The 70233-nt window shown below is 45.6% G+C and overlaps 1 protein-coding gene across 1 annotated transcript; it reads right to left on the bottom strand.

The window, feature by feature from the left end:
- Positions 1-4557: 4557 nt before the first annotated feature.
- On the bottom strand, positions 4558-49041 carry LOC142774288 (PHD finger protein 24-like). The gene is made up of 7 exons (XM_075874683.1): positions 48863-49041; positions 39991-40105; positions 38611-38811; positions 25732-26025; positions 15616-15755; positions 13081-13170; positions 4558-5481 (listed from the first exon to the last, which is right to left on the bottom strand). The coding sequence occupies exons 1-7, from the start codon at positions 49039-49041 to the stop codon at positions 5271-5273; spliced, it is 1230 nt and encodes a 409-aa protein (XP_075730798.1). The 3' UTR covers positions 4558-5270.
- Positions 49042-70233: the final 21192 nt, after the last annotated feature.

Raw genomic sequence — 70233 nt, forward strand, 5'->3', positions numbered from 1 at the left:
GGCTCGAGAGCCTCATGAATTTCAAGGTTTCCTCGCACGCAATCTGTTTAGAAGCGCCAAGCCGTTCTCGGCTCGCATGGCTCAGTGAGGGGACGGTCGGTGAATAAATTGCACAGCCTGCGAAGCTGTCGTAGCGTGGTGTTGATATCTTGTTTTCATTTTGCACCAAAGTGTCGGGCAAAGCGATTTCGTTCGGCTGCCAATCATTCTTTTCGAGGACCGGCCTTGTAGTCGGTGAACCCCGACTCGTACGTTAGGCCGCCGCTTATTTTACTGCCCTCTTGGTTTGCCGCGTTCCGGATACTGAAAAGAGGTGAATTGAGCAGTCGTGACGCTTATCTTCAATATGGCTGACTGGGCGAGTTGCTGGGTCACGATTGCTTGAATTGCATGATTGCATGGTTGCTACGTTGCGCACTCGTATTTCAAGCTTATTTTTAATTCGTCACTGATACCTCGTGGGTTAGTTCAGTTAACAGGGAAACTGATAAGCAGCCAAAGTGAGAAAATCAAGCTTACAAAAAATAATGGCAGAGCCATAACCGAGGCTGCCGGGGCGGTGGATGAAAAGCGCGTCAGCCGGGGCGGAGACTTCGGATTCCTTCGATTGCGTAGACAGCCAAGCTTCGACGACGGTTACACTACACCGAAATTACAAGTTAGGGCGAAAACCTTAGATGCTTCGCGAAACGCTAGATTCGATCAAGTAGTAAGTGAAGTCCCATGGCGTGGGGCACGATACAAATAACTAATGTTTGGAACGTCACAATGACGTCACATGATGACGTCATCTTATGTCCCCGTAGCTTGGTGAAGCGCTGAGGCAATTCAATATCAGTAATTATTTAGGTATTCAGTAATTATTTATTTATACATACTGTCAATCTCACAGGCATTATAACAGGTGAACAATCTAAGATATCTATTTGGTACAGTCAGAAGGGAAAAAATACAACACGAGCATATTTTTTTTTTTTCAAAACGACAAACATATTGGCACTTTGCTTGAGTAAGGAAAAAACAAACAAGCGTAACACCGTTTGAAGTTTTCGAGGCTAACAAGTTGCTTTCTACTAGTTTTGAGAAAGTACCTAAGGACGTGCTACTCGTAATGGAGGGGTACAGGTTATATTCTATTTTCTGATCGCAAGTGGGAAGAACGAGAACTTGAAAGCATCTCTTTGAAATTTATAAGGAGCAAGGGTATTAGAATGATTATGGCCGGCAGTTCTAGCTGCGGGTAGCCTTATGTAGCGAGACTTGCCTATGTTCAGATGACTGTGTAATAGTTGATACATTAGCTTTGAACGTGCCAATTTCGCCCGGTTGTTCATGGTTAGTATTCCAGCCTTCTTGAGCAATTCTGTAGGCGAATCTGCCCGGTTAAATGCGTTGAAAATGACCCTAAGCGCTTTTCGTTGAACACCTTCGAGCTTGCTGGTAAGTTTTTTTTTTTTGCGTGTGTGTAGGGGAACGAGACAGTGTTTGCTTAGTCCAGGATGGGGCGGATAAGTGTATTGTAGGCCAGTAACTTGTGTCTGGTGGTGCTTGCTGCAATTGCCTCTTTATAAATAACAATCTTGTATGTGTGGATGATGTGATGTAATGATTATGAGCGTCCGAGCGTAGGTCATGTGACAAAATGACACATAGATACTTACGATTGGCGACTTTAGAAAGCGAGGCTGAAATAATGACGTAATTAAAATCAGATGAATACTTTTTCCTAGTTATCGATAATAGCGCGGACTTTTTTTTGTGTATGTGCATTTGCCAATCGTTGCACCAAGCTGATTGTGTTTCTAAGGCTATACTTAAAGCGATATGGTCATTGTAAGAGTTGATTTCTTCGTGCAGGATGCAGTCATCTGCAAATAACCTGCATCCAACATTGACAGATGAAGGCAGATAATCAACAAAAAGTAAGAATAATCCGGTGCCGAAACGCAACCTTGCGGTACGCCAGAAGTTACCGGCACGACTGAACATTGGACGTGGTTTATTTCTACGAACTGCCACCTATCTGTAAGAAAATCGGTGATCCAGTCAAGAATTTGGCCCTTGCGAAGAGTAAGTTGCAGCTTGAAAATAAACTTGATAGGCGACACCCGATCGAATGCTTTTGAGAATGCTAGTAGAATAACATCTATTTGTTTTTGATGATCGATGCTTAATGAGACGTCATGGATCATTTCAATCAGTTGTGTTACTGTGAACATGTGTTGAAAAGGAGATGGTATTTTGTGTTCTTAGAGGTGTTTCGTTATGTGCTTTAAAATAATGTGTTCTAGCAGTTTACCAACCATGCACTTTAATGAGATGGGTTGGTAATTAGAAGGTGCGTTTTTATTTCCGGATTTATGTATGGGTACCTCCAATCTTGGAGGCAGTGCAAAACCACGTGATGTGCAGAATGTTTTCTAAAGGTGTCGAGGCGTGGTGAATACATCGACCGAGAATAAAAACAGAAAGACGATGCCGTTCGTCATCAAGATGTCTGATTGATTGATTGATTGATTGATTGATTGATTGATTGATATGTGGGGTTTAACGTTTCAAAACCACCATATGATTATGAGATACCGTAGTGGAGGGCTCCGGAATCATCGAGATGCCTAAAGTGAATGCATAATGGACCCCATTAGTTTTTAACAATTGTACAGCATATCGAGCGAATGAAGGCACGCACTCAAAGACTTCGGTGTTTCTCTTGTGCGCGCCATGTTTTGAGGCAATAGCCTTTAAGGTCTCATACTCGATTCCGTCCGCACGTGCCCTGGCACGATGCAAGCTGTGGAACAGTGACGCATAGCAAGGATGCCGGTCATGTCGCTCACGTCTCTTGTAGAGCGCGCGCGTCTTCCTGTAGCGGAGCCACAATTCGCCCACTCGTACAAGAACCGAGATACATGCATCTAATTTCATTCTGACTGACCCCGTCTCGACGGGCACAGTCTTTCTGTGAACACACTTTGCAATTTACAAAGTGTCCTAGAAGCTTTATTTCATCAATGGCGACCCTCTGCTGGTTCCAAAATGAAATCCGATAGTACTATCAAAAAAAAAAAAGGGTGCTTGATAGTGCGAAAATGCCATGAAATATGTTTCTTGTGCAAGTGGTCTCGTCTTTGAGGCACTGTTCATGACGTTCTGCCACGTCGCAGATATCGTATGCCTTTATTTTCACTTTCACACCACGCCCATTTTTCTGACGCCAGGTTTTAGTTGATTGGATATCGAAACACTTTTTCGTACTAGTATTTTGTCAGTCGATGTGATCCGCCCGAACATAACCTACATTCAGAAGAGTGTGAGGCAATTCATAGGTGCTGGGGAAGAAAAATATACTGTACCAACGAATCGGTAAAGTTAGCTTTTTCACACAAGTATGCATGCTGCAAAGAAGCACGCTTCCGGTGTCAATGCGAGCACTGGAAACGAAAAACTGCGGTGAATAGAACACTCACTCGAGATATTCTGCAAACTACGAGACGACTTTGTGCCGGGAGGCGAGTAGAAATTTGAAGCAGGACTGTACTCTGCTCTTCTGATGAAAACAATGGTTAAAGCATTACTAAGTAGCAAGCACATCCTGTGTTTGAATTTCCACTACTAACATGCAGCGCGCGATGTTGGAAGTGTTTATACGCCATAAAAAGAAAAAAGAGTGAAATGCCCATGCGTAGTAGGTATTCTGTGCGTGTGTTTGTGTGTGTGTGCGCGCTTTCTTGCCTGTACGCCATCCATGTGTCTACGTACATTGGTGTGATGCTCAAATTGACATAGTAATTACTTGGCGTAATTAGTGGTTATTAGTATATGAGCACTGTGCAGTTTCATTTTTTTTATTCCGTAAGATACGTGTTTTTGTAGTCATTGCCAGTATTTGGGGGCAGCGTGGTTGGCGCCATTTCGTGGCAGCACCAATGGCATAACTTAATAGGAAATAGACAAAAAAAAAAAAAGCTTAAGCATTGAAGGAAGCTAGTTATCAAAAACGACTCTGAGTTCTACACCGCAGAGACCCACTGGTAAAATTTTTGTAAAATAACTATATCATGCAAAATACCGTGCGATTTCTAGGACAATTGACCACTGCCCTTTAGGAACACATAAAGTGCTATTGAAAAAAAAAAAGAAAAAAAAACACACTTCGCGAAGCAACGTACTTCGTAGTATAACACTTACTTTAGCATTATGTTCAAATCAGGCTCTGCTGTATAGAACAAAAAGTTCTTTTGGATAACAAGCTTTTTTTTCGTCAGATATGTTTTTCGTTCGCCTATTTCCCATTCAAATGCGGCAGGTCATCTTCGTCTCGTACGAGAGATGGTGCTGCGTACACATGTCACCGATTCGTGGTCCTCAGAATAAACTTCATATAGCGATGCACTCGCACATAAAAACAAAAGTGCATGAGCATCGTTGACCCTTATTAGGAGTGTACTATATGGGGAGGGCATTTAAAATTGCAGTGTGTGCTTAGCATTAAAAATTCGCAAACAAAACAGCATTTGCTCAAGCATGATGAAAAAGGCTACCCAATAACGCAACACCTTTAGGAAATATTAAAAAAAATATTTTAAATCGCAACTAAAAAGGACAAAATAACATAATGACGGAGCACAAAAATATCAGTCATCAGCAACAGCAGGACGAAGTTGCTATGTACAGACACCTGATGTTTTCTTCTGAATATCTGTTCTTTTCATTCTTTCCAATAAACATTTCACTGTATTGGTAGTGCGTGTGACTGAGCGGTATGTGGCAATAACAAATTACAGCTCTATTCAAGATATTCGGATTGTCATTGTAAATTCCATTTTTTTGCCAGTATTACAGCAAAGAAACAGAAAAGCTAACAAATTATCTCTATTAATCGCCGATCAAAACGAAGCGCCGTAATAAATGTAGTAGGATAATTTACAACAGACGTACAAAACATCACGAAAATATCGTTATAGCACTCCGTTAATATTCTGATTTTCAGTAACCTAAGGCTACCGAAATGCTTCAACCCTTTGAAAGCATATAAACGTAAATCATCCCATATCACTGTTTCGAAGTTTGCCGCGCTATACGCTGAATATTATGAAATCTAACGAACGTCACAGGGAATCTAGCACGTCACACATGTGCCGGGCGGTCACTACTAGCTATCTCAATCGACGATCTTGCACTTCACTGTTTGCGGGAAATAAAAACAAAAAACTCTTCGTAGTGCCGCTCGAAACGTGAAATTTAAGACGGTCACTGGTGCTGCGCCGTCTTCAGTCCTCCTCGTCATCGGACTCGGTGCTCGTCGCTGCCGGACTCTTGTGGGATTCCGAGGAAGCGTCGAACCGGAAGCGCATCGAGCCCAGGAGGCCGACGTGTTCGTCCTCCAGGAAGGCGACGTAGTCGGGACCAGCCCAGGTGTTGGGCCGCGCCGCGATCACGGCAAGCGCCATGACGCACAGGAAGCGGCTCCACGTCACGAACCTGCGCGTTGAACGAGGTCCTGACTTGATTGATTGATTTGTGGGGTTTAACGTCCCAAAACGACCATATGATTATGAGAGACGCCGTAATGGAGGGCTCCGGAAGTTTCGACCACCTGGGGTTCTTCAACGTGCACCGAAATCTGAGCACACGGGCCTACGACATTTCCGCCTCCATCGGAAATGCAGCCCCTGCAGCCGGGATTTGAACCCACGACCTGCGGGTCAGCAGCCGAATACCATAACCATTAAACAACAATGGCGGGGCGGCTGGTGAAGATTGTAAACTACAAAGTGACAGCACTTACGCACGATACGCCTCACATAGAAAAGAACACGACACACACAAGTGCTATGAGCTGCTTGATCATTTCGGCTGTCTATACAAGTCCAAGGAAGCCTTACTGCGAGTGTGCTCACAACGAAATTTTTAAGCAAGTCAACAGTGTTGATGAGGGTGTATCAGATACGCGAAGACTAAGACATGGTATCAAGATGAATACAGGGACAAAGACGGATTTGTTAACATTTTATAACTTCAATAATAAAATATTTAAAATTTGGGGTTTAACGTACCAAACGTGATTGTCAGATACACCGTAGTGAGGGGTTCTTTAACGTGCTCCCAATCCTGAGCACATGGATGTACAGCATTTTCGCCTCTTTTGAAAATGCAACCGCCGCAGCCAGGATTTGATCCCGCGACCTGCGGGTTAGCAGCCGAATACCATAACCATTAAACAACAATGGCGGGACCGTTCGGTAAGTTTCTGGGTCCCCCAGAAAACAATTTAATTCAGTTTAACCATTGGGAAGTACAATTTAGGGCATCATGGAGACTTTTGCGAGAGCCTCATGTGGCGCCACCGACTGCATTTTTTTAACGTGTTTTTTCGCTTACCAAGTGCCTTGTCACCAAAAGCGTGGTATTTCCTGGTATCTCCAAAAATTATTTTACTAATAGGAAATAACTCTTTTTTGTTTCTCCTTGAAGGGATAGACGTTTCAGAGTGCTTGATACTTTTAACCACCGATTTTTTTTTTTATCTGCAGAAGATACCAGCGTCATAACCTTCCCTATTTGGAATGTCACACACTAGGAGAACGTTCTATGGACGGCTGCTATATAAGTTTGCTGTATTAAACGACAAATAACTCGAAATTGTTCCAATTTCTTTCTGCACACACTGTAATTTTCTCGACATAACTCATAGAAAACTTTTAATGACTACAAAGAACTGATATGCGTCTTAGGGTTCATAGGCGGTTATACATAGCAGCATAGCTATGGTATACGGGGAAATAACGCTGTGTCTCCTGTGTTTCTCTGTCCCGTCGTTCGCGCTGTTCTTGTGAACTCAACATGATTGCACTGTTCCTTTGAATATTTCTGCGCAGTCGTCATGACTGATTGCTATTTACGTTGCTCTTATGCTGAACCGAATGACGCACGTCCTCTCCCGGCTGCGGCTGTCACATTTTGATGGAAGCGAAATGCTTGAGATCCATGTGGTATATAAGGGAATACCGGATGGTCGAAATTCCCGTAGTCCTTCAATTCGACCTCTCTCAATCATATCTTGGTTTTGGGACGTAAACATAGGCCTACAACATTTTTGCCTCAATAGAATCATAATTATAAGCCTATTCGTGCCGCACTACTTTAGGCTGTCCGATATATACAGTCGGCTGAAGAGTCCCTAGTAAATATTCCGCTTGCATACCAGCTGACTTGTTCCCAAACAGTGCGCTGGTAAAATATCAAGGTTGAGCATTTTGAGAACAAGTTGATATCGTCCTGTCCTCATCTAAATGGCAAAACAGATGATATGGGAGCGAAATGGAAATAAGTAAGAACGGAGGGGCACAAAATAGAGGAACGAACAATTAAAAAAAAATCCCACGATTTTTTATGACCTTGCCTCTCAAACGACTGGAAAGCGAAAGCTATCGCATTTCTTTCTTACTTTTGATTGAAATAATCCTATAGTATACACTCACTCCTACCTCAGATGCTATCTCTACCCCACCTGGTTTTGCACGGCCTCCGGAATCGGAGCCATTGTAGCTGTACATTGAAGAGTTACTGTCCACGCTACCTTTAGGTAGCATGTACAGTAACTCTAAACTCCGTTAGGTAGCAGTTCCGTTAGGCACCTTCAGGTAGCATACCTAAAGTTACTCCATAGAGTTACTGTATATGCTACCTAATGTTAGCCCCGCCGCGGTGGTCTAGTGGAAGGTACTCAGCTGCTGACCCGCAGGTAGGCGGGATGCGATGGCTGCATTTTCGATGGAGGCGAAAATACTGCAGGCCCGTGTGCTAAGATTGGGGTGCACGTTAAGGAGCCCCAGGTTGTCGAAATTTCCAGAGCCCTCCCGGACTACGGCGTCTCTCATAATAGTGTGGTGGTTTTGGGACGTTAAACCTTAGATAACAATCAATCATCAATCAGCTACCAAAAGTTAAAGCGTAGAGTAACGAAAAAGTTATTTTATAAGCAACCTTTAGGTAGCATATTCAGGGTTAAAAGAGCAGCATGCCAGCGATATAGTATAGACACCGGCAAAAACATTTGTTTTTCTAATAAAGAGTCTCTATCTCTCTCTCAACGTTACTTGCTTGAGTTACTGCACAGAGTTACTGTATATGCTACCTAAAGGTAGCTGAACTCTACGGGACCTTCCTGCATCTTACAAGTGTCTACATAGCCTCCGAGATCAGGCCACCTTTGACCTAGCGACAATATAATGCGATCACTTCCTCACATGACGCCATGTTATATGATGTAACAGTGACGCCACAATGCCGTAAAAAAATTGATAACGTCCTGTGAACTCACGAAGACGTCGTATATTGACGTCATCGTTTGAAGATTTTTTTGCATCACTCGTGTGAAAACCGAAGGTCACTTGACGCGTTTGATAAGGTGTCTACTGCTCACGCCCCCACTCTCCTCCCCCACGCAAAAAAATATAGAAATTTCAATTTGACTCCTCAATCATGTCCAAGCGTCATATCTTTCTTGACAGTTCCATATTGCGGTACATCTTGTGACCACCACCGTGCACTGTGTGTAAGAAAGAAGGAAAGCTCAGATCACAGCAGAGAAGAATAAATAAACAAACAAAACAGAGGCAAACGTTAAATGCGCAAACCAGAAAAATAAAAAAGACGTCATGGTGCTTCCGGCTCGCCTGCTGCGTTTAAAATACGCCATTTGTATGCCGCCCTTCCGAGCCCGTAGGTGTATATATTTAAGATGGCGAACGTTTTCAAACCTGCTTTAGCGTAGGATGGGCGGGGCAGTTTTGAAGAGAGAGTGGTGTGCCCGCAACGGAGCTCAGGAAGAGGGGTGTTCGAAACAACTCGCAAGCTGGCGCGCGCGACTCGAAAGTTCCTGCCCTCAGCCGGCCCTTAGCCTTTCTCACTCACCATGTGCTGAGAGAGAAGCGCGGAAGCGAAGCTCCTGTTGCGGTTCGTGGTGCGGCCGGCACGCTTTGTTGAGCCTCCGTCTTGGTGGCGAGAAGACCAGTTAACAGCTGTGCTCAAGTGAGCGGCAAGCCTTAACTGTTCCTAGGAACTCTTTCGTGTGATGGCAGTCTGCGTGCGTGAGACTCGGGCTTTAGTGAGCTCGATTTAGGGAAAAAAGGACTTAGGGAAAAAAAGAGGGAATAAACCTAGAACGGTCATACGTGTGCAAACGGAAACTTGAGACATACTCCTTAACTGCAGAAGGTCTCAAGACAAAAAGAAAGTGAGTGCCCCGAAAAGGGCAGACGCGATCTAATGTTTCTGAAGGAGATGCCCTAAGGAGGAGCAGATCCTGAAGTTAAACTTAGGAAAACAAGAAGCGTAGTAGGTGCTCTAATACCTGACCAGGGTACATGCTCTTTGATGTATGGGTTATTATTGATAAAGAAACTTTATGGGCCGGAGTTTATTAATTTGTTGGCAATGTACGGAGCCTTCGTAAGGTTTATACATAAACCTAACGCACTACTTAAATTGAATGCTTCACTGACCATTATAAGCGCCGTTCTACACTTTCAAGAAGACGAGAAACAACGCAAAAAAGAACTAATTCTATAGATGGTTTCAAGATTGCAAGCATTGTGCCCCCCAAAAAAACTTCCGGTCACCTCATTTACCAGCTCGTAACGTCGACACTGAAAATATATTTTGGCGTTTTTTCAAAGGTAAGGAAAGTCCTATATTAGTTTTTCAGATGAAAAAAAAAAAACGTGCGTAATTTTCAAGGCAATTTTTGTAGTTTTCATGTAGCTTAAAAGAACATTTATTTGAATACATATTGCCAAATGATAGAAGGAAAGTGTAGAAAATCAGTGAGATATTTTTTAACTCTCTTCTTGCCCGCCTATAATATTCAAGCACATCGGTGGACGAAACCGGAAGTCATCAAGCGTTCGTGTTTGTAAACGGTGAAAGGGCGTTTCCTTCTCCGCTGGAAAAATAAAGATTATATTCCGTTCTTATTGATAGATACCCCTGCTTCCTCGCGATTGCATGGTGACAGACTTTAGATTGTTTAAAATAAAAAAAAGTGCGAGTGGTGGTATGCAATAAATGGTAACCACCAGTTGCTGAACAAAAAACTGTGCCATAAGTTACCATGTGCTACACCCAGTTAGTGTGAATGCGTAGCAGTTAGTAGTAGCCATTGTAGCCGTCATAGTAGTAATATAATGGGGGGGGGGGGGGGAGCTTAACGTACTGAAACCACCGTATGGTTGTGAGAGACCCCGTAGCGGAGAGCTGTTTTGACCATCTGGTGTTCTTTAACGTGCGCCCAAGTACTAGCACATAGGCCTGCAGCATTTTCGCCTCAATCGAAAATGCGGTCGCCGCGGCCGGGATTCCATCCCGTGACCTTCGAGTCAGCATCCAAGTGCCTAAGGCACTAGACCACCGTGGAGGTGGTGGGGGTGTTACGGAAGGAAAGAAGGAAGGAAGGAACGAAGGAAGGAAGGAAGGTAGGTAGGAAGGTACGTAGGTAGGTAGGAAGGTAGCTAGGTAGGTAGGTGGGTAGTTAAGCAGGTAGGTAGGTAGGAAGAAAGGAAGGAAGGAAGGAAGGAAGGAAGGTAGGAAGGAATGAAGGTAGGTAGGTAGGTAGGTAGGTAAGTAGGTAGGAAGGAAGGTAGCTGGGTAGGTAGGTAGGTAGGTAGGTAGGTAGGTAGGTAGGTAAATAGGTAAGTAGGTAGGTAGGAAGGAAGGTAGCTAGGTAGGTAGGTGGGTAGTTAAGGAGGTATGTAGGTGGAAGAAAGGAAGGTAGGTAGGTAGGTAAGAAGAAAGGAAGGTAGGTAGGTAGGAAGGAAGGAAGGAAGGTAGGTAGGTAGGAAGGAAGGAAGGTAGGTAGGTAGGAAGGTAAGTAGGTAGGTAGGAAAGAAGGAAGGTATCTAGGTAGGTAGGTAGGTAGTTAAGTAGGTAGGAAGGAAGGAAGGAAGGAAGGTAGGTAGGTAGGAAGGAAGAAAGGAAGGAAGGTATCTAGGTAGGTAGGTAGGTAGGTTGGTAGGTAAGTAGGAAGGAAGGTAGCTATGTAGGTGGGTGGGTAGTTAAGTAGGTAGGTAGGAAGGAAGGAAAGAAGGAAGGTAGGTAGGTAGGTAAGTAGGTATGTAGGTAGGAAGGAAGGAAGGTAGCTAGGTAGGTAGGTAGGTAAGTAAGTAGGTAGGAAGGAAGGAAGGTAGCTAGGTAGGTAGGTAGGTAAGTAGGAAGGAAGGTAGCTATGTAGGTAGGTGGGCAGTTAAGTAGGTAGGTAGGAAGGAAAGAAGGAAGGAAGGTAGGTAGGAAGGTAGGTAGCTAGGTAGGAAGGAAGGTAGGAAAGAAGGAAGGAAGGAAGGCAGGTAGGTAGGTAGGTAGAAAGGAAGGTAGGTAGGTAGGTAGGGAGGTAGGTAGGTAGGTAGGAAGGAATCAGCGAACGGGGACTTTTTCTTTTTCATTTTCACGGAGTTCCTTGTAAATATTTCTCGTCGCTGGTCAAACGTTTTGGGCTTGTTTATATATATGCTGCAAATATAATTATTTAGATCATCACCACCTTCACCGCAAGCGTGGTTGACAATCATCTTGAGTAGTTGAGTGTCGAAGTGAAGCGTACATTGTGGGAAACAAACAAGTTACGTTACCATGCATTTGGCAAACGCCCCTTCAACTGAATGGATACTGCCCCGGAGGCAATGTTAAAGAGTGAAAATGTGCTTTCGTTCATTATTGCGCATATTTTAGTTGTTAGAAATCAAGTGATTTTTAGGGGCGAAGCTCCTTATGGCGTGACTTGTGCGTCCCTCGTAGTACGTAACCACCAGTGGCACATACCCGAAATAGGTATAACATTTGACCTCCAAGGTGGTGCCTGTGAGAGATTTCTTCTGTGCGTTGTTTAACAATAAAAAATAGTGGTCAATGTACATGCCAATGGCTGCTAATGGGGAATGAGAGACAGGAGCATTCGGCTTTTAGTCAACGCGCACGCTGCGATCCCCATTAGCAGCCATTGGCATGTACATTGAGCACTATCGGACAAGAAAGGGTTGCTACATTATACTCGCTGGGTGTAACCTCCTTAGTTTTAGAAAGGTTTAGCGAGCGTTGAGCCGCAGGGCAATGAATACAATGAACTAGTATATACCATGAATGAATTTGAGATGGTTAAAGGGGGGAAGCAGATACGAAGCGCAAGCCGTAAGAAATTCAAAGCTGAATCCTCCTGTCTCTCATTTCAAATTAGCAGCCACTGGCATGTACATTGAGAACTATCTGACAGCAAAAGGATGCTACGTTATACTCGCTGGGCGTAACGTTCTTGGTTTTAGAAAGGTTTAGCGCGCATTGGGCCGCAGTGCCATGAATACAGTGAACTAGTATATACCATGAACTCAAGGTGGTTGAAGGTGGGAAGTAGACCCGAAGCGCAAGCTGTAAGTAAGTGTGCGTGTGCCTTCTCTCGTTTAGTCCTTGGAATGTCCACTGAATGGCGGTGCTTCTATGGGGAATATATGATAAAAAGATGCGAGATGGTGGGACTTGGAGTGTTGAATAGATGGACGAACGGACACACAGACAGATGCATGGATGGACGCATAAACGGACGCAGGGGCGGATGCATGAACGAACGCAGGGACGGGCGCACGAACAGACGCATGGACGGTCACACAGACGGACGCATGAACGGACGAATGCTTCGCCCCACTCTCCATCATTCACTCCGTGGATATGCACCATTTTTTTAAACTCCAGGCTGTATTTGATAATTTTGTCCATAATTGAATATCTTCCAGAAGGGGGATATTCGTTAAACTATTATTTCTTTTGGAACTCTTCGCAAAAGTGTCTCTGGTTCAATGGTGATTCTTTGCTTGTTAGCTGGTTAGCCTCTGGCCAATCCAAGATGGGGGCACTGACGAAAATTATTTTGGAGGCCAGTCACATCTGTCTGGCTCAGGAACACGCTCATTCAAAAAGAAACAATTAAACGAAAACATCCACGTGCCACTAATTTGAGGCCCGCGAGTGGCTTGTTTATGACTTCTGCTTTGAGGTTCACTAAACGAACGAGTGAAGGTCACCTATAGCTTCACTCACCTATCGACGTCACCCAGGTGCCGGTCGGGATCCGGATGGTCACTGACGGCACGAATACGATCCACGAGAAATTCCACGCTGGTTGTCAGACTGCGCCCACAGAATTACATTTTTAAGCTTAAAATACCAGTAAACGAAATTAACTGGCGTAGCATTTAACGCGTACCTCAATGAGACGCCTCAATGACACGCGTCGCATCAATATATGGGAGGAGAATGGCGTGAACGGGGGGTCAGCTGAGTTTTTTTTCTCGGAATTGTTTCTGTAGTGGCATGAATGCGAACCGCCAGTGGAATGGAAACGGGATTCCATCGTGTCGGTTCAAAGCAGAATAATTATACTAATTATTCCCATTTTCGCCTACTTCCTTGTTCATGTTTTCCTTGCACAGAATTTTGTTTAGAGGCCAACTCCGGCGATATTTTGAGGTCCATAAATCTCAGTGAAATTTACTGGGTACGTTTCTTCGCACGTTCGCGGCATTTATGCCAAGTTACAGGCTTGACAGATGCGCTGATTGTTTGTCAATGAAGAATAAATATTGCCTCGAAATGCTCCCCTGGCTTACCAGAATTATTGGCAACGCTGTCTGTGCGACGCCACGTTTGGCATGTCAACGGAATTGACGCAGCCTAAGGCATCGCTTCTTTGGCCGCTACAGCGTGTACTGGGCTGGCCACAAGACGACGCCAGCGGTGTTTGGCACAGAGAAGCTTTCTCCCTTCCTCTGTGGTGTTTTGCCGGCGCTTCGCTGGTCTGGCTTTGACAGTTTTCATACTCTGCCCTGGCGGCACTATTACACAAATTCCGGTTCTTACCAAATAGTACGTCGTACGTCGACAGTCTGTCCGTCTGAGTTTTGGTTTCGGTATTGCACCTTCTTTGTTTCCTGAGTATTCCAGCTATTGGGCTCATGACAAGAGGGTTTAGGAAACATAGAAACATCATTATCCTGACATGGTCGAAAATTCACCGGAGTTGGTCTTTAGTGATGCCATCTAGGAAACGTACTGAAATCGCAATAAGATTTTGAGGTACGCCATTGCGGAGGGCCCCGGAAATCTCGATTATTTACTGATCTTTAACTTGACCTGACATCGTGCAATACGTGGGTCTCTACCATTTCGCCTCCATCGAAATTCAACCATGCAGCGCAGCCGAGGTCAAACCCACGACCTTCGGTTCTGCTGCTGGGCACCGTAACCGCAACACCACAGCGGCAGACGTTAAGCGCAGGCTTTGCATCGGTGTTCACTAAATCGGCTATCTTACGGACCGGTTCCGGTGTCACCATACTGAGCTGCTAACCTCGCCGTTTCATACTTTTAACAACTAAACTAAAAGTGCACCGGTAGGCCCGTAGGTAGTAAAATGGCGTGTGGCTGGTGCATTACGAGAGAAATGCGGCCCTGTTGGTAAGATATGAGGTAATATTTAGCGCAATGAAACAGAAGGACGAAAAGGGAGGACACAACAGGCAAGCCAACTTTCAACAAAATCATTTTGTTGAGAGTTAGCGCTCGTGTTGTGTCCTGCTGGTGCTTGTGCTTCCTTGAAATGAATATTACCGAGTTGGTGTATTACACATTGCGCGGCTTTTCCTTCCCACTTCAATGCCACAATATAAAAAAAAAACACGGCTTATCACCTTATATTGAAATCTGTTTAGCATGAAAGTAAAACGTGTCATTGTAGAGGTAGTTGAGCCTTTATTGTGTGTGCATTGTTTCAGCAACAGCGAGAAATTGTAAAGTCACATTAAGAACAGCAAGTAGCTCAAAACTTGCAGCGCACACCTAAAGCAGAAAGCACGTACCAAGTTAGCATACACAGGACGAATGCGGACTAACATCTCTCACAGCTGGACACTTGAAGCGCGCTGTTCAAACAGAAAAAAGGAGGCGTGAAACGAGTGCACAAGTACACACAGGACAAACGTGAACAACTGTCGCAGTTATTCCTGCGTCGTGTGTGAGCAGCCTGTTCCTTTCATAAAGATGGCCGCGGCAGCGAGAGAAGTGACCTTCGTCCTCTCCTGAATTGTGAGTTTGATTAGCGCGCCCGCAGGAGATCACGCTGCATGGAGGCGGCGCTTCGTGGAGGTTACGACCTTTACAGCACGCCCAACGTGAGCCCGTCGAGTCGCGCCATCTAATCGCTGGAAACGAAGACGCGCTAAAGTATCGAAGCCCTGAGGACCACCAAACGGTGTATAGTGCATATGAATAGCTTGCAGTTAGCCGTGGAAGAAGAAAATAATCTCCATGCAGTTAGCCTTCCCGCCAACATACGCTTCACCACGCGCTTAAAATCGAGAGGCTGATGGTTTGATTGCGCGTGATAGGTAACTTTTCTTTTTTTTTCAATCTGTTAATATATATTTTACAATGTCATTTCCATGACGCAAGTACGTCAGCGGAGCCTTGGTGGAACCCCGCATAGGACATTTACGTGTTAAAAAAAAACGAAAACGTTTTCTTAGCAGTCCACAATGGTGACGCCCATCAGTCGAAAGTAGAATCGCCCATACTAACACCATGTGGTCTCGCCACTCCTGCACCACGCGCCGAGCGTCGGCCACGCTGATGGCGCCCCCGTTGTGCGTGTCGCGAAGTGCAAACTCCTCCTTCAGCAGGCGCACCTCCGAGGGTTTGAGCATCGACACCAGCTCCTTCTGCGCAGAGCAGTTCCCTGCAACTCACATGTGCCTGCACTTGCCAACCAACGGCTGTAGGCGTCCAATAATTAGGCTTATACATACTGAGTTTTATAACTTTTTTTCTGAGTAACCATGGAAGAGAGGCATTAAGAAAAATTGACAACCACGTGCACTTGTTCGCAGCACAAAGCTACAAGAAAATCTTCGTGTATTTCTTCTAGAGAAGACTTCCTTGTTAAAAAAAATTGTCTTTCTTCGAATGTCAAATGTAAGACGAAGGCGGTTGCGGTAGCAGTTTAGCTAACGTCTTGGTTAGCTTGCTTCCTCGTTAGCTTAAATGGTAGAACGAACCGCCTTAGATAGAACCATACCTGGTCAGTGTCGCGGTAATAAGCGTGCACAGGCTTTCCCTTCAAGGGGGAGGGGGCAAGGTTTGTCGCAGTGACCCCCTTTCCCTATCATGTCAACGTATGGTGGTGACCTTGCGCCCCCCTCTCCCTATATTGTCAATGTAGGGGGCTGGCTTTGCGCTCCTCTCTCCAAGACTCCCCCCCCTCCTCCACGTGCACGCTTGCAGCGGGATCGTGATACAAGGGTACCGTGATAGTATCTTAGTGATTCTTTTGTGTATTTATATCAATATATATTTGATGATGCATTTATATCCTAGTAATGAAACACTTTTGGAGTGTATACCTTGTATAGTGATAATGTGCAACACACTGGCATCTGGTTACAGTTTTGTTGGAAATTAGATGACTGTTATGAGAGGGGAAGGACAATTTTTGTATTAAGCTAAGTGAAGGCGGCTGCCGGTCGTCGACACGACAATGGCGGCTTAGTGCACAGAATGGCACACGTGTGGCAAAAGCGCCTGATGCAATTAACGGAAAAATCACGGAAGCAGTGCTTTTAGCCCCTTTTGATGACAGTCACTGTCTCGTATACTCGGTGCAGCATCCCCAATTTTCCTATTGCGGTACCTATTGTCGACCCGACAAGGCGATGTTGTGGAACTTTCCGCCATATAGAATTCATCCATTATAACAGATACACGAGCCTGTCTCATTCGGTAGGCAGACTTCCCTCTTTGGTGAATGTTGTGCTAATTCCAAATGAACCATGCTTCGATGAAATCCGATTTGAGAATCTGCTAGTGCAAGCAAACTTAAGCAGCACCCTTCATTGCAAAACACGTGTTGTGCGTGTAAGTCACTGAATTCACTGGCGGTCGCTACTGGCGCGATTGATGCAAGTTCAAATGCAGTGCAACATTATTCGTAATGATATACTGTACTCTATAAATACCGCCGGGAAGCAACAGCATCCTGTAAATAAAAATTATACTCCAGTATCTCTATTCCGGAATACCTTCTCGTCTTCTTGCAAATGCATTTGCGCAATATCCTGTTACGTGCAAGACAAATGTATTTCACTATCTGTTCTCTATGCTACCAGCACGTGTACTTCGATATCTGTATTCCGGAATACTTTTCGGGGTATTTATGCCGAGCACTGCCTCCAACGTTTCTAGACTTTCTTTCAGTTCGAGCACTGCCCTTGAGACGCGCACTGAGAAGTGGCCCATTCCTGTAGCCACTCGCGAAGTGGAACGCCAAGAAAACAAAGCCTCGATGGCCACCACATGGCACGAAACTCAATATGAAAGCTCTACACTTCTCTTGTAAAGCCAACGCTCCCGAACCACTGCTACTGCAAATTTAGAGTTATTCGCTGTTCTTCGTGTGTCACATTCTAATATGTTGCTGTCGCAGTATTTGTTTCGCTCTTGCTGCGAAGTTTACTTTGTTCTTTCTGTTTTGCTTTTTTGTGATGCGGCGACCAGTTGCTTCGAAGGCTGGTCAATAACGTTCCGCAGTGCACAAACACATTTTCTTGATTTCGAGCTTCCGTATATAGCAATACTTGACGCATCCTCGTGGGAATTCGAGACCTGTGCGCGATGTGCCGCTGTACCGTAATGTTCGCTTGGATGTGTTCTAAGAATTTCGTGCTCGAACCGGCAGATCCGCACTGTGCTGTGACAAGAGCAGGAGCTTACCATCTTAAGGCGCCGCCGGTTCTACTTTTCCGAAGGTCCCGAAATGGACACGATGGTATGAGAAGTGAGTGAAAAGGGCAGCTTGCTGAAAGGCGAATTGTCGCCCTCTCAGCAGGTTTACAAACACACTGATATATATATATATATATATATATATATATATATATATATATATATATATATATATATATATATATATATATATATATATATATATATATATATATATATATATATATATATATATAGAGAGAGAGAGAGAGAGAGAGAGAGAGAGAGATGCACCTCGTGCCGTTATATGCAAATGCCGTGGGGCTGTTTCACCCCGACGTTCCGTGGCGCGTCTAAGTGCGCGTCAGCTGCTCGCGTCAGGAGTTGGAGCGTGCGCTGTCTTTGCTCGCTCGCCAGTCCCTACAAATCCTGCTTTTTTATCTATTCTTTTGTTGTTAAAGCTCGCTCGTATCGTTCGGAGAGAGTGCGTTCTCGCCTTTGCCTTTAGAGCCGCGTCAGCTTTCACCGCCAAGACATCCGCTATACAGGCAACATTTCTGCTCCTTTTTTTCTGGGCATCTCTTCATCACGTCTTTTTTTCTTGGGATGCTGTGAAAGTGAAAGCAAGGGTTTCTTTTTCGCGGCAAATTGTCTGTTTAGTCGTAGCCGCATCTGAAAATTGAGAGCCGGACCAGGTGTCTCCCAGTGAAATCCGTAACAGTGCTATCGTTCACCTGTGGACAAAGCATAAGACAAGCCAAACGGCGCAGCGGCATCAAGTTCGCTCATAAACAGCGAGGTCGCTTTACTTCCATCGTGGTGATAGTAGTTGCGTTACTCTGCTATGCTAATGACTAAAGTCAGTGGGTGCGATGCAGGCCGCGGCAGTCGCATTTTCGATGCATACGAAACTGTTGCTATAGAGGCCTTCGTACTTAAATTCAGGTGCACATTAATGGTGCAGGCGGGCCGAATTCAGATTTATCATGAACTCGGACGACTAATCCGCGGATGATTCGCGTGCTGGCGCATTTACGCGATGGACAAGGGTCATATAGCAGACAACAGCATCACTGAGCCGCAGTATACTCTCTTACCGCAGCATGGGCGCTCGCTTGCTCCCGATGCCCGTAGACTGGTCTGAGAGTATTCGACGACATTGTGTCTGACAGAAAAACGAAGCTTGCTTCTGATCTGTATTGTGGAGAAGAGCAAATTTTTTTGGGGAAACGGTGTTCCTGGCCAAATGGAAAGACGAATCTGCTTTGCAGAGAGCTGCTGTGGATTGGCCTCGCTACTGTCACGCGCAAGGCCCCGCGTATGAAGGGAGGATTGTTAGGTTTGGCCTGGGGATTCATCTCTCAATCCCTTCGGCGCCCAGTCTTACCGACGCTTTCAAGTATTTGAGTGATTATTCCAGACCGGGCGGCAGGCAGAGGCGAGTTCGCGTCCTTCAAAAGCGGACCTTTTGTCGTCGCTTCAAGCAGAAGCGGTGACTAATGGACTCGGCGACTCATCGGGCGACGGCAAAGCTGTCGTGGCCGGCGCCGGAGCTGTCAGAGGAGCGGTGCTCCCTTTTGATCCCCAATCACCCAGCCGACCGGCCGACTGCCTTTGCTCGTCAGGCACTGTACGTGCTATGCTAGCCGGAGGACCAAGACGTCGTGTCGCCAAGACGCGATTAGCCGTTCGAGAGAGGCCAACGAAGACGGCGTCTTTCTGAAAGAAACCGCGACGGACAGCGCACGCAGATCGCCCCGCTAATTGGGCGAGCTGTGCAGTGGGCCCTTTGAAGTATGCGGCCAGGATCGTGGGAACGCTCGTCTAACGGCACACCCACGACGAGGACCAGCCCTGCTGGCGCCACCACCGTGCAGTGTTCACGTGGACCTTGTATGCTCGCCTCCCTCACCTGTGTGTGCGTGATTGGTGTTCGACTCTGAGAGGAGGAGCCCGACAGGGCATAAAACGACGAGACAGAGTGCTGGACATTGCGCTCTCTGAACCTGGCTCTGAACTATGTAGTGTTCAACCACCACGCTCGTGGTTTGTTAAACCACTATCCCTTCTTTTCTGTAAATAAGTGTAAATAATGTCATAAACCCCTGTTATGTTTCTCGTATCCTCTTGTCAGCGTTCAGTTCCTCCATCCGGATGCCATCACCGGCAACATCTTCCTTCCCACATCTTACAGGATACAGCGATGCGTCCTTATATCTCGGCAGTTTTCGTCTTGTGCGGATAACGGGCACTGACAAAGTATATTGCATGGCTGGCACGTATTTTCCATCTCTTTAGACACGGCCCGTGTTCTGAGAGAGCCGCTTTTGGCGACAGCATCGCTCTGCCTTCTGTATAGAATCTCTCGCGTGCAATGATTAAAGTTAAAACATCCGGTAAAGTAAAAAGTTGGGCGAGTTGGTGCTGGTTCATGATGATAAGGGGCGCGAAAAAAACGACACACAACAGAGAAGAAGTACACGGGACGACGCGCTACTAGCAACTGGAATATTTTATTCAGGAAACACCATTTATACCGCAGTGACATCAAATTTAACCCAACGAATCGACCAAAAACTAAAAATACATGCTCAGCATGCCTATAAGTAACGTTGCAGATAGGCTATCTCCCCTTCCTGCAGACTGATAGAGGGGTGGCTGATGCAATCAGGCCCCTCCCTCTGGATAAAGAGGGCTTCTATAATCTCCCTCTCCGCTGAGCCCCTGTGCCTGTAGATTACAGTTGTCTGCTCAAATGCCGGCTTACAGTTACCCTGATCGCATCCTCTGCAATGCATCGCCAGATGCGTGAACGGCCTTCCTATTAAAGAGCTGCTGTGCTCTCGCAACCGCACGTTGAGGCATCTACCAGTTTGCCCTATGTATGCCTTGCCGCACGACAGTGGTATTCTATATACAACACCACGTGCGCAAGGAACAAACTGCCTTACGTGCTTAATGGCACATCCTCTTTTTTCAGTGTGAAAAAAGTGTGAAAAAAGAGGATGTGCCATTAAGCACGTAAGGCAGTTTGTTCCTTGCGCACGTGGTGTTGTATATAGAATACCACTGTCGTGCGGCAAGGCATACATAGGGCAAACTGGTAGATGCCTCAACGTGCGGTTGCGAGAGCACAGCAGCTCTTTAATAGGAAGGCCGTTCACGCATCTGGCGATGCATTGCAGAGGATGCGATCAGGGTAACTGTAAGCCGGCATTTGAGCAGACAACTGTAATCTACAGGCACAGGGGCTCAGCGGAGAGGGAGATTATAGAAGCCCTCTTTATCCAGAGGGAGGGGCCTGATTGCATCAGCCACCCCTCTATCAGTCTGCAGGAAGGGGAGATAGCCTATCTGCAACGTTACTTATAGGCATGCTGAGCATGTATTTTTAGTTTTTGGTCGATTCGTTGGGTTAAATTTGATGTCACTGCGGTATAAATGGTGTTTCCTGAATAAAATATTCCAGTTGCTAGTAGCGCGTCGTCCCGTGTACTTCTTCTCTGTTGTGTGTCGTTTTTTTCGCGCCCCTTATCATCTTAAAACATCCGTTATTCTGCACCCCACAAGTCGACGTCCATTTAAAGCGATAGACATCTAAAAAGTCGTCGTGTGACCAAACAGTCCTAGAAATAAACTGAACCAAGTGCCAGCAAGTGAAGAACTTAGTTCTGCAGCGAAGACAGCCGTACGGCTAGAGAAGAATAAGGTATGCTGGTCGCCAAACACTGCTGGTTTGGTTTTTGAAGCCGCAGCTTAACTCAGCGAAATTCCACAGTGGAAAACAAGGTGGCATTATCCGTGCCGAGCTTTGCGTGCTAGACGCGAATAAGGTGAATTGCGGCTTTGAGGTCACGTGACGGCCCGTCCACCCTTTATTATCCGCATTCTCTCTGAATGTGGCACAAGGAACTTCAAGTGGTTGAAATTTCGGAAGTCGTCAACTACAGCGTGCCTCTCCAGCCTATATCGTGGCTTTGGCACCTAAAGCCCCAGCGATTATTATCATTAAGACTACTTTACGCAGCAGCGTGTATTGATATGATAATCACTTTTTGACGACATTGTAAGGCGAGTGAATGTTATGAAAATTTTTGAGGGTGCTTGTTCTGGCCCAATTGGCTCGATCAATAGGTGTAAATGTGTACGTACGGGATGTATCTAAAAGGAATAAGCAGATATTTCATCCATGAAAATAAAGATGATATTTACGGCTTTTTCTAACTGTAACGTGGTGATAACGGCACAAATTGTAATAAAATAAAGTAGACGAAAAACTGAAGAGCTCGAATCAACAAGCTTCCAATTAACCCTCTAATGCTTTAACAATTAGCTACGACGGAGGGCGTTCCCTCGTTCACTTCGCGGGGTATTTATATGCATTCTAGTCCATGGTAGTGTGAGGCCAGAGCCAATCGTAGCCAAGGCGGGAAGTGCGGAGTGCTCTCTGCCAGAGGGCGTTAAATGGCACGTGACCATTGCATGAGGTAGCCGCTGGCCCACAATACCCAAGGCATCACGTATGCCGGGATGATGAGCTCGATATGTAGAAAGAAGCGAAGAAAACGAGTCTTTTGAATATTGCTTTTGTTCTTATTTGCGGGATATGCGAGTTGACGAAAAGGACGCAACGGTAAGACATCTGTAGTTTAAGGAGACGATTTCTTCATTGAAGCATAAATTGGTGCATCGGAACCGAACGAAAAGAAGAGAGAGAAACAAACGTTTATTTAGAAAACCGTGTTCCGAGCGAGGCCCGGTGTCACCCCATGGTGCGAGGGTTCCCTATAGTCCAGGAACCCTCTGGCTTCGACTGCCCTCTTGGCCAAAACCAAGAAAATGGTATTTTTGACCAAAATCAAAACGTAACCAAAACGTTCTCTGTGAATTAAGTGCGGAGAAAAAGTGAGATACATTTAATCGCTTTTCGGCTCTCCTAAGGTTGCTGCATCTCCGATAGTTTCTGCAGCGATTCCAGGCGCTCACAAGAAAACCGCCAGCGGTTCAATTAAGATGATATAAATGATTTTCACTGATTACTTTAGCAGATGACTTGTCCTTAAATCAAGTTCAAACTTACTCTTTAGTATCCTACGTATTCAGGAGAACTCGTTGAGTTGAGCCATAACCTCGTAGTTTTTAAGTTTCCGGGCACAGTCAGAAATGTTGAGTTCTGGTCGTCAAGAAGCGGACTGGAAGCCGCCCAGCGAGGAACATAACGTAATGAGATGCTAAGTCATAAAAAAAGCCAATCTGCACTGAACACGCAGCGCACAAGCACACAGCGATAGCTGGATGAGTAGTTCGTTATAAACTCTTAGGAGAAATACTACAAGTGCACATTGACCTACGAATCCAGTGCGCCATTGCTCGTTACTATGCGTCGAATCGAGCTACCCGCTAAACATCTACAAGGCGTTATGATCACTTTGTTGATGCTGCCGTTCATGACGATGGCGAATTACGGCTGAACCATTTGTAGGAGATCGGAAGCGTTAAACGGCCCACCTATTGCACAGTTCGCGTGGTGTGACGCGTGGTTGTTACCTCACTCTATCTCTCTATACTGTATATATTAACGCACAAAGACATTTTATTTAAAAATATATAAATGAAACATGTGAGAGGCAACCATAGTCCGGGTTACCTATGACGATCTCGGCGACCTCCTGGGCCCCTTGAACTAAAGCCTGGCGGAACTCGGGAGGGCCGTCGTAGAGGACATCATTTCACAGCTTTTTGGTGCGGATGGGGTGTAGCATGATGGGAAGAGGAGGAAATAATTTTAAAGCGCACCCCGCCGTCGCATGGGGAGTTGCCACAGCGCGGGGAACAAGGGTCTGTGTAGCGGTCAGGGTAGAAGTTATGCAGGCACAGGAGGTTGAGGAAGGTATATGTTTGGAGTTGGCGGAGCGCCACCTCTTCCTCTGGTGAGAACGACGCTGGCGGTGGGTGCATGGTGCGTCTAGCGCGGGTGTTGTACTTTGATATGCCTCTATATGTGAGTGGAGGGCCCACTTGATCTGGATTCTCAGCCTCCCCACGCCGGCAGCTCAGTGGGCAAGTTCCGGAGCGACCACGTCAGCGTGATCATTATCTGGCAGGGAAGCGTGGCCAGGAGTCCAGAGGAAGTGGATACCTTGTAGGCTGGATGTGTCTGCGTTTGATGTCTTATGTAGGATGTGTTGAGCCGCCTTGGAGAAGCCGTGCCCCTTTAGGAAACCTCGGCAGACTTGCTTTCAGTCTGTTAGAATATACACCTGTCCAGGAACGTGAAGAGCGCGTCTTACAGCAAGCGCGACACCGAGGACTTTACCGTCTGCAGGTGCAGAACTCCACAAAGAGGCGGCCGTAAATTCCTTGCCCAACAATGAGACTTTGTAGCGTCTTTTTGTGAAGACGTGTGAAACGTCAGCGTAGCTTTGCGGTGGAATAGTCGACAGCCATGTCCAAGACTCAGGCTCATATCCGACTCATTAGAGATGTTCTTTTTTAAGTTGGTGTAATAGCACTTACGGACACTGGTGGCAGAAGAGGGTAGTGAATATTAAACATTAAGAATGAAAAGAAAAATGGCAGCATATTCACGGAGCGAATGATGGAGAGTGGGGCGAAGCATCCGTCCGTCCATTCGTTCTTGCTTCCGTCCGTCCATTCGTGCACCTCTGTGGCCGCCCGTGCGTCCATCCGCCCGTCCGTGCGTGCGTCTGTTTGTGCGTCCGCACGACCATCTGTGCGTCCGTCCCTGCGTTCGTCCATGAATCTGCTCCTGCGTCTGTCCATGCATCCATCCGTCCGTGAAGTTATCCGTGCGTCCGTCCATGCATCTGTCTGTGTGTCCATTCGTCCACCTATTCAAAACTCCAAGTACCACCATATCGCATCTTTTTCTCATATATTGCTCATATAGAAACACCGCCATCCAGCGGACATTCCAAGGAATGAATGAGAGGAGGCACACGCACACTTTCTTACGGCTTGCGCTTCATGTCTACTTCCCACCTTTAACCACCTCGAGTTCATGGTATATACTAATTCATTGTATTCATGGCACTGCGGCCCAACGCTCGCTAAACCTTTCTAAAACAAAGGAGGTTACGCCCAGCGAGTATAACGTAGCAACATTTTCCTGTCAGATAGTGCTCAATGTACATGCCAATGGCTGCTAAGGGGGAATGAGAGACAGGAGAATTCGGCTTTTAGTTAACGCGCACGCTGCGAATTTTTTATTGTTCTACAACGCACAGAACGAATATCCAACCAGCACCACATTGGAGGTCAAAATGTAAGACTGGTTACACACTACGACTACTACTACTACTACCACGAGGGATGAACGGGTGCCGCTTTAAGGAGCTTCGCCCCTAAAAGGTAGTGCCGCAACTGTCTGCACCAAAGTGTGACATCTCGGAAGTAGCTCACAAGGGAAAGGATAAGAAGAGATGAAAAAAGATAAAGAAAGAATTACAGATTAGGAAAAAATGAAAAAAATTGGGAAAAGGTTAGAGAAGTCCATCGACGGGACCTCGATCGGCGAGCGGTCGTCGAAGAGACAACATCGCGGACGAGACAACCATTAGGCAAGAATTCGCCCAGCGTTACTCACTAGCGACGGGAGAGAATGGCGTAACGAAAACCACCTGATCTGTTCATCTCATAAGTGCCTTGGCTGTAATGTATCTTAGCCCCGCCACGGTGGTCTAGTGGCTAAGGTACTCGGCTGCTGACCCGCAGGTCGCGGGATCAAATCCCGGCTGTGGCGGCTGCATTTCCGATGGAGGCGGAAATGTAGGCCCGTGTACTCAGATTTGGGTGCACGTTAAAGAACCTCAGGTGGTCAAAATTTTCGGAGCCCTCCACTACGGCGTCTCTCATAATCATATGGTGGTTTTGGGACGTTAAACCCCACATATCAATCATCAATGTAATGTATCTTACGTCGGTGTGTCGCTGTCTGAGGAGCTGTAGCGCGAAGCGGGTGAGCACCTGCGCCCACGAGATGCAACCGTCGTGGTCGCGGTCGAAGCGCGCGAAGTCCTCCCGCAGCAGCGCCACCACCCCTGGCGGCAGCGAGCCGTGATCGTCCCGCGCACCCGCGTACAGCCGCTCGTGCAGCTCCACGAAGCTGGGCCAGGTGAGCACGTCGGCCGCCACGCGGCGCTCCGAGTCCATGCCGACGGCATCGAGGGCACTGTGCAGTTCGGTGTCGCTCAGCAGCAGCTCCAGCGTCTCCTGCACAGCCGCGGTTCACGAGCGACTCGCTTTAGTTTGTGTTCCCACTCCTTTATTAAAGTGTTTGTGGCAGCAGCCTGAAGCAGCTTGCGTATTTATCAGCGTCAACTGAAACCCGAACAACAGCAAACCTTTCTGATAGAGTAATGCGTGCCGTCCTGTTATCCCGATTGACAGGCGCGCGCATCCTGTTTGGCAGCGTTCCGCATATATGCGTGCCCGTTCGTAGTGATAAGTGGACGGCGCGAACTATAGTATCGCGAAGGCTTGTCGCTGTACGGGTTTTATTTGAAGCTGATAGTACGTATGCTTTAGCGTTCCTTTGTATTCTCGTTGGGTGCAACCTGGAGTACAAGGGAACGCAAGATCGTTGGTACGCAAGTCATTAGGGGCCCTGTCACCAAAGCTGTTTTATGAGGTGAACGTGGACGAGTTTGGAGCAAACCACCTCCATGAAAAACCGCCAGGCCTGCGCGGTAAACGCCGCGCAGTCACAGAGAAAGCTGCAAGTGTGCCTTTCCCATTGGACCCCCCCCCCCCCCCCCCGGGGCAACTCATTCAAGCACGTTTGCAAGGTATCCACTACTTCAATAATTGATTCGGTGGCTGACGACGACGAAGAGTTATAGCTGAACCCTTTCTAATGCGTTGGAAGCCATCAGCAACACACTGATTATAAAATTTGAATTGTGTGACGCCTTGTTACACAATTCGAATTCTGTGACGCCTGGTTGTAATTTTACTCTTCTAACACGCTATTTTGCGTATGTTAACGTGGTTTCTTTTGGACATAACGCATGTATAGGATTTCTGTGCGCAAGAGTTTCCGAAAACCAGCATAACTATATAGTATATTGAGTTGCCAGGGAAAGAAAGGTCGGTTCATTTCGGGGACGTCATCGAAATGTCATGACTGCCACGACACTTCTTTCTTCCGCAGTTTGTTTGAAGTCGAGACAAGCTGGAGGGGAGGCCAAAACTATGAACATCACAGCTGAGGAGATGGGATGAGAAGCATTTTCTAAAAGCCTAGGATATCAACATTCCTTCCCGCATGGAACAGACGAACGTGGGCAAGAAACTCGTTCCCTGTCGGATCTGTTGTCATCGAGGTTTTCTCGTTATTAGAGGTGTTTGCGATCTTCTATGCACACAAACATGCGGAGCTCATTTCGACTCCAGATCCAAAGGTTGCGTGTTCGAATCACGTCTAGGTCACCACTTGTAGCGAGAGGCAGATAGACGTGATGAATCTCGCCACTTCAGCCCTATATAGAATCCCTGTTCAATATCTCGGTTGCAGGGCGCCAAAAGCGCGTCCTTTCATTTAGTAAATGCATTTCTCTATGCTGCGTCATTGATGAGACGCAAGTTACCAACTAACGCCTGCGTGCTTAGAAAATATAGGTAAGCATTTAGAGTACTAGGCTCTACTATGGGAGAGCATAAAGCATTTCCGTGGGCCTCACGCACGATGAGGCCCTATCGAGAAAAATTGTGCCGTGTGTTTATAAAAATGTTTTAACGACTTGAGGGGGCTCTTAAATACTTTTTCAACTAACTGTAGAATGAGTTCACTGGAAGAGCTTATTGCATCACGAATTCAACGCCCCAAAGTTTTAGGAATCTGTCCAGTGCGAGTGGAGTTACAAAGGTTTGTCGCATGCTGCAATTGCATTCTCTCTTTCGTCCCCACGAAAGCGCTGGAAGCTAAACAAGGAGGAATGGCAGGGCCACAGAAAAAAGACACGCACGACTCGTGACCTTGAGCACTTTTTTTTTCTTCGAAAGCGTGGCTTTTTCAGTGTGATCGTGTGCGCACGCGTGGAGAAGTACCGGCCTAACGCGGCGATCTCTGTAACGAGCGAGCACGCCATGTTCAAATCAACCAACGGCTGATGGATGGGTCGTTGACGTGTGATTTTTGGGCATATAACATGATTTAACGAAAGAAGAGAAAGGAATTTGCAGCGGACTTCGATGATTTAATGTGAATTCCAGGCAGGGTGGTAGCTATAATATTTGGCTCGCGTGTTGTCGGGAGCCTCTACTACCGATCGGCAGTGTTTTCTGACCATGCTCAAAACGTGTTGCAAGGCCCCTTTAAAGTACTTCGTACTGTATTACGGGAGAGTAATAAACCGTCCCTCTAAGTTACGTGAGCCATTACAGGATCAGCAGCGAACAAATGCCCACGCAATATCTCTGTAATTACAGTAATCTAGGGGCCGTAACTCATTGTACTGTTTTTTTTTGTGGAAGGGTGTCTTTGCTTCCTGGTTACAGTCTGAAATATATACAGAAATGCCTTGAATTTTCTGAGAGGCCACATCACTAAGTTGAACCAGCACTAGCAATTTCACGGGTAATATATATAGCTAACTTTGCAATTAACCTATCACTTAAATTAACGCTGTGCGCACACCAACTCAGCCCGTCAAATCACACCGTTAGCAAGAACAGAGGCATATCTTGTTTTACAAAACCTGACTATATGTTGTTCAGTCGCTGCGCGAGTGATTGTGGGCTGACTTTCGGGATTCGTCAATTGCTTACTTGCTAAAAATTTATGCTCTGTTTCATACATCAGGTGCAACGCTGTGGAGGCTATGCAAGAAGTTTGGTCAGCAAGGTGTGTGACTACGTGCGTGTCGTGCTTGGCTTTCATCGTTGCAGACGCTCGTTCGAGACAATCCCGAACGCACTCGCAAAACATCGCGAAAGCCGACAAATAAAACATGAAAAGTAGAAAGCAAAGAGACGCTAAGTGATCCAGAACAACATATAGACGGCCGTGTAACGGGGCGTCTTTACCTCCGACAACCAAAGCATGTTTATTTTACCATATGGTTAAGTAGCGCAGTTTTTGACATGAACAAAAGAGATAGAAATTACGGCACTCGCTACTTATGGTGAAATGATCAATGACCAACTAGCCCAGTTTATTTATGTATACCAAACATGAATTAAAAGTATGCCTCAGATGGAAAAATTGTCGAACAATTACTTTGTGTGAACGCATTCCTTGCAAGAAATCTCGATAGCCTCCACAGCATTGCACCTGATGTACGAAATGAAGTATAAATGCGTCATCGAACGCTAAAGTTGACCATCGGCGCGTCCACACGATCGATGCAGAAAAGCCAACCGCATCACCCTCTGCCGGGAGGAACACAAGTTAATGCGTCGCAGAGGGGGAGGGGGGGACGTGTGTCACGCGAATGTTTCGTAACTTGGTTTAGGAATTTTTAATTGTTATTTCGTCTTTATTGTTATTATTGAATGAAAGAGAAGCGTTGCCTTCAACGAGTGGTGGGACGCTAATGGTGGGTTATTTCCCACTACTGATTGAAGCTACTGTTGCTTCCATCGCATCTACTCGAGTCAAGCAGAGCATGTGTGCTTAGAAAAAAGGGTTAACGATTTCGAGTACTTCGTACTCAACTATGGGAGAGCACCAGCTTCAAGACAAGCGAAAGTCAAGTAAATACGCCCTTGACGGAATCCTGAACGTGCGCTCCACCGCTTCTATACAGACCGCCTGCGTTTGAGGGAGAGGAGTACGGGGGAGAGGTCCACACCCCCACTGCGCATGCCCGGCTAGCTGGATGTCCTGTGGTGCCTACTCTTTTAATGGGATATGCACTGCGCCGTGCTCCCGATCGAGTTGCAGAAATTAGGTGCCTTTTCTCATCTTCTAACCGCTACCACCACCTTTTAATGGCTCCTGGAACGACAGCTTTGCGGATGCCTTCCTGGGCCGGTACGAGACGCGAGCATGCGGCAAGAGACGCCAGACAGTAGCATGCGCAGTGGGGGTGTGGACGGCGCATCCGACGCCGAAGCGCGACATCAAAGTGACTAAGAAACGCGCCCCATTTAAAAACCATCATGGTGTAAAGACACTACCGTACGACGTCAACGTAATATAACTTGAAATGTCACCACATGACACCGTCACTTGCGCAAAAACGAACTGATCCCGTGGGCAGTGCAGAACCACGTTAGTTGGAAAGGATTTCGAAGGTGGGTGGAGTCCAACTCGTTTGGTCAGTCGCTATGGTACTCGGCTGCTCACGTTCAAGTCGCGGGACCAATGCCTTGTCGTCTAGGTAGAGGCCCGTCTACTATGCGATGTGAGTGCACGTTAAGAGAACACCAAATAGTCAAAATTTCCGGATACTTAAATTGCGTCGCCTTTCGTAATCATATCATGGTTTTGGGACGTAAACACCGACATATTGTTAGAAGTTGGGAGGAGAGGAGGAGGAACACGTCGACTCGGAAGGAAAGAAAATTGGCAGACCTCACGTATACAGTGGGAATCTGTGATATGCGAAGCACAAATAAGGGAGCTTGATATGTCACTTTTAAAATCAGCACAACGTTACGAGGCATACGTAAATTACGCCATACATGACTTCTATGTCATAATTATCATGTTTGGACGTGTCATTCGCCTTCGTCATCTATTCACCTGATACCAAATTTGGTATATGTGGAGCTGACGAAATGGCCACGAGCGCACCATGAACGTGATATGTTGCCATGTTGTTACATGACACGCATGTCATAATTTTTATGTTAGGGTCTGTCGCTTGTGTTCGCCATGCAGTCATTTCATACCATACCAGTTTCGCAACATGTCATGTGAACGAAACCACCGCAAGAGCAGCAAGACCACGAAATGTAAATCATAACATTCTTGACATACATGTCATGATTTTCGTGTTATGACTAGTCACGTATACTCGTCATACAGTCATGTGCTGCCATACCAATTTTGGTATCGATAATATTATCAAAATGGCCAAGAGGGCTAACTGTAGGCGGGTAGATAGATATTGATACCATTATCGAAATGGCCAAGAGAGCTAAACGTTGTAGGCGTGTAGATAGATAGATAGATAGATAGATAGATAGATAGATAGATAGATAGATAGATAGATAGATAGATAGATAGATAGATAGATAGATTGCTTTATGAGTAATACAGGCCTTGAAGACTGAAAGAGTGGCTTTGACCTTCCAGTCGTTTTAGGTTAATCCGCAAGAGACCCTATGAGTTTTGGCTTTAGCACTAGGAGTATCAGAATAAAGGAGGTGATTAAGCCTGTACGGGTTAGAGGCAGAAAGGGGTTTATGAACGCGTCTTTAGAGGTAACCATAAATCAAGGTAAACTGAAGCAATTCTGATCGGAAGTGCGGACAGGAAGCATGTTTAGAGTTAACTGCAGTTTTGCGTGGTAAAATGCACGTAAGTAAAAGGGAGAACAAGAAGAAGTCCAACCTGCAAGTGAAAAACAATTGGACCCGTATCTGCATGTTAATCTGCAAATGTCGTCGAAAGACGATAGTCTTGCGTGTGGAGAGAGTGAACAAAACATTCCTTCAATGTTCTGCGCAAGAAAATCGGTGAATGGTATTCTGAAGGCGCTGCGTTAGAGTGCCTTGAGCGTGCAGCGGAGACGATCAAGTCACGTGACACGGGAGAGATGAGCGCCATCTGGCAGTTTTTTGGAAACTAAGCGCGTGTCTCTGAGACGGGTGTGCGCAACCGTCTCTAAGGTGATAAGGTGTAGAACGCAAGGCGACGGGTAGGTGTCACCACCATCTCGTCTTAGCAAAGCGTTGAAAGCACTCGCCTTTTCGTGCAAGCTTTGCATGGTCAGCGCAGTGTGACAAGCGCTACGGTCCTTAAAATTACTTATGTATGTTTTTTCTAGTAAAAGACGCACATGCAGAATATACACGTGTTATGGTGCCCCAGACATGCGTAATAATTGCTTTTTAATTGACAATTGCACAAGTATGAACGCTAAACCTTGAGCAACATTGGTGGGCGTGGAGGATGGGGTCGGCCGTTTCAAGTACTCAGTGCCATTAGTAGTGGACAAACAGACAAATGTAAAGACAGACAGACAGACAAGAACAGACAGACAGACAGACAGACAGACAGACAGACAGACCAAAATTTTTGCGTATAAGGTCCCCATCTTCAAAAAAGACCGGAAAAGGGCACTCGGAAGTTATGATTTCCAAGAAGTTACCCAGGGGAAGCTAAAGATTACGTCGTGCTTATAGAAAGTGTTTAAAGTGCTGGGTACTCTACTATGGGATGATATTTGTTGGGCTGGAAACAACTTTATTGTGAGTGACGTCTGTGTAGAGAAATTTGTTCTCACGAACAGTGAACATGAATTACAATCCTACAGAACATTGCGATGGAACGCAGCATGCACAGACACAGCAAAAGTTATGCTATTCATTAAAGAGCCAGTGAACAGGCTCCGAAACGCACATAAAAAGCTCGCACATTTTTTCTGTGCGTGACCAACCTCCTTTCAGTGACTTCAACTCGGCGATCGGCGACGTGACGCAGTACGCCGCTTGTCGATTGGTCTAAACGGGGCTTCAACAGAGTAATGAAGTCAACGTCACCCATCGCAAAGGAGACGTCACTGCGCGTGGAAGGGGGTTCGTCACATGCAAAAAAAAAAAGGCGCGAGCTTGTTTGGCGTGTGTATAAAAAAGTTTAGAAAAAGTTGTTAACGATTTAGAGTACGAGGTACTCTACAATGGGAGAGCATAAAGCCGTCCCGTAGGCCTCGAGTGCCCACAAAAAAAAAATGGTGTTCAGGAGGGGGGGGGGGGGGTCGGATTTTTAAAGAAAAACTTTGAATTGATTTAACAAAAGATAAAGAGGCGTCAGGTAATGGTTACAAAAAAGAGACCCACGAAGATGCGCTAGTCACGTGCGCAGTTTTATGCGAGGTTTCGGATGGTTGAAGCTGCTCTCATTCGCGTGCCTGGCGGTAATTAACCATCACTAATACGGCAGTCTGATCTTTTATTGAGGTAACCTGTCATTTTGCGCTGCTACTAAATACGTTGACGACGTTTCAACTTTTGGCATGCAAGAAATAAAAGAGAACAGATAAAATCGAGCAATGGGGACAGAAATGCAGTCCTATGCTCGTGAAATAATAAGTAAACAGTGCAAGCTACAGTCACTGTATATGCTACTTATGCTAACTAAATGTAGCACATACAGTAACTCTTGTGCAACTGGAAAACAAGTGCTACCACGGGGCGAACGCAGATTGATTTCTTTCACCCATCTGAGTTTTGTTTTTAGGGGTGAAGGTCCTTACGCCATGGGTCGTATTTTCCGTGTCGTAGTCGTAGTAGCCACCTCTCGTTTAGTCTTTAGAATGTCCCTTGGATGGTGGTACTTGTTAATAATAAATAAATCATGAAAAGATGCGAGGTGGCGGCGCTAGGAGGGTTTACTAGGTGGACGGAGGAATGCGCGGACAAACGCGCGGACGGACAGACAGACAGACGGACGTACGGACGGACAAATGGATGGATGCACAGACAGACAGACAGACAGACAGACAGACAGACAGACAGACAGACAGACAGACAGACAGACAGACGGATGGATGAACGGACGGATGGACAGACGTATGCAATGATGGACGAATGGATGGACGCACGATCGGACGTATGGACGAACGAATAGACTCATGGACGGATGGATGGATGTACGGATAAATGGAGGGACAGACGGACGAATGCTTTGCCCCACTCATAATTCCCTCCATGGATATGCTGTGATTTTTTTCTTTATTGTTTTCTCTTCTCCTTTCTATTCTTATTGTCACGATCACTTTTGCTTCCTGTCCCTTACTACACTACACCGTACATGGCAGAGCTATTATTTACGGTCTCACCTCCCCACTTTCCTCCTTATTTGGAAACAGCAGGCCTTCAAGTTGTTTGTGTGCACTACGTATGCTACGTTCATACGAGAGAAGTACATTACGAGGTCAACAAATAAATAGTAAGGGGCTACAATAGGCAATAACCACGCATTAGAAATAATTAACTATCATTACCTGCCACAGTCCACACAAGTAATCCAACCAATACAGTGACCCTAGAATAGGTAAGAATAACGCCATAAGTACGGACAGTGCATGGTTGGCACAGCTGTGCCATTTGCGCCGATCTCATAGGGTTATTTATCTTCGCGCCAAGCTGAACCAAAACCACGAGATATCTTGAAACGACACCATACTGCGCCGGAATGTCCGACAAGCCTCCGATTGTACTGAGCTGCGCTAAATGTAGTAAAAAATTGAGGCCGCCTTGGTCCCCAGCAGTCAGATCATCACCACCCAATGCATTTCACTGGCGCACACAGTAACGGCAACCGACCCGCGACAGAAAAGAAGGACGGCAGTTCTAAAATTTTCTCACCTCGTTCCAGTGCGCGCAGAGCTCTTTATAAAGGTGTCATTATTTGGCAGATTCGGAAGCTGACGTACTCTGTGCCCGAACACTTCACCGCATCGGGGTTCCACCGAAAGGACCCTCCCAATGGAACACACGCGCTCCCACAAGAGCAAATGGCAGATTGTCATTGAAGTGCACATTGTAAATTGCAAAGTGTGTTCGGTGAAATCAGGGGTCCATTGTAAAGCGGAATATGGCACGTTTAGGCGGGGTTGGTCAGAATGAAACGCGATGAGGGCATCTGCTTTCTTGCACGAGTCGGCACGCTGCTCACAGCGACGCTACACTAGCAAAACGCGAGCTATGCATGCTCCAAAACGAGGCGCGACCAACGTGACCGACGTCCATTGGCGTGCCCACACTTTCGCCCGTGGAGTCGATACCATGATGGAGCTATTGTGGATCTGCCAATGGAACATACCAAGAGCACTCTCAATCTGCTGCTAATGGAACAGACTCGCTCCGCTTCGAGCTGCAAAAGTACTCCCGTAAGTGCTCCGCATCTTTTAATGGATGACACAATAAGCCATATTTTTTTTCGCAGTACAGTATTTTCTTGGAAAAAAAAAGCGTAGAAATATCACAAAAGGCTGTTACTAGTAGCTGTCACGGATCACAGCACATTGTCCCCTAAGCGAAGACTTCGTCATTGTTTGGTCTGTGGGATGGTTCACCGCATTACCATAACTTTTATTGAAGCAGCAGTGCTGAGTGCCTTATATATATATATATATATATATATATATATATATATATATATATATATATATATATATATATATATATATATATATATATATGTATATACTATCTTTTAGAACTGAGCCATTTTTTGTTATGCTATTCCTAATTTGGAATTATGTGCTGAAATGCGCCCCCCCCCCCCCCTTATAACCTGCTCCGAAATTGGGCTCCCGTGCTCCAAAAGCAACATTTTGCGGTTCCCGATTTTGCTCGAAGTCTTATTTAGGCTATTCGATGCTCGTTGTACCCCTGACAAAAAGGGCCTCACTGTAGCCCTCGTTAGGCTAACCCGTCAAGGTGGTCCAGTGCTTACATATAGTTCGACTGCTGGCCCGGAGGTCGCAGCGTCGAGCTTTGCTTGCGGCGGTGACATTTCAGTAGATGAGATGTGCTGGAAACCCGGGTGCTTTACCTCAGGACACGTTAAAAGACACCGCATTTTCAAAACTTCCGGAGCCACCTCCCCCTTTCGGCGTCTCTCACAATCGTATCGTATTTATACGTAAACCTCAACAATTATTTATTAATTGCTATTGAGTTTTGTACACAGTTCCGGGGATGCGATATTGATAGGTATACTATCACTGATATGACATTGAATTTTACCGGCCCTGGAGTGTAATAAAAAGTCTAATTGTTTACTCTTTATGTAGCAATTTGATCTCAATTCTTTCCTACTTTTTTGTGTGGAAATCACAATCCAAGAAACTGGAAAGAGCATTATCGAAAGTCAGTTGTAAGTTTACCGTGGCAGAAGTTTGGTTGTGTATCATTTGTTTTGTTTGTTTTCTTTACCTGCGTTGTTTTTCTTTGTGGTCAATATAAACACTTGTTTACTCTTTATTTAGCAATTGTATCTTACTTCTTCCCTACTTTTTTTGTGTGGACAGCACAATTTAAGAAACTGGAAAGTGCGTTATTGGAAGTGAGTTGTAAGTTTACCGTGGCAGAAGTTTGGTTGTGTATCATTTGTTTTGTTTCTTTTCTTTACCTGCGTTGTTTTTCTTTGTGGTCAATATAAACACTTGTTTACTCTTTATTTAGCAATTGTATCTTACTTCTCTCCTACTTTTTTTGTGTGGACAGCACAATTTAAGAAAACGGAAAGTGCGTTATCGGAAGTGAGTTGTAGGTTTACCATGGCAGAAGTTTGGTTGTGTATTATTTGTTTTGTTTATTTTCTTTACCCACGTTGTTTTTTTATAGTCAATATAAACACTTGTCGCACGTCACAACCAAGCATAAGTCGGTAAAATCGCTCGGTCTCACTCACTCACATCGGGCCGAAAGTCTGAATGAGTCTGGTTGAGTAATATTTTAGAGAGTTTGAGTGCGAGTGAGTCTGGTTGAAGAAAATTTTAGTGTGAGTGCAACTAAGTTCGGCTCAAGAAAACGTTGGGGAGTCTGAGTCTGAGTGAGTCAAAAGCGCAAGATATATTTCTCGAGTGAGTCTGAGTGAGCTCCTATTAGCTTTGCTGACCTATTCCTTTGTCTACTCGTCTTCAGCCTTACTATCAGCCTTACTTGGAGTCACGTTTATACTCACATATACTCGCACGTATTCCTAAGACGTATCGTTCATACACCATTTTAATATTTATTGATCAGTGGCCTGAATCAGGTAGGTGGATAAGCATAGGTTGTTTTCAACATTGCAAGAAAATTCTCCTTACTTGTTTACAACCACTCATAACCCGTAATCCAAGATACTAAATCAGTAGCCACCAAGAAGAGCACCGATTACGTGAGATGTCAGTGTTAGAGAGCGTTAACACCAGGGTCGAACGAGATAGTTTTAAGATAACGGACTCATGATAGGACTTTCTCGGACTCACTATGACTCGGATCGACCGTGAGTCGGAGTCATATAGCGAGTTGGGGTGAGTAATATTTTGGTGAGTTTCAGTCCGAGTGAGTCCAGTTGACGAAAATGTTCGTGAGTGAGGCGGAGTGAGTCCGTCTCAGGAAAATTTCGTTGTATGCAGCCAAGTGAAGAAGCTGGGCAGAATCGTCTTTGTTTGGAAAACATTTTCTCCGAAATGATCATTTGCTGTCCACATCCCGCGCACACTGTGTATTTCGAAATGTTGGGAATGGTTGATGGAACGATTCCCTGCATGTTCCTACACTGAGAGAGTGGAATATTGCTGCCGACGGAACTGTGATCTGCGTGGTATATTGTGACATAATCAGTTGCCTTTAGCGAACCGGTCTGTAAACCCTATCAATAACCCCAGAGGTTGTACAAATTAGCCCGTCTGTAGTTTACGTTACAAAAGGTACATTAACCATGTTAAGTTCGCACTTACAATGTCGCTTGAAAGTGATCGCTGAAACACGCAAATCTCTTTGTGGAAGAGCGCAATATATATTCAACCATTACCTTCACTTCTACAAATATATTGGTGGAATTGCGTCAACGCATGCGTAGGTTACGTCGCACACTCGCTGTTTTGTTGAACTAGAAAATGTGAAGGTGAAAGCTTTGTATTTCTCGTGGGTCAAGAAATTCTCGTGATATTGTGGGACCTGAAGATACATCGCGAAAAAACGTGAGCTTGTGTGTGTCGTCGGCGCACTGAAATCCACGTGAGGTCATTGTAACATGCTGTCAGTGAAACATCACCACAATAGAAGACATGATAATAGCGTCATATAATGACGTCACGAAACACCTTCATAACTTGGTCAAAATTTGGCCGGTCCCGGAAGCAGTGCAAACCCATAGGTACAGAAAGTGTTCTGGTGGCAAGGGAGAGGGGGGGGGGTGTTACCGTGGCTTAGAAATATACAATCCTGATAAGGAGAGGATCGCTTTTGTCTTTGAGTCGTCTGAGGCGAACGTAAACGGTACTGCGACTTTTAAAGCGAAGTGTTTTGGACAGGGTCTCAAGCACGCAGCCCGCGGTATCCTCACGAGAGCCCTTGTCCGATATTTTTTTATGACATTGTGTTTGCGACATTCCTAAATGGTGCTCGCATTATTTACTCAACTATCGTGGTTAAGAACACTTCATTCAGGGAAAATACACAGTTAAGCGTCTGTTTTTCCGCGAAGCATCCTTTGCAGTCACCTTGTGTTGGAACACAACCGTAGAACAGTGTATACTTAAGACCGACGTCCAAGTTATTGAGGATATCGGTACAGATATGGTTTTCAATCCTGACGGCCAATCCCCATCAGAAACGACCCACAGATGAGATTTGTGAACGGACATTGTTATCTGATGTTTGTTCACTCTCCTACTGCCTCCCCCCTCCCCCATCCTTGTTGCCAATCTTCTAACAGTTCTGGCTCTTTGCAAAACTGATGTTCGTTACTGCAGCCCAGGAGCTGATGTGAGTTCGAGACACCTGTTTTAGTTCTAGGAGGTGTAAATTTCGGCGGCTGTAGTGGCATATATAGTTGGACTTGGGAACGTTACCCGAACACTGGTGTATTAGGATACTTGTGTCGTTGCAATCGTCGTCGGAAGGATAGCGCAATCCTGTGAGCCGTGGGCTGTAGCCGTGGGACAGCGTCAAAGGCACACTCACACATTTCATGCAGGACCAGGAGTGGTGGTCTAGCAGCGCCCCTCGCGGCTGGTTCGGCAGCCCGGCGGCTCGCAGGCAGCGCAGGTGGTAGCTGTTGCCGCAGATGCGGCACTTCAGCATGTCCTCGAGCAGCGTCTTCGGGTGGGGCGGGTGGTGTCCATGCGAGTGGCACACCTCGCACAGCGGCTTCTCGACGCGCGCCTGCTGCGACATATATCGTGAAACACCGGCGTACAATAGGCCATTCAAAGAGGGAATTTTGGCTAACTGGCCGTAATTGAACTCGTTGCATAATGAGTGCAAAGCGACGATCAATACAGGAACGAGACCCGTAAGCAGGACTAGCGTCCGTCCTGCTCACGTTCCTCTTCGTTTTGTGATTATTGCATTGCACTTGAAGAAGGCGCGTGCAATAGAGAGAGTAATAGAGTCAGGGCGTATTTGTCATTGCAATTTCCTTGGCGTTTTGCGGATAAGTGGGTTCGTTATCGGCACTCATCCTTTTCCAAACGCTTCCGGGTGAGCACATAGTACCAGTTGTCCGAATAATCACAACTTTTGCTTTAGAGCTACAGCTATACGAATTCGATGGTTGTGGTTCAAATTGAGAGCTATACTGGATACACGTGACATGGGAGAATGAGTTTTCAATGACGCATGAAACTGCTCTAATGAATGCTGCCGTCACAATGTTCGCTGAGCTATTTCGTCTTCACTGTAGGACGAATACCTCTTATTGATAATATCCAGTTGTCACGTCATTCCAATGATATACTTCCAATTATGCCTTTGACTTTCATAACTCCATCATTCATTTGACCCTCTGCCTTCTTCGGCTGCGTTCCGCATCCCTTTCTATCCGTGTGATATGGCACGAGATACAATGATTTTTCAGCTAATCTCGATCTGTAAACCGTTGAAGGGCCGACTCAAAATACCGTTCGGCGTGGTGGTGCACGTAGCGGTTCGGTGCTCTGTTGCTGACCAGAAGGTCGGGGTTCGATCCCGGCCATGATGGTCCTGTTGTCATGGAGGTGAAATGGTTGAAGCCATTGTACTGTAAGATGTCAGTACACATTAAACGACACTGGATGGTCGATATTTCCGAAGCCCTCGACAACGGCCTCCCTCATAATCGTATAGTTCTGGCTCCCATATTTAATTGAGGGACTCAAAATGGCAGGGTGATATGTTGGTAGTAATAAATATCTCACACAGTAGCGCAAAGAATCACATCGACGGCGAATGCACGGTGTCACATCCGGGTTTTGCACCATCCGTGTAGTTATATTAAGTGCTTCAGTAGGAAAAAGAAGACACTAAAGGTGACTAGCCCTGCTAACGTAACCGTGTCCTTTTAACCGGTGCGTATGCACTCACGATGGGCAAGTCCTGTTCGTAGTCCAGATAGTCCACGCCTGGCGACGCGGGCTCCGTCGTACCCGGGGAGTGGTCGCCAGCGGGGTGCGTGTGCTTGCGGTGGTGCTTGCGGCCTCTGCGTCATGTGTGGGACAAGTGTATAAAGTGCAGTTCGGGGAACTGACGTGAATTACGACTTAAACTCACAGCCAGACTGCCAATCAGCATAGCGGATTATGACAATTATCATTGCGACCTTTGCGCAATCATCTTTGTAAGCGAGGAGCCTCACGTCTTTGATATAATTGGGTATTGTGAATTTGTTGCCGTAAAGAATGATAATTTTGGTTTTGTCTTCATGCAAGCTAGCAGGCTTGCATACAAGCTCGCAGCCTTTTTGGCGGAGGTGGAGTGTCCTCCATCCTCGCCACTTAGCTCCATCTTCCGGCCATGTCTTCACCCAACAACCCGTCTCCGCATCCTTCTGCGGCGCCAGCTCCAACGTACGTCACGGTGCCTCTCGTCCATATTCCCGGGTCATCCCTCTGCCTAGCCTGACCTGGACGTCAGTCATTGGCTCCGCATGCATTAACGGGTTAGTTAAACTCGCCGATGGGACCCTACCATGATATCTTGTATTTACTTGAGAGGAGCCGCGCATGTCTAATAGGATACTCATGAGACTTTTTTCTCTTAAGGCTCACGGAAAGAAGCACTCGCACCTCTTTTTCTTAGAGACAGAATTTTCTTAGAGAAAGAAAGAAAAACAGCATGTTATGCTGGCGGTTCTGTCTCCTAGTCCTGCGGAGTCCACCCACCCTCACTGAGCATGTGCATTTGCTTCCCCTCTCTCCTCTCCGGTGCCCTCCCACCCCATCCAGTAGAGGGTGTCGCCCGCTCTCACCTCGCAACGCCGACGCAGACTGTGCCTGCTAGCGAGTTTCTTGATTTAAAAAACTGACTGCTCGCACTGCAAAACCGTTCATTCACCGCCCCATATATAGGCGCTGAATCTTGAACTCTAGGGTAGTGCCAGTGAGAGATTGCTCCCGTGTGTTGTTGAACAATAAATATTTTCAGCGTGCATGTTAACTAAAAGCGAACTGTGGGTCTCTATGTCTGTTTAGAAAAAAAAAACATTTAACGATTTTGAGTACTTGGTACTGTTACGACTGGCCCTAGGGAACCAAGCAAGGAGAGTTTGGGGGAGAACCGGTTCTTGACCGACGGGGTCGTCCCCCCCCCACCTCCCCATTCAGGCTCCTCCTCTCACCGGGAGAACTCCGGACTCTGCTGTGCGTTCGTGACCATGTTTGGTAACATTTTAGGGCGCCGTGACCATATATGGACTCCGTGTTAGGTTGTGCCACTCCATGTGTTGTGAGAGGTGTTTCCCCCTCCCTCGTGGCCGAGGTGCCGGGGACACCGTATTGGCTGACGATGCGGACAAGGCGCCCAGTGTCAACAACGTGGCGCTATAAAATGCCGAAGACGTTTTGTATCACACTCACTCTTCTCTCTTTGGATCAGTTGACCACTTCTCCACATGTAAATAAATCTCTGTCGTTCGTTCGGGCGCTTCTTCTCGCTGAATTGTTGGACGATGGATCCTGCGACGGGGCCAGCTACCGAAAACGAGACCGACAGGACCCGGAGTCCCAACAACTGGATGGCAGCGGCGGGATGCCGATAACCCCGAAAGCGACCACTGGACGGAGTGAGCCCGAAGTTCAACAACGGGACGACAGGAGAAGGATGACACGAGCTCATCAACTTCCAAAGGGAATCGAACGGCACTTCTGAGAGGCACGACGCCGGAGACATGACTGCTACCTGGGTGAGTGCCGGCTTTCTCTGTTAAATTTTACCAGGCATTTACTCTATGTGTTAAGTAAAAGCTGGTAGAGAGGGGCTGTCTTGGTCATTGGGTTAACAGGTAACTTGCGTCAGGCAGAAATTGTGTGATAGCTTGGTTAAGCTCTTTCTGTCAGTGGCGTCAAGGTTAACAGTGGCAGGGCAGGATTCCGTATAAGAGCTTTTTGAAGCTTTATTTGTAGACTAAGTTAACGGAAAACTTGAGGCAAGGCAGGAACCTAGAGCTGTAGTTGCCGTCAAGGTTAATTAGTTGCAGGACAGGAATCTTTGTGGAACAGAGACAGCGCTACTGAAGGCAGCCATGAATCTGAAATCCCTGCGAAAGTCGATGTTGTTGCTACTTGCAAGGGAGTTGAATCTGGAGGTGTCGGACTCTGAAAGAAAGCCAGAGCTGATAGAGGCGATTCTCGCATTGGGGGCGGAGGATGACGAGCTGTCAGAATGTGTCGAGGAGATTCAGGAGAGACAAGCGGCCGAGGCCGAAGGAAAGGCGGCGGAGGCCGAAAGGCAAGCGGCAGAGGCCGAAAGAAAGGCGGCGGAGGCCGAAAGGAAAGCGGTAGAAGCCGAGGCAGATAAGATGCGAAAGCACGAGCTTGAAATGAAGCGCCTCGAGCTAGAGATTAGTCATAATAGTAGAGCAGGAGGCAGCGAAGCATCCGGTACAGCAGAGCGGGTCAGGTTCAAAATGACGGACCTAATGAGATCGTACAAGCTAGGGGAGGACATTGGGCTGTTCCTCGTCAACTTTGAGAGAACTTGTGAAAGGCAAGGTTTCAGCCAGGATACATGGTCTCAACGCTTGTTGTCCCTACTTCCGGGGGAGGCCTCAGAAGAAGTAATCGCGCGCCTCACGAAAGAGGAGGCTGACGAGTACAGTGAGGTAAAATCGAGCCTTCTCAAGAAATACAGGTTGTCAGCGGAAGGTTTCAGACAAAAATTTCGCAACGCCGTAAAAGAGAGCAATGATTCATACCCGGAGTTTGCTTACAAGTTAATGGCCAACATGGGGGAGTGGCTGAAAGAGGCAAAGGCGTATGGGAATCATGACAAGGTGCTCGAGTGTATCGGTCTGGAACAATTCTATCAAAAGTTACCAGAAAAGGTGAGGTTCTGGGTGCAGGATAGACCAGACGTGAACACCGTAACAAAAGCCGCAGAGCTCGCTGAAGAATTCGTTACGCGCCGCGCCCTCGGGGCAAGCAGCGAGCCAAAAGGGGAAAAATTCCTACGACCGAATAAGGCGCCGTTTAGAAAAGAACCGACAAGTCTCGCACAAAAGGGTGAGGAAAACAAGGCATCTAACCATGAGGCGTCGGCAGAGGCAAGCAAAAGGAAATTTGAGGCAAAAAAACCGGCGGCTTGTTTCAATTGCCATGAAACAGGGCACTTCGCGAAACATTGCCTGAAAGAAAAGGTGGCCTTTTTATCTATAAATGAAGCCGACGAGAACATGAAGTTGTTAGAGCCCTATATGTACGACCTTACCGTGAACGGCAAGCAGTGTCGGGTTCTTAGAGACTCCGCAGTCACTATGGACGTAGTTCATCCGTCCTTTGTTCAGTCCGGACAGTATTCAAGAGACTGTGCCTGGATTAGACAAGCCGTAGAAGCAAACAGTCAGTGCCTTCCCGTAACTAAAGTTGTCCTTAAAGGCGCATTCGGAACGTTCGAAACGGAAGCCGCGGTATCGCCATATCTACCCCCTCAGTATCCTTACTTATTTTCAAATAAGTCAGATGAAATGCTGAAGGAGAAAGGTCTAACGTTGGGAGAAGGCATAGTGCAGGCACTGAATAGATCGAAGGCGCGTGCGCTGGCTGCGAGAGCAACATTCACTGAGGCAAACAAGCCTCAAATCGACAACGGGCCTGGTTGCGAGTTGGACACCACGGTAACAAATCGTCTTGTGCGAGAACAGGCTGCAGAAGCCGTAGTCGCGGAGGCAACCATTCCTAAAGGCGACGTTGAACCTCCTCCCGAATTGGAAGGGGTCAATTACGCCTCGTTGACCGAGCAAAAAGAAAATGCCGTTGCTCCCCAGCCGCTTCCTGGTAGTACAGAGGATAGCACAGAGGGTGACACATTCCAGGTACTAGGAACTACAAAAGAGTTGTGTGTCATGCCAACTTCGGATAATTTCAGTCGGCTGCTGCAGGTGAGCCCCGCTTCATTAATAACCGAACAAAAGGGGGACCCGATGCTTACGCAATTCAAGGACAGTTCGAAAGAGGGAATCCCCAAACGAAATGTGAGATTCCAAGAGAGAAGCGGCATACTCTATCGAAAATATCTAGATAGGCGAGGAGTAGAGTTTGACCAGGTAGTCGTACCTCAGGCGTATCGTCAGGATTTGCTTAGTTTGGTGCATGGAGAATCATGGTCAGGCCACTTAGGCGTAAAGAAGACGGAAAATCGTCTTTTACAGGAATACTACTGGCCTGGATGCTTTAAAGATGTAGAGAGGTTTGTAAAATCTTGCGATGTGTGTCAGCGAGTGGGTAAGCCGGGAGATAAGGCGAAATTTCCAATGAAGCTGGTACCCGTAATCACGGAGCCCTTTCGTCGGTTGGTAATTGACACAGTAGGTCCTTTGCCCAAGACAACTTCAGGCTACCGTCACATCTTGACCTTAATCTGCCCAGCTACTAAATTTCCAGAGGTGGTTCCGCTAAAAGAGCTAAGTTCCGTGGAAGTAGTGAACGCACTTCTGTCCGTGTTTGCCCGGGTAGGCTTTCCTGCCGAGATACAATCAGACCAGGGCACCATTTTCACGAGTGTCTTTACGACAACCTTTCTAGAGCGGTGTGGCGTGAAATTATTGCATAGTTCAGTCTACCATCCACAGTCGAACTCGATAGAAAAGCTTCACTCCGTGATGAAGCGAGTGTTAAGAGCTTTCTGTTTTGAACGAAAAACTGACTGGGAAATGTGCTCACCTGCAACAATGTTTGCACTAAGAACTGCACCACATGAGACAACAGGGTTTACGCCAGCGGAACTTGTTTACGGCCGCAGACTGCGGTCTCCTCTTCGTATGCTGAGAGAGTCGTGGGAAGGTCAGGGTGATGATCCTCTGTAGTAGTGGAATATGTCCTCACCTTATTGGATCGTCTAACAAGAGCCCAACAACTGACCGAGAATGCGATGACCAAAGCACAGCAGAAGGCTAAGCTTTACTACGATCGGACAGCTAAAGCACGACACTTTGCTGTAGGAGACAGGGTCATGTTGTTGAGGCCCTCCCAAAAGAATAAGCTTGAAGTGCAATGGGTCAGTCCGGCCGAAATTACTCGAAAATTGTCTGACACCAACTATGTGGTAAAATTACCAAGAAGTCGTAAGGCACACCAGGTGTATCATAGCAACTTACTCAAACCCTACAAAGAGAGGGAAGCCATCGTGAACATGACTTTAAATGTTCCGGAAGAGGTTCCGGCAGAAATCCCTGAATTAGCTCCCGAATCGGATGAAGTCCCGATCGAGAAAAGAGTTGAGGATTTAGTATCAAAGTCACAACTAACAACGAAGCAGAAGCAGGAATTGCGTGGTCTTTTGACCGAGTTTCAGGACAGATTTGTAAGCGAGCCAGGCCGGACATCCGTCCTCACTCATGACATAGAGCTTACCTCGTCGGAACCGGTAAGATCTAAGACGTATCGGGTGTCACCACGCCGGCTTGAGCTAATAAAAGCAGAGGTAACAGGTTGCTGGAATTGGGTGTGATTGAGCCGTGTGAAAGTGATTACACTTCCCCGTTAATTCTTGTGGAGGTACTCGGCAAAGATCCGCGTCCTTGCGTAGACTATCGTAAGTTAAACCTCATCACCAAGGATTAGACATACCCAATTCCCCACATTGAGGAACGCGTCGAGAGGGTAAGCAGCGCGCAATTTATCTCAACGCTAGACCTAGTGAGAGGTTACTGACAGGTGCCGCTCACCGAGAGGGCGAGCCGGTATGCTGCATTTATTTCACCATTGGGGACATTCCGGCCTAAAGTGTTGAGTTTCGGCCTAAAGAACACGCCTTACTGTTTTTCAAACTTAATGGATAGGGTTTTGCGGGGTCAAGAGGACTTCGTATTGCCTTACTTGGACGACGTCGCCGTGTTTTCCTCGTCCTGGCCAGAACACTTGACGCATTTGAGAGCAGTACTGACACGCCTACGCGAAGCAGGTTTAACGGTAAAGGCGCCCAAGTGTCAGCTAGCACAAGCAGAGGTACTCTATCTCGGGGATGTTATCGGTCGAGGGCATCGCCATCCCTCTGAAATGAAAGTGGCAGCTATCCGAGACTTTCCCCAGCCCCGAACGAAAACCGATATTCGGGCTTTTCTTGGAATAGCTGGTTACTATCGTAAGTACATCCCTAGATATTCCGACATTGCCAGCACTCTTACTGACGCGTTGCGCAAGACCGAGCCCCAAATGGTCGACTGGGATGAGGAGAAAGAAAAGGCTTTCCACGTTTTGAAAGCGGCCTTGTCGAGCCAACCTTTGCTTAGTTCACCGGACTACTCGAGGCCTTTCATAGTCCAATGCGACGCTAGTGATAGAGGCATGGGCGCAGTTCTTAGTCAAAGGGATGAGGGGGATCAAGAGCATCCCGTCCTCTATGTTAGCCGGAAACTCACCCTTCGCGAGCAGGTTTACAGCGCTAGCGAAAAAGAATGTCCGTGCTTGGTTTGGGCAGTCCAGAAACTGGCTTGTTATATTGCCGGAGGCAAGTTCATTGTGGAAGTGGACCACTGTCCTCTCACCTGGCTACAGACCATGTCCTCTAAGAACGGCCGCCTGCTGCGTTGGAGCCTCGTTTTGCAACAATATACGTTTGAAATACGCTACAAAAAGGGTGTACTCAATGGCAACGCTGATGGTTTAAGTCGATGCCCCTGACGCGAGAGGATGTCTCGAGAACTCTGGCATTTTCTTTTCCTGACCTAGACAAGAGCTAGTGATTGTTTTTTTTACTCTTTTAGGTGTACTTGTTTGAAAACGTTGAACACACGGCTATCCAGGGTTTCGGGTTCGGTGTGCTTCCAGTGTTGTTGTTTTGTGTCACCTTTAAGTGTGAGTAACATTTTGAATAAATTGTGCATTTCCTTTAATATCAGTTAAAGGGGAAAATTGCCTGGTGGAGTTTGGCGGAATTGTCCGGCGCTCACCAGCTGAGTAGTTGTGTTTTCATGTGCGTATGTGATGTCTATTGAGCCCACAATGAAGCAGGTGTTGCCCTCTACTTCATCAAAGATGGTCGTCACCAAACCGACTGCCGGCGCTGATCTCTCCGGACAGTGGCTGCAAACCTCAGCCCATCGAGATCTTCACCCCCCCCCCCCCCCGCGCGAGAGACTGTTACGACCGGCCCTAGGGAACCAAGCAAGGAGAGTTTGGGGGAGAACCGGTTCTTGACCGACGGGGTCGTCCCCCCCCCCACCTCCTCATTCAGGCTCCTCCTCTCACCGGGAGAACTCCGGACCCTGCTGTGCGTTCGTGACCATGTTTGGTAACATTTTAGGGCGCCGTGACCATATATGGACCCCGTGTTAGGTTGTGCCATTCCATGTGTTGTGAGAGGTGTTTCCCCCTCCCTCGTGGCCGAGGTACCGGGGACACCGTATTGGCTGACGATGCGGACAAGGCGCCCAGTGTCAACAACGTGGCGCTATAAAATGCCGAAGACGTTTTGTATCACACTCACTCTTCTCTCTTTGGATCAGTTGACCACTTCTCCACATGTAAATAAATCTCTGTCGTTCGTTCGGGCGCTTCTTCTCGCTGAATTGTTGGACGATGGATTCTGCGACGGGGCCAGCTACCGAAAACGAGACCGACAGCACCCGGAGTCCCAACAGTACTCATCTATGGGAGAGAAGTAAGCTGTCCCTAAATAATAAGGTGGATTAAGGTGGATCTACCAAGCTAAAAGTCTAATCGGAGTTTTCTGTCTCTCATTGCCTAATAGCAGCGATTGGCATGTTCAAGTTGGAAACACCGGTCCATCACTTGCGTGCTTTGCGCCTCCCCAGGTTTCTCCCCTGCGCCACCGCATGTGTAAGCATTAGCGCCCACCGGCGCTGCTTCGCATCCACACATGGTTCTCTTTCGTGTGCAATGGCGTAACTTTTTTGTTAAGCTTCTTAGGATATCCTTGACCGTGGTGAACTTTCCCGCTATTTTCACCACCGTTGACATGTGATTGTCCATGTTTTCCTCTTATGCTCTTAGGCCTCTTAGGCTAACCTTGTCCCATGTCAGGAGTAATGGACAGTATATTCCGAACAGTATAATAGATGGCGCTGTTTCACAGAAGTACATATGAACTACAGTTGAGTGAGAATATTCTGGATGGCGCTGTATGGCTACTCTCCGATCAGCTGCTGCACGGGCAGTGGCTGAGTGCGCGGGGAACAAGTGCCTCTCTTAGTCTCTTTGATCGTCGCCGTAAGTGGTGGGTCGTTGGTGGGGCATGGACGAAGCGTAGCGGCGGGCGTGAAAAGTAGTGGCGGCTCGTTCTATTTGAAAACATGTTTATTATGTTTGATTCATGTTGAATTATCTTTCAAAACATGTTTATTCCTATTTTAATGCATGCCTTAAATATTATGTAACAAAACTGAACTTTCTATTTAAAAACAAAATGGCTGCCTTGGTCTGATTTGCGTGATCCCTTCAGAAATTTCTCGATTTGTGACACACACCTTGAGATGTGTTGTCTTCGCAAACTAATTGAAGTACTTGGCCATAAACTTCGGATTCACGCCCTTTTAGGTAGAGGACGACCTGATTCATTTAATATGCAGCAATGCTTGGTGAGAACGCGTCACACACTTCCCCTTTCTCGTGCCCGTCCCACTGCGCAAGCATTGTTTATCATCCCCGGAACGATTTCGTGATCAAAACCAATTCTCGATCTTTCCTAAGCACTTAGCATATACACGCTTAACACTGAGCAAAAGGACGCTCTAGTGCATTGGCACGTGCGTAGATGGTTCGCGCATCGCCGGCATCTCACTTACAGGGAAGATCCGAATTTGCTTAGCAACTTTCGTCTTTGCGAGGAGGACGGCTGAGACCAGCGTTCGTCGATACCGGCTCTGTCGGCGTTCGTGTAGAGTAGGTCTCCAGAGAGAGCGCCGGCTGGACGGCTCATCGTGGGAAGCGTTGGACCCACGCTGAATGCCGCTCCCCGCGGCATGTTGTTGTTGTTGTTGCCCCTTCGCACTGGCACATACCCACTATGGGGGATTGGCCATGAAATCTAGAAGTATCCTATATGAGATATATTAAAAGGTTTATCCTTAATGAAAAAACTAATGATGTAATAGAAAATAATAATTAACTAAAAAGGAATATTAAACTAAACAAATAATTGAAGATTGAATCTAGAAGAGAAAAGGTGAGGTAATACTACAGTGGAAGACAGAAATTTTGAGTAGACCAGACAATCGAGCTTATCTCGCCCGGTAACAATCAAATGAATATGCAAATTTCATTCAAAGTTAGACAAGTGTCTTCAGAAATATATTTAAGCAGGCATTATTATGACATACGCTTTGATTCTCGAATGAAATTGCATACAGCATCGAATACGCTCCTGTGGCAATGTCCCAAGCTAAAGGCACCGAAACTTAGAACATTATCTGCAGTTAAATTTAAACCTACTGCTTGAAACGGAACAATTAAAAGTCTTTTCCTAATTAATGAATAGTTTTTACATGTTATAAAGTAATGCTCTATTGTTTCCGTTTCTTCACAGAATGGACACAGGGGGGATATCGCCAGACCAGCTCTGTGCAAGTAAAAGTTTAATGGAGGGACACGACATCGAAATTTGGTTAAAATAACTTCTAACTTTTTAGATTGACTCCACTGAGGTTTCCAGGGGTATGTTAGGTGCTGATAGTCCGTATATTTAGTAATATTTTCCATAATATCCGTATAAATAGCCCATTTTCTATATCTGATCGACACTATGTGTTCCGATTCTGGTAGTACCGAGATCACAGGGCCATCAAGTGTGGCTCGAGATAGTGAATCGGCTATTTCATTCAACCGTATGCCACAGTGTCCCGGGACCCAGACTAACTTCAGGAACTTCACATGAGGTGGAACTAATGTTTGTAATGTCGCTAGAGCTCTTGATTGTTCTGAAGCTGTGAGAGTAGTACACAGCGAAAGAGAATCAGTAATTATCATTGCACTCTCTTCGTTTGAAGGAAGTTTTCGTAGCGCTAAAATAATAGCCAGGAGCTCAGCTTCGAAAACCGGAGTGAAGTCTGGTAGTCTTACCGAGAATGACCAACCGAGGTAATCTGAGACGATTCCTACTGCTGCCTTTTCTTTATTCACAGAAGCGTCTGTGGCTATTATGTTCTTTATTTCCGCATGAGCTATGTAGTCTTCTAACCTGTCATTTAAGTAACTCGAAGATTGAAACTTAGATAGTGGGGGAAAAATTTCATCACATTCTATCGTAATATTGTGATTTAATGCTTTGGTTCCAATTACCGATCTGATATCCACCTTTATGCTTTCAAGTTTCTTTTGTACAAAAATAATCTGGGGAGTACGAAAGCGTGGCCAGTGAGCGAGGAAGAAGGCGTCGGGGTCACTAATAAAGGCATATGCAGACCGTCTCGCTGATAAGCCGTAAAATTTCAAGTATGTTTGTACTGTTAAGATACGGAATCGGCAAAGAATAGTTGGTATGCGAGCTTCCTGATATAGTACATTAATAGCGACATACCTGGGGAGTCGCAAACACAACCGTAACGCTTCTCGCTCTAATAGAACTAACGGTTTAATTTTGTACGTAGGGCCACCCGAAAATAATATACACCCAAATTCGAGTATTGGGCGCATGTACATTTTATATATCATTAATAAGGTGTGTCTACGTAACCCATATTTTCTGTTGCTCAACCTTCGCAATAAGCCTGAAGCTCGTTGTGCCTTTGCCACGTTATAGTCTATGTGAGGGCTCCAGTTAAGTTTCTCGTTATAAATAATGCCCAAATATTTGATAGACTCTACTTGTGGAATCGGTTCCTGATTATAAAGTACTGAAATTTGAATAGAATCAGCTATAGGGAACACCAGGAGCGCACTTTTACTTATGTTTAGAGACAATGAAATTGAATGCAGCCAAATTTCAAGAGAATACATGTACTTTTGCAATTTTTGATGCAAAGAATAAAGGTCACTATCTGCAACGAAAAATGCAATGTCGTCTGCATAAATGTAGACAGTGATATCTCGTTCAATGGGAATTGAGCTCATCAACACATTGAATAACAGCGGAGATAGGACCGCCCCTTGAGGTACTCCACGTTGCTGTTTGAATTTAGATGAGTGACATCCATCCTTTGCACAATAAAATTCTCTCGATTTTAGAAACTCTGCTACCCAATCAACAATATAACGCGGAAAGTCACATTCGTGTAAAGAATTCAATAAAATTGAGTGCTCAACGCTATCATAAGCTTTAGCTATGTCTAGTGTTACTAGTACCGCGTATTGTCGTCTTTTTCGGGCAAGCTGTATTCGGCTCTCTAAGTCGTTGTGGCCCCGCGGCATGCCCACGCTTCTTCTTCTTCTTTGGCACTTCACGTTATTGTTATTATTCGTGTTCTCTTTTTACTCATACCCACCGTGAGGAATTGGCCAAGAATCGAGTGGTTTTATATAACATTATGAAGTTGCGGGTATTTATTGTTTTTCGTTCGTCTGTTAACCGAAGCGCACAGCCACTGTGGCAATTGCCTAAGAATCCAGTGGTGTTATAAAATTCTTGCGAAGCTGTGCTTACTAATTGTACTCGATCATCTGTTAACTGAAGCGCACAGCAACTGGGGTGTACAGTTGCGCACAGCAACTGTACAGCGCACAGCAACTGGGGCGCACAGCAACTGGCCGAGAATCGAGTTTTTTGTTAAACACATGAAATTTTAGAATAAGGAACACTTTTGCAGCGTGAACACAGCACAGGTGCACAAGAAGAAAGACAACAGCCATTGTTGTTGCTAGTAGCGTTAATACTCGGCCAATACCCAGCACTGGGTATGAGCAACGCCTCCAAGAAGACGAAGCAGAGCTGCGTGTGTTTTGTTCCTTTGTTTGTTTGTTTGTATCCATGGGTTAGAGGATACAAACAAACAAACAAACAAACAAAGTTGTCTTCCTCTTTATGTTCTTGTGTCGAGTTCATGCTGCAATCAGCCCCTCATGACTTGACAACCAGCCCACTTCGCAACTCTTGTCCAGAATAACCGAGACTACAGAATCTAAAAAAAAAAGCAGATTCTGCATTTGAGTTTGCTCGCTTGGAAGAATATGGTGCTCCGCTAGAAGGACAGAAATGCCGTTTACATCTCAACGATGAAGAGTTTTACGCAACCAATTTTTTACCTCAAGAGGTCTGGCTCGGGTCAGCCTTTTTTATGCCTTAATTGCAAAGATCATGAGTATCTCCGTCATTTAGTTTTAACAGAACAAGGGCTCTCAGACTATAGAAAACGTTTTTGTGAGATTACCTCTCCTAAAGACTGGCATATATATGTAACTTGCGGTGGTTGTTTTTTTTTTTGTAGCTACTGTGCTGGCTTTTAGCCACCGGAGCAGCAGCAGCAGGTAGATTTCTACAGGAGGCAAAAATAACCGAGTGTTGGGGTCAGTATCTTTATTGGTGACATTTGTTTATCAATATATTGTGTTTTTTCTTGCTGATAGTGTTATTGAGTTATTTTCTAACTATTTACTACTAAGCTTATCAATATAGCTATTTAAATCTAAAAAAATCCAGTGTAACTCTTTGTCGAGTTCCCCCACTGAACATTTACCTTCATAGGTTGGGTCTGGCTCAGCCACGGTTATGCCTGCACTGTAATGAAAGTGAATCTCTGGAGAACTTCTTTTTGACTTGCCGAATATTTAAAATGCCAATGAAAAAGACTACTTGAAAAGCCTCTACAAAAGTTGAACTTGAATTTTTCACTTCCTATGATTCTTTCCTTTGGTGCAACCATATTCGGTTTTAGCCACATGAGCGCTTTCAATGCTGTATGTAACTTTTTACGGGAGTGTAAAACAATTTAGTGTTAAGTGTAACTTAATCCAGTTGTCTTATTTAAAGTCGTGTAAATTTCTTTTTGGGCTTGTTCGTTGATTTTAGTAGTGTAAAGGTTTTTTTAGATTTGGTCAGTGCGTATTAGTCTGTAATGATTAAACTATTTATTTTCAACCTATTCCCTCAACTAGTGCATTATTTTTTTAAACAAGGCACCGTCCGACTCACGGCCTATATCCTCCAGAGTGAGCCGAGATTTTGAGGAACCAACCAACCAACCCTTTCTGAGCCCGATCCGCTGGAGTGAGTTGTGCAAGGCTACGGAGGAATAACCAACTGATCGCCCGACCGACCGCCCGACTAACAAACATTGTGTGCTTGCACTTGTACACAAGGGGAATTCGCTATAAACATAATAAGAGACGCGTAAGAGGAATCTTTTTGAACATTACCTACTGGTGCTATGAATCTCGACATCAAAACGTCAGGTTTGGTAAGTTATTTGCTCAATCACTCGATATCGCTTAGTCAGTAATTATGTGTCTCGATACATGAGGTATTTTTTTTATGTACGTGGACCAGATATCTTCACGCCTATCTCACATGAATCAAGGACATCGGAAAAGAGAGTATAGTGATCACTTAGTCAAAAACTGCCACGTTGTACTCTGAGATACCTGTTTGCAGTGCACCTGTCGAGATACATAATCGAACGTTCTTTTTTCTTAGAATGTTCTTATTCGAACCTATCCAGAACGTTTGGCTAATAGAACATTATTCTCGGAAAGACAGTTTTTCGGAGTATCGCATCGCTTGAGCTTGTGTAGAGCTCCCCTTTTCCTGTCAGTATTCGATGGCGCCTAATTGTGCAAGTGTTGACCAAAAAGTTCTCTGTCGAATAAGTTCAGCGAAAAGTCTGATAAGTCAGAAAGCCAGCCCTTATGTATATGACAATAATGTTATCAGGTTGCTCTCTTATCACATCTTTCTGCGACTGAGGCCAGACGATCAGGGAAAGTAAAACATGTCCAAAAGTGAATCCGTTTCGATATGTTTGACGGATCATGCTTACATTTCCATACCTGCTTTAACAGGACTGTCATGAAGATTCAGTGTGTGACTCCAACTAGCTTGCGTTTCCCGTCTTCTTTGGACACTTCACCATTCGTGTGTGGGCGTCAGTTTGGCGACAATGTTTCCGAGACTCTGACGCGACTGTCCGCGGGACGCAGCAGAGCAGGCTCATCAGTACGGGGTCAACAAGATTAATTCGGGTGCCTCCCACAAACTTTCCTTCCGTGCGCAGGCGGGTACGGCTAGCCGAGGCCGTAATGACATGACCCTGTTTGACCACGCCTCCGCTGACCTCGGCAATCCTTCACGCTGGACATCCGGTACTCCGCGCGGGCGCTCTTTTTTGTGCGTTTGTGTACACAAGAGCATACGGCGAAGTCCCGTTTGGTCTTTGTGATTATATTTGGCCGTCCTCGCTCATTGCAGAAGCGTCACATCGCTCGTACTTTTCGAGATTGTGCCGGAAAGTGTTGTGGGGCACAAACTGCATTCGCGAAGTCTTCCAAAGGGCACCACTTACAGACCTCTTCCTTCCTTCTCCTTCATGCCCCAATACAAATAGTTCACGAAAAAAAAAAACGTGGAGAGTAGGTCGTTGAATTAGCCTCTTATTAAATCGAAGTACTCCGATGCCCTTTCAATCGCGAAAATTGCCGTTGGCGTCGGCGCTAATACGAGTGATTCAAAATATTATATAATATGACGTCACACCGTTTCGTCATTGCGACATCAGAGTTTCCCCCAAAGTATTGACGTCATTATGATGTAAGATGGCGCGACCACGTGACATCACCGCTTTGCAAAGGTAGGTGTATCTCGGAGGCACTGTAAAAACAAAGATTTGAAAGGCCAAACATAATGAAAAAACACAACGTTTTGTCTTGTTTAGTCAATTTCTGAGTGATCTATTCATATGGAGTGCGTTGGGAGCGCCCGAGTTCATTTTTTGTGGTCTTCTGCTGCGTATGCTCACTTTTTATGTGCCGTAACACTGCTCTTCAAGCGCTCTATAGTTAATAGCAAAAACGCTGTGACATACTATAACCTCGTATTTTTCATTGCCCTTCCTGCTTGGACCGAATTATTGGGATTGAGAACCTGTAAATAAAATAAATAACACTGCACGTAACGACCCATGCCCCCATTCTTGGAGGCAGTCTTGAAGCACATCGGGTGCAGTAGGCTTTGTAGAAGGAGGGCGGGAACGGGGATTAGTGCAACCGACTGAGAAAAAAAAAAACATAGCCTGCACTAAATTGAAGAAGGCTTGGTCACAGCAGAGCTGGTGTTAGTTATTATACTTGGAATTGGAAGGGGGTAACATCAGCGGTACATCACGTTTACACAACTCTACACACAAATCAAACGTACACAAAAACATACAAATGAAAGCAACGAATGGAAACACAAGTAAACACGAGCGCTGCTTCGCATACCCACATGGTTCCCTTTATTGGGAGAAGGTGTAATAATGTTGCATTTGTTAATTATTTTGGGTCCAGTCGCTCTAGGCCTCTCAAGTCTCTGTTGCTACTGCAGCGAGAATGAACACTACTGTAATGGTCGTTGACTTCACTTGCACACTGCTAGCACAGAGTTGCACCAAAATGCCAGCCCACATAACTTTCCATGATGTCGATTTTTACTGTCGATATAGTACCAAGGCTGCTCAGATGTGGAATTACGTTAAACCAGAACATTTTTTCTAACACGTTTTTTATATAGTGATGCTCATTTCATGAGTGTAATTTGAAAGCTAGTTAAAAGAGCTTGTGTCTCTTGTCAAGCACTTGAACATCCTAAAGTGCACTGCCCCACACTTGCTGATTAAGCAATATAAATGTTTGGGTTTTAAGTGTGTGACCATGCACGATTACCTCTATCCAGGAGGTTTTGCTTCTCGACGCGACCAGGTCAGTTAAGCTTCACTCACTTTTCTAGACAAAACGAACCTGGCCACCCATTTACAGACGTGTACGTTTATAGTGTTTACTTACGCGTGTGTACATTGGCTTTCCTTGGCTTCCCTGTCTTCTTTTCTTCATCTCTCCTTTTATCACATTTGCCTCTCTCTCTTCCCTTTTTCCGAAAGAGTAAACAGGTGTTGTGCACCTCTGGGTGGCTAGCTGGAGATGCATAGCCCTCTTTCCTCAGTCTTCTTGTGTACCCATGTAGTCAATAATAATAATAATAATAATAATAATAATAATAATAATAATAATAATAATAATAATAATAATAATAATAATAATAATAATAATAATAATAATAATAATAATAATAATAATAATAATAATAATAATAATAATAATAATAATAATAATAATAATAATAATAATAATAAATATAATAATAATAATAATACTAAACGTCATGTATTCTTAATTAGAAGACATGAGCATGGTCGTTGTAACAGCGTTCGACAATATCAGTTTCTGACCCGATGAGATATCTTATTCCCCCTATTAGCAGCTAATACCTGGTTTGGACAACAGCTTCTGTCAAACCCCACGGGGCATCATTTTTGAATAATGTTATTTTAGCTTCCTTTACTCTGTGACTGGACATTTAGAAACCTTCAAAGGAACCACGAAATACAGTGTCGAGAAGGGCGTCAGGGCTGACGCTTCAAAAAACAATCGCGTTGCTCTTTCCATTTAGCGATCACAAGCGCAGAGTGGATATTTAAACAAGTTTCTTCCCGATTAGCATGCACTGCTATACTTACTTAGGTTCCAGAACGTTCTATAAGCAGCTCTCCTTAAAAGGTTGTGCTGTATACAGGGAATATTGCAACAACATGCCTATCTCACAAACAACCAAACATGGTTACTGACAGCAGTGACAAACTCACCAGAGCTAGCGGCCCGCAGTCGTGAAATATAGCCGCCTGTGAGGCCCCGGGCAGCGAAAAACTTTGGGGTGAGTGATTTGATCAAAATGTGTGATAACACCGTCATTTGGAAGAAGGCCCTTTCCGCATTTTATATATGGGTCATTTCTGAAGGGGATATCACGTCAGCTGAACAGAAACATATTAATACTAATTCTCACAGAGAGTGCATTTTCAACGCCGATTCTGAAATACAAAAGTACCTGTAATGATATGTTCAAAACATGGAGCACATAAAAAAATAAGGCAGACGTCATTGACATCAGTAGCGAGCAAAAATACCTCATAAGAAAAAAAAAGATACGTGGTATGAAGAGAGTCCTATGCGGATCGGGCCGCTATTGAAAGGTTCGCGATGGCATGTCTGGGCCCCGGTCCTTGGTTTCTACCTCCAGCCCAAGATATGTATACGAAAGCATAGTGAAAAGGCAAGATATCAATGATATATACGTGTGGTCCCTGCGGCACGCTCAAACGACTGCATTCATTGCCCCTTTCCACAGCAAGTCCGCAGAGCATTCCACCGTGACGGTCGCCAACCAGCAAAATAAAGAAAACAACCCCAAAAGATGGGGCTCGACGACAGGGATGAGAAAAAGCAGCAGCTTAGATTCGGACAGCATAAAAAGTCGAAGCGTTCTTTAACGGGACTTGGATTGAGCTACATATTTCTGGGCGATGGGCCGAAAGAAAGAGCTCACGGACCACCACTCTCAAAGGGGGAGGAGGTTATTACGTGTTTTCTTTATTACTTCACCTCGGCGATGCGGAAGAAAAGCACACGTCGGCTTTCTTCCGTCCTGCAGGTCTTGTAATATGGCCGTGATCGTAAAAATTGGACCGCCGCCGACGCCCGTAAAACGTCTCTTGAGCCTGCGGTTTTTCCGCGTGCCGCTGCGTGTGGCTTTTGTGGGTCGCTCGACGGTCATGACAAATCAGTACAGAAGATCAACCACACCACGTGGTGAAAGCTCATCGTGTTTAGCACAGTGTGGCAGCTTGGGCTAGTTGGTATGGCATGACGATAGTTATAGCGCGAGAACAAAACGACGACACAGAGACAAGAAGGACACGTGTCTTTCTTGTCTCTGTGTCGTTGTTTTGTTCTCGTGCTTTAACTATCGTTTAGCACAGTGCAAGGTATAATTTTCTTTCTGTATTCTGTTCGTGCTTGATGGCGATTATTGCACAGTTTGTACTTTAGAATGGCGTCCGCTTCAGTGGAATGGTGGTTGCGGCGCTCACCTCCTGACCTTGAGGTTGTGCGTTCGATAACAATTTGGAGGAGAGTGTTGTGCCCTTCGAACAACTTAGGTTCGCCTTCGATGCCCCTTGGAGCTTCGATCCCGTACCATGCCATCTACGACGCGGCAAGGGGCCGCCCGGCAAACGCTCCCTCGTGCACCGACGCCATGTCCCGATGTCCCCAGCATCCGCGACCCTCATTTCTTCACCGGCACGGATGGCACCGTTGTCGAGGCAGTTGCTCGCCACGTAGTACGAGCGCGTGAGCGTGCCGAAGCATTGGCACGAGGCAGGAAAACTCAGCAGCCCGGTTCTCTACCTCGCGGGTGTGGCCGGCATGTCGTACAAATAACAACCACGATAAAGTGTGCTTACCAGCGCAAACGACAGGGCAGGAGGGGACAAGAGAAGAGACGAGACGCAGCGCTGAACTGCCAACAAGTTATTTCTTGCGAAGGTATTCGCTTTTATACAGTTACCAGTCGCAATATTCATGCGCGAAACACAATGGCAATGCGTAAGTACATCACACCGAAATGCAAAGGAACAACTTTTCCTTATCCGTGAGCGCGACAGAAGGCGTGCTAACACAAGCATCTTTCGATGAGCAAATTTTTTCTGCCTCTATGATCTCACGTGTGGTGCGATCCCTGCATCTTGGAACAATAGTACACTCTGAAAATATTGGCTGGCAGCCACACGGGCTGCAGTGAACGGACAGCCATCCTTGTTTATAGTGAGTCACATTGTGCATATGTTTCCTCAGCCTCTCATTGTTGCAAGATGCAGGGATCGCACCACACGTGAAATAATAGAGGCAGAAAAGATTTGCTCGTTGAAAGATGCTTGTGTTAGCACCCCTTCTGTCGCGCTCACCGATAAAGAAAAGTTGTTCCTTTGCTTGTCGGCCTGATGTACTTATGCATTGTCATTGCATTTCGCACATGACTATCACCCGTGTCACAATGCCGTCGCGTACGTCATCAAACACTTCCCGCCAGACAGTGGCACATACCCATGGGCAGGTATGTGCCGCGGGTATGCGGGTATGAGCCACGGGCAATTGACACTTAGTATATACCTAGGAACATCGAGAACACACATGGACAATGTTAACGCGTGAGCGTTAAGCAATACCCGCATCGGTAGCGTCGATCCAACGAAGGCATAGAATAAATGTCAGTGTTAAGAAAAAAATCACATAGGCAGGGTTGAGCCCCCGACGATAGAACATAATAAATTTGGGAGTCCCAGTGGGAATCGAACCCGATGCATTTTGCGTGGCAATGAAGCCTTTTACCACAGAGCTACTCCAGGTCTCATAACTACTTTTCAAATAGACTCTAACCTTGGTGAAACGTCAACAGTGCATGGTTGCAGTTCTGCCTACGCAATTTTATAAGCATTACATAATTACTCCTTTGATCAAGTCGTCACGTCGAGTTAACGTCAATTGCGGTTAGGTGCCATGCGCCGAGGTAGATTAATGTAGCAGGTTCCAGTGCCAGCATCTTCGCGAGCATAAGCGCTTCATATCAGCTTCTGGTGTTTCTAATACGCATGTTCCAGTTGACATTGTTGCGCAAGTGCAAACAACTGGTTATATAAACATGTGCAACTCTTCAACATATGTCTGTGCGTGCAACATGTGTACATATATTTAGCATTATTTCGTGACGTGTCGATCAATAAAAAAAGTGCAACACGGTCACTTTTTCTCCACATGCTTCGCATAGCGTTGATTTGCAGGTACGTGGGATCTGCTCATTTTTTTTTTTTTGGTTCAGCGCCACAAATGGGGAGGGGGGAGCGTACGTGGGCAGTCTGCCTGTTATCAGGGCTTGTGAAAGACTTGTGTTTATAATTGTGGTGTATTGTCACGTTAGCGAAGCACTATTCACTATTGCTTGGTGATTTCGTGCCTAGCTTCTGTAAGTAATTTATTATTTGTGTGTTTTTTTTTACTGGCGTGGTATTTGAGAGCGGAACTAGCTCACACTATGAGTACATAACTGCTTGTTTGACTTCGGACTGCTTTCTCTGGCGTACGGCCAGCGTGCCCTCGCCTTTCGTGACTGCGAGTGCGGCACGCTAAATCAAGAAACCCTGTACTCCAGTGGACAAAGTGGTATTCTCGAGGCTGCTGTCTTGCTTCCGCGGTTTTCCACTATTGGACAACGTGAGTTTTCGAACAATTGTGCTCTTGTGCTAGTAAACCGTGGCATCATAACTTCATCTGTGAAGTATTTGCGGTATATTGCAAGGGCACTATTGGTTAACAATACAGCCTTGCTTCCGCAATCTTATTCTTGATCCTTCTTTCTATCGCGCATGCATGCAACTGGTGAGCTATAAAGGGGCAATAAAATCGGGCACTTATCGCAAACACGGGAAAATTGTGCAATTAAGAAAAAAATCTCAATTTCTCGCCATGGACGCAGGGCAAATGCCCGAAGCCGCGACTACTTGCGGCTGTGATGTATTTCATTTTCATTTCTTGCTTGCTGGTAGTTGTCCCCGCAATGCTTAAATAGTGAGGGGGGCAATCCTAACTACCAGCTACTTCATACGTGGGCTTTTATGTAAGTTAAACTAGCAGTTTACGTGTACCATTCACCCTGTTTTATCAACGGAGCAGACTTCAACCTACAGACCACATGGAACGACAACAAAGTGAACAATACTAAAAAAAAAAGTTAGACGGCCGATGATTTAAACGTGTTCCTCGCAGTAAATGTTTCTGGTCATTCAAAATTTAAAGAAATACATTAAAACAAACAAAAGGCTCGTTTTTGTTACTGCAGCACAGTGTTGTACGAAAAGTGAATTTCGGAAAAACATAAAGTGAGTACAAAAGATGATGTGCCATTGCTGTCAGCATCACTTCGTAATCTATGGCGTATTCGCGTTTCTAAGGCATTTCTTTAGTTCATTTTTTTTCATGTTTTGCCAGCGTGTTCGAAAAGGTCGAAATGCGAATGGGCTTTTTAAAAGGAGGGTTCCGAAAAATTTTCAAATTGTGAAACGCAAACGACCGTGGATGATAAACCGGCCACGCATGTTTTTTCCTTTCTTTCTTTCTTTCTTTCTTTCTTTTTTCGAGCCAAGATTTGCTTTAGGGGATGACACCCTTGCGAAATGTGCGATGTTCGGGAGAATGCTTTGTCCCCTGGAATTGAATCCAAGCGAGCCGTGACGGTTGTGTCGTCCCGGCGAATCGTGGCGCCACGTGTGTGTGTGTGTGTATCGAGCTAGATCTATTGTGCTGCGCGCCCACCCATGCGGACGCGTGCTTGACGGCTATACCGTCGTCGACGTCAATAAAAATGGAGCGGCCGGTTCGCCCAAGATCGCTGCGTGTTGGGATTAGAACGAAAGGCGGAAGAGAGGTCCGCCGAAAGGATCTTAAGTCAAGGTTTTAAAGGAAGAAAGAAATACTAAAAGACTACGCTGAGTGCTTCCGCGTTAGATACCTGAATGGAAGGCTATTTCGTTATTATTAATTCTTTTTTTTCATTTTATGCCCCACTGGGACTCACGATGGAAGAGAGTGCACACAAAACACTCGTCTTCCGGATAAATTGTTACTAAACAATCTAACTGCATGCGCAAAACATAACAAAAAAAGATACCTGAGCGTTTCTATGCGTATGTTGCCTAGGGATAACCGGCGACCTTGGTCTCTGTATGTATGTATGTATGTATGTATGTATGTATGTATGTATGTATGTATGTATGTATGTATGTATGTATGTATGTATGTATGTATGTATGTATGTATGTATGTATGTATGTATGTATGTATGTATGTATGTATGTATGTATGTATGTATGTATGTATGTATGTATGTATGTATTATGTATGTATGTATGTATGTATGTTTGTATGTATGTATGTATGTACGTACGTACGTATGTATGTTTGTATGTATGTATGTATGTATGTATGTATGTATGTATGTATGTATGTATGTATGTATGTATGTATGTATGTATGTATGTATGTATGTATGTATGTATGTATGTATGTATGTATGTATGTATGTATGTGAAGAATGTTCACTAGAAGCTTGATGCTTGCAGTGAAGGCGGGATGTCGGTCAATCAATACACGATGACAGCATTTCGACAAGTCCCCGCGCACATGCCCTTACGCTTTTCCTCGTTTCTTTGCCTCCCATGTCATAGCATGAGTGCGCTTTCATTAAGAAGAATGGTGGGCAACCATGATTACTGCGCGCTTCGCCAAAAAAAGGCAGGTCCCACGTACAGTGGGAATCGGTGATACGCGAAGCATGAATGAGAAAGGTTGATATGTCAATTTAAAATTATCACAACGTTACAAGGTGGAGTTAAATTATGCCGTACATGACTCCCGTGTCATGATTATCATGTTTGGATGTGTCGCTTACCTTCGCCATCTATAACCGTCACGTGATACCAAATTTAGTATATGAGGAGCTAGCGAAAGGACCACGAGCACGCTATGAGCGTGGTATGTTGTCATGTTCTTACATGACACGCGTCAGAATTATCATGTTGGATTCAGTCGTATACTTTCGTCATTCATTGACGTAACTTAACACCAAATTTGGTATATGTGGAGCTAGCAAAACGGCCACGAGCGCATCATGAAGGGCCCAATAAACTCCAATATAGCCTTGACCTGCGCCCACGCTGGGCACAGTGACGCTACGTTAGCAAAACGCGAGCACTCTATAGTCTGACGCCAGGCGCGACCGACGCGACCAGCGTCCGTCAGCGCGGCCCGACGGCAACCGCTGCGAAATGCAACATGCTGTATTTCGCACCCACGCGTTAAGGCCGTTTCACATGATACAAAACGCAGCGATTTTCAGGCTGCGAATCCGCTCGCAGCGAAAAAAAGTGCAGTTCGCTGCCGCCGCAGCGGTCCGCGGCGAGCTTCCGACATGTTGGAAATTTTCGATCTGATCGCAGCGGCGGGAGCGATTTTTTGTCGGGACCCGTCGAAATAGGGCTGGTCCGGCCAAGCCGTCGAAATAGAGTCGACGTGATTGTTTTAGTAATGGCCGATGCTGTGCATTTCAAAATGAATTCCGACTGGAAAGTGTTCTTAAATGACGAAACAAGTGGGTCTTTCGTTACTGTTCACGGTAACTTCATGATATCGTAATGCACATATTATTACTTTACATTCGTGTCTGTCACAATGAGCGGTGGCAAGAACTCGCCGCTCCAGTCGCAGAGCGAAAATCGCGGACCGTTCGCGGTCCATGTGAAACGAAACCGCCATTAGCGACGGTCGCGAACAGAGCCGTTGGAGCGAACAGAACGATTTTTTTTTTTGCTGCAATCGCGGCTTGTGAAACAGCCTTTACCCAGATAACACTGCGTCTCCCTCTTTTCGTGACGGAGGGACGCCGGACGCGCCGAAACGCGCATGCGTCAAAGCAACGCAGCGTGGCACGCGCCGGCGAGTATATGACCGGCGCCTAGCGTCGCCCCGCCGAAGTGTAGCGTCGAAATGAACGCCGGCGAGCACGCGCACCACGTCACGTCGAGATATATTGGCACCTTGACTTTGGCATGTTGTCATGTTCTCACATGACACGCACCTCATGATTATCATATTGCACCAGTCACTTACCTTCGTCATCCATTGACGTCACGTAACACCGAATTCGGCATGTGTGAGGCTAGCAAAACGGCCGCGAGCGCATCATGAGTGCGACATGCAGTCATGTTGTTATAAGACACGCATGTCGTGAATATCATGTTTGGATGTTTCATTTACCTATGTCGTCCGTTCGCTTCGCGAAATACCAAGTTTAGTACATGTGAAGCTAGCAAAACTGCCGTGAGCGCATCATGAGCGTAGCATGTAGTCATGTTGTTACATAACACGCATCTCATGTTTATCATGTATGCACCAGTATCATACCTTTGTCAGCCATCCACGTGCCGTAAGACGACATTTAGCATAAGTGAAGCTAGCAGAACGGCCGCCAGCGTATAATGAGCGTGGAATGTTGTCATGTTGTGTTACATGACACGTATGTAATGATGTTCATGTTACGATCGGTCGCTTGTGTTCGTAATGCAATCATGTCATACCATACCAGTTTTCCGACATGCCATGTGAACAAAACCACCGCAATACCTGCCGGGCAATGTAATGTAAATCATGACATTCATGACATCCATGTGATGATTTTCATGTTATGTCTAGTAAAATATGTTCTTCATGCAGTCATGCTATGCCATACAAACTTTGATATCGATACCATTATCGTAACAGCCAGGAGAGCTAAAAGTCGTAGGTGGCTAGATAAAGTAGCCAAAGTTCGCTAAGAAATGCTTTGCATGAAGAAAAAAAAATGCAGTGGGTTACGCTAAGTCCAGGAAAGCGAATTTCGCATCTGTTTTTCTATACATTTTCTCCTTTTTCGTTTCTACGATAAAGGAGGTAACAATTAAGAGTACTAGGTACTCTACTTCGGGAGAGCTTAATGCCGTCCCTTGGCAGCACACTTCAAGGCCATGCGACTTTGTGCTTAGAAAAAGTGGTTAACGATTTAGAGTACTTAGTACTCTACTATGGGAGAGCTGAGAGCCGTCCCGTGGATGGCGCAATCTTCGATTCCTAGACTTGAGAACTGTACCGCGATTCGAGAGCTTGGGGCAGCTTCTTTGAAGGTCAGGTTTACAGACACCACATTTCAGCCATCTTCCGAAGCGGCATCCATACTTTCTCTAGGCAGACGGTACATTTCTAACTTAGTCCTGAACTTAGATTACAAGAAGTGACAGAATGATATGCAGAAAATACATTTATTTCAGTGCTCCACGCAACCTTTAGGCAAAACATTGTAAAAAATGTTGCTATAAAGTTTTTCGTTTCTCTAACACTTCAAAAAATCGACAGATTCCACGTACAGTGCGAATCGATGATATACGCAACACAAATGAGAAATGTTGATATGTTACTTTAAAATCAGCCCAATGTTACGAGGTGGAAGTAAATGGTGCCGACATGGCTTCTGTGTCATGATTGTAATGTTTGTATGCGTCGTTTACCTTCGTCATCTATTCACGTCACGTTATAGCAAATTTAGTATATGGGAAGCTAGCGAAATGACATAGAGCACGCTATAAGCAAGGTATGTTGTCATGTTTTCACATGACACGCGTGTCAAGATCATCATGTTTGCACCAGTCATATATTTTGTCATCTATTTACGTCACGGAACACAAAATTTTTTATATGCGGAGCTTGCAAAACAGCCGCGAGCGCATCACGAACAACCCAATATACTTCAATGTAGCGTTGACACGCGCGAACGCTGGGCACAGCGACGCTACGCTAGCAAAACGCGAGCACTCTATATATTCTGACGCCAGGCGCGACCAGCATCCGTCCATGCGACCCGATGGCAACCAGCGCGAAATGCGGCATGCTGCAACTCGCGCCGATGCGTTACCCAGACAACACTGCGTTTCCCTCTTTTCGTGACGGAGGGACGCCAGACGCGCTGAAACTCGCATGCATCAAAGCAACGCAGTGCGGCGCGCGCCTGCGAGTATTTGGCAAGACTGGGGCGTGGCGTGGCAACGCTGGCATGATCCGACGAAATGAACGCCGGTGAGCACGTGCACCGCGTCTCGTCGAAGTGTAGTGGCGCCTTGACTGTGGCATTTAGTACTGTTCTCACATGACGCGCATCTCATGATTATGATGTTTGCACCAATCACATACCTTCATCATCCATTGAGGTCACGTAATACCAAATTTGGCACATGTAGAGCTAGCGAAATGGCCACGAGCGCATCATGAACGTGGCATGTAGTCATGTGTTTACATGACACACATGTCGTGATGGTCATGTTTGCATGCGTCATTTACCTATGTCTTCCATTCGCGTTGCGTAATACCCAGTTTGGTACATGTTAAGCTAGCGAAACGGCCACCAGCGCATCATGAGCGTAGCATGTAGTCATGTTACATGACACGCATCTCATGAATATTATGTTTGCACCAGTCACATACCTTCGTCACCCATTTACGTACCGTAATACCAATATTGGCATATGTGAAGCTAGCGAAATGCCCGCAAGCGCATCATGAGCTGGGCACGTAGTCATGTTCTTACATGACAAGTATGTCATGATTTTCATTTTATAGGGTCTGTCGCTTGTGTTCGCCATGCGATCATGTCGTGCCATACCAGTTTTGCAACATGCCATGTGAACGAAACCACCGCAATATCTGCCGGGCAGTGTAATGTATATCATGACATTCGTGACATCCGTGTGATGATTTTCATTTTATGAGTAGTTAAATATGTTATTCATTCAGTCATGTTATGCCATACCAACTTTGATATTGATACCATTATCGTAACAGCCAGGAGAGCTAAATGTCGTAGGCGTAGATAGATAGATAGATAGATAGATACGCTCAAAGTAGCCGAAGTTCGCTAAAAAATGCTTTGCATGTAGAAAAAAAAAGTAAATGCAGTGGGTTACGCTAAGTCCAGGAAAGCAAATTTCGCATCTGTTTGTCTATACATTGTCTCCTTTTTCGTGTTTACGAAAAAGGAGGTAACGTCTAAGAGTACTAGGTACTCTACTACGAGAGAGCCTAAATCCGTCCCTTGGCCGCACACTTCAAGGCCATGCGGACACTTTTCTACATGAGCTTTGGGCAGCTCTAGGAGGAAGAAGTGTACAGACACCACATTTCAGCCATCTTCCAAAAGCCTCCGTACTTTCTCTCCGCACACGGTACATTTCTAACTTTGTTCTGAACTTAGATGACAAAAAGCGACAAAATTATATGCATAAAGTACATTTATTTGAGTGCGCTACACAACCTTTAGTCAAAACATTACGAAAAATGTTGCTATGAAGTTTTTAGTTTCTCTAACACTTCGAAGAATTGGCAGATTCCACGTACAGTGCAAATTGATGATATGCGAAGCACGAATGAGAAATGTTGATCAGCTCAACGTTACGAGATGGAAGTAAAATGTGCCGTACATGGTTTCTGTGTCATGATTGTCATGTTTGTATGCGTCGTTTACCTTCGTCATCTATTCACGTCACGTTATAGCAAATTTAGTATATAGGGAGCTAGCGAAATGGCCTGGAGCACGCTTTGAGCATGGTATGTTAACATGTTTTCACATGACACGCATCTCATGATTATCATGTTTGCACCAGTCACTTACCTTCGTCATCCATTAACGTCACGTAACACCGAATTTGGCATGTGTAAAGCTAGCAAAACGGCCGCGAGCGCATCATGAGTGTGACATGCAGTCATGTTGTTATAAGACACGCATGTCGTGAATATCATGTTTGGATGTTTCATTTACCTATGTCGTCCGTTCGCCTCACGAAACCAAGTTTAGTACATGTGAAGCTAGCAAAACTGCCGTGAGCGCATCATGAGCGTGGCATGTAGTCATGTTGTTACATCACACGCATCTCAAGTTTATCATGTTTGCACCAGTATCATACCTGCGTCAGCCATCCAAGTGCCGTAAGACGACATTTGGCATAAGTGAAGCTAGCAGAACGGCCGCCAGCGTATCATGAGCGTGGAATGTTGTCATGTTGTGTTACATGACAGGTATGTAATGATGTTCATGTTACGATCGGTCGCTTGTGTTCGCAATGCAATCATATCGTACCATACCAGTTTTCCGACATGCCATGTGAACGAAACCACCGCAATACCTGCCGGGCAATGTAATGTAAATGATGACATTCATGACATCCATGTGATCGTTTTCATGTTATGACTAGTCAAATATGTTCTTCATGCAGTCATGTTATGCCATACAAACTTTGATATAGAGATGCCCAAAGTCATACGCAGTTTAGATTGTGGTCGATATCACATTTGTATTTTTCAAATTTTCACTTTTGTCATTGTGGTGACAGTCAATTTTGATTTGAGTTGTTTTGGGTCAGCTTTGTTTGCGGCATCTTTGGTTTTTTTCGCATCGTGGAAGCGCCGCGTAGCATGAGTATATATTGGCTTCAAGAAACGACATTAAACAATTGGTAGTTTGCGCTCTTTCCTGTCTCCCTTGTTTTCCTTAAAGTTTGTGCAGCAATTAAATTTTTCAAGTATGAACCAACTAGTCTGCAGAAAAGTATTGGTTTCCGTATCCAGTTCAGAAATCATGAGCTGCAATTCGTAAACAAAACGGCAGACTTCGTAATTCAACTACTCTGGTGAGGCCTTTTACACTACTTTGATTCCCCTCCATTCCTGATTGCACCTCTGACCTCATGCACACCACTGAGTTCCCACAACTAAGCCCCGGAACCATCGAAAGGGAACGCATGGCTTCATCTCGTGACACACTGGGCATATAGTAATTCAGCATTCGTAGCCTCTATGCATGGTTTGATGGATGTGGGAGTGTATGAACACTATAACGGTTTCTTTATTGAAAGATTGGACTTTTCTTGAGCAATCGAGGAATGAACGTGACTTCGGCGACATGTGCACCTCATTACTGGTTTCCCTCGCGCGCAGCGGCGAGCAAGAGAAACCCTGCACGTCAAGCACTATATTCAAAGGGGGGCTTCCATTTCAAGTGGACGTATGGCGCCATCTCGTGACAGCCGGGGGACACAATGATTCGGCATTTGTTGCCTCGTAGATCGGTGTACTCAGAAAAAGAGAGCAGTGAGTTTTTGTTCGCTATTTTGCTATATCTTACCAGGCACTTTCTAATCTCGACGAGTGAGTTGCACAGGTTAATAAGCAAGTATTCCAGCCTGTTTCTGTTTCGTTCCGCCGGAGGAAAAGCTTGTGTCACAGCATGAAATAGCTGTATGTCGTTCCCAGGGGCTTTTCCACAATTCGCAATGGGGAGGGGGGGTGGAGTGTTTCACGAAATGTGGGGGTTTAAGAATTAGTGCCTGTCTTGTAGGAGGTAAGGTGGTAGGGTGGGTGCAAACAGTTTGAAGGGGTAGGATGCGGTTGTCGCGATCCTAATGGGGTGATGCTAGGGGCTCATTCGATTCCAGGAAAGATGAGAAAATGCGGTGTACTGGTGTCTCCGAGTTTCCTCGTAATTTCCTATCTTATGCCCGTATGACCAAATAGCGGAGAATTTTATATTGTTTTGTAATAAGAAAAAATTTGAACAAAGGAGAAATCGAGAAGCATCGTCGGGTGACGACGACGGTTTTACGAAGAGTTCGTTTTCGTGAAGTCGAGCTAATGCTAACAGCGACGCAAGCTTTGTATCAGAAATATTTTGCGGCGTAGCTCACATTGCAGTAATGGAGAAATAGCCCACTTGATCTTTCTAATTCTGGGCAACTTATCTATTTTTCAATATTTTTGAGAAACGTCATGTTTTTGAAACTCACTCGTTTTTGTGGGGTGCTATTTCTGTTTCTGTGAACGTCATAGCTTGGTCATATTTGCAGCACTGGCAGTCCCGTATGTGAATGATTATTCCATGCGTTTTTATTTTTGTAGTAATTTCTAAAGATATAAATTTTGTTGCTAGAAACATTAGAAAATAAAACTGTTGGTTAATTTAAAAATTGATAATAACAGGCCGCACTCTCAATTTTGTCAAAAGTATTTAAATTGTTCTCAGGAGACTGCCTTACTATATTCTGGAAAACATTTTGAATCATTTTGATCAGAACAAACTTGCAAATTTTCAAGCATTGCGTTCTTAGAACATGGTCGCGACCACGTAAATGACATCTCTTGTGGTCGGAAAATGCAATACACGGTTGTTTGTTCTGTAATGTTTAGAACTGACAGTAATGTGGCATTGTTCGCGAGTGTAAAATGATCTAAAAAATAAAAAATAATGATTTCTGGAATGAAATGCGTTTATGTAGTTCGCAACTTCGCCTGTGTTCGTTATCAGTGAGTCTTATGTGAGGTATACTATATTGTCGGGTCCTTCTTTTCTTTATTCTTTTCTTGCATGACTATAATGGAACTAATGTCTTAGATGCTAATCATTGGGCTTTCTTAAAACCTTTTCTCAGCACAAGCCACGCTGTCCCAGAATCGCAAAGGTTTGTGTAGAATTCAACGTCTCTTCAGTAAAGGAAACAAGCTTCTAGAATGCAGTCGT

This window comes from Rhipicephalus microplus, chromosome 10 (assembly GCF_043290135.1).
Source record: "Rhipicephalus microplus isolate Deutch F79 chromosome 10, USDA_Rmic, whole genome shotgun sequence".
In the NCBI taxonomy this organism is placed as follows: Eukaryota; Metazoa; Arthropoda; class Arachnida; order Ixodida; family Ixodidae; genus Rhipicephalus; species Rhipicephalus microplus.

Excerpts from the sequence above, each read along its gene's own strand:
- LOC142774288 (XM_075874683.1), bottom strand. The coding sequence starts at position 49,041 with ATGCCGCGGGGAGCGGCATTCAGCGTGGGTCCAACGCTTCCCACGATG. Across the intron at positions 15,756-25,731 it reads TCAGACAGCGACACACCGAC|AAGGAGCTGGTGTCGATGCT; the intron begins GTAAGATACATT and ends TGCTCTGCGCAG. Across the intron at positions 5,482-13,080 it reads CACCTGGGTGACGTCGATAG|GTTCGTGACGTGGAGCCGCT; the intron begins GTGAGTGAAGCT and ends TTCAACGCGCAG.